Genomic DNA, 59,374 nt, shown 5'->3' with positions numbered 1-59,374 from the left:
ATATATAATATTTGTTTTTCCTGTGAACTTAAAATAATAACATAATAAAATGTCTGATATACTGTATGTCATACACATGGTCTAACTCAATCTAGCTCAATGCTTCTGTTTTTTAAATTGCACCATGTGAATCATGGATGAGAGGTTGAAAAAAAATAGCAGTAACTGAGTTTCTGATGAAAAAGGGTTATTCAGCTGTAGAGATCCATACATGCCCCAAAGAATGTGTATGGTGATACAGAAATTGATGTGAGCATTGCTATTCATTGGGTTTAAAAAGGAAGAAACTGAAACTGTTGACAAGGCATTGAATGATGCCATTCCGGCTCTCCTCTCCAAAGAAAGTAAAATCTGCCAGACCATGATGACAGTGTTCTGCGATGACCAAGGCATCATTCTTATGGACTTTTTGGATAAAGGTGCACCTGTTAACAGTGAAACCTACATTATTAGACCACAGAAAGACATCCATGCCCTACGGCTGGATGATAATGATGCCAACACACATCTTATGCCATCAGTCAGGTTATTGCCAAAATGGGCTCATCAGTGGTTCATCATCCATCCTACAGCCCAGATTTGGCACCATCTGACTTCTACCTGTTTGGGCCAATTAAGTATTACATCTGTGGCACAAGATATATGGACCTGCAGAAAGTTAAAACAACTCTAAAGCAGTGGAGTAAATAGTGCTCTGTAGAATGTTTCCAAACTGGATTTGAGGCCTTAGTAAACGATGACGCAAATGCATTAAATGTGATGGGGATGATGTGGATTGGTAACTCAAAGGAGAGGAATGTATAGGCTGTAAGTTTGTTCAATGTTTCCATCTCTGCATAATTAACATTCTATATCTCAACAGGCATAACTTTTTGATACCCCCTCGTAGTCTAGTAGCTTCCTCACCTTCTTGATTGGTCTGCAGGGTTCTCCATATTTTTGTCTGAGTGCTGAGATGCTCCTGGACTTCCAGTGTCTCCCCACCAGTCTGGTGGCGGTATGATAGGCACATTTGTAGCAGATTCCAAAGTAAGGTTACTGACAGCAGAAGGGGAGGGAATAAAAATATATATATATATATATATATAAATACATAAATATACAACCTTGTCAGGAGTGAATAGTGAAGTGTGCAGTCATAGGTGTAAAAAGCAAATACTCAACTATATCTATAATGACTATCCTAATCATTTTTGTAGCTGTGGACCAGGATCTCATGCAGCTATACAGTAACATCCTACCCTTTGAAAGCCTGGGATTCATATTTAGGCATAACAAGCACTGGTGAGCCAAACTAAATAATAAAAAGCACTGAAATGTTTTGTTAATAATCTTAATGGGACTATGTTGGAATAGGAATATGAAATTCACCATTGCTGACTTGTATTTGGCACAGCATGTTTCTGGGTTGTCCTAATTATCCTTGCTTTACTACTTACTAAGCCACTGACCCAGAACCAGCTGGTGCTCTGACATCTGTTATACATATGATTGTTTCAGGTCAGTGACTCGCCAGGTAGTGAAGGAAGAATAAGGCAGCCCTTTAGGCGGTTCTTATTGCTGGGAGTTGGAGGGGAACGTCCCAAACCTGGGATTGATGTGATTGGCTGCCACATGATCAGGAGCCTGTGTCACCAGCTCCTGATCGTAAACGGTGACCATTAGCTGTTTTTGACAGCTTAGTCACTGTGCTGAGTGTGCGCCAGTGAGCACGCTCATAGCGCAGAACTGCAGCGGCTCAGCATGAAAGAGCATCCACCCCAATGAAGTCATTAGGCTTAATTCACCAAGCTAAGTAACTTTAGGGTTAGGGTTAGGGAACTAACAGCAATACTTACTGACAATAAAACAAGCATGACCCCTATTTTAATGCAGGGCACCAAATAGCACGGCATACGTGTTGTGATGCACTGCAACATGGGTGCATTGCCAGCTATTGTAATAGTGTTTGTGGTGCAATTGAATGTCACTGCAATGCATTCATGTGTTACCGTGCATATAACCACACGCTTCCACAATGCATGAGTGTGAATGGGCCCTAAATGTGGGAACATTTCCGTAATGAGAAATTGTTTGCATGCCATGCCATACCACCGTAACTCAGGTTCACGCCAGAAGGCCCCACTCACACCTGAGAATGGGACCGATTGTGCTAGTCACACGTCGGATTACATGCGAATGGCTGCGGACGCTGTCGGCAGTCATTGTGCTGTTTACTTGAGGCTCACAGAGCAATTCATGAGGCTTACCCAATCGGCCCCATTTGCATTTATGAATGGGGTCTTACTTTGATTAGCCCTTTCCATGACATTCCTCTTTTCAAATATTCTGATTTTGATGTTCTTGTATGTTTTGGAATTAAGCCCTCCTGCGTGACCCAGCAGAGCTTCAGATCCAACGAATAAACTGAGGGTGTGACATTCCTTACATTTTTCTGATCGAAGAAGGAAATTATGTAGCAGACATCCAAGGCCTATGGCAGCAGAATATCCTCAGGCCATCCACCTCAATGGGGTCATCAAAAAAGTCAATAGCCTACAGAACATTCTTTCAGAAGTCTTGAGATATCTCAGTGCTATTTACTATAACGTTTTATCGTTTCTACCATCCACCCTATGCCTCATATTTTATATGTTTTCTTATAGGAAACATTTCCAAAGTCTGGCATTGCTAAGCAGCCCTATCCCTTTAATGAGGAATGATGAGGCTGTTGCCTCAGGCAGCATCTCTTAGTGTCACGTGGGGGGATGATAGGCAGAGTGGCATGTGCACTCGGCTGCACAATGTGTGCAGTGTGCCTACCGCCCCCTTTCCAGCCAGAGCATCCTAGGTTGCTAAGAGCTGGTCAGCGAGATGTATAAGGGCCATACCCATCTCCCCGCCCAGCTCTTAGCAACCTGGGACGTCTGGCCGGGGTCCCACTCAGCTCCTGACCAGCTCTCTGAGCTCACTGGTTGCCAGGAGCTGAGCAGGACACTAGCCAGAGCGTCCCACTCAGCTCCCAGTAACCAGTGACATCACTGGTTGCCAGGAGCTTAGCAGGACACTCTGGCCAGCATCCTGCCCAGCTCATGGCAACCAGTGATCTCAGAGAGCTGCGTGGGATGCCCCTCTTCCCCCCCCCCCTGGAACACACACCCCCAGCAACTCATACCACCTAATGTTCAGCACCCCCCCCCCAAGCAATGAATAGACTAGAGGCACCCTGTTAATGATAATGCTAGTCTTCTGGCAGTTGTGATAATTCTGTGACTTTCTGAAACCAGCATGTAGTTGGTGAAGTCAGAATTCCAGATCCACAAACCTGTTCCAGGTCAATGACTCAGGAATTATCATAGTCACTAGAGGAACATGACAGTCAGGCAACTGGCAATGTCAAATAAATCAGTGGTGGCTGTCTTACAATTTCTCTCAATACTATATAGGTTTCCATTAGCAGCAAAGTAGTAAACCTTAGCTTGGATTCCCAACCTTACCCCCTGTACTGGTGACAACAATTTTAGATGTTCCTAATGTGAACATCTAATGATGTTCCTAATGTGTGTGTGATGTGCAGAGACCTCAGAAGCAGGAGCTCAAACTACATACACAGCTGAATTACTCAAAGGAAGTATACACCTCCCGTGCTGCTCTGCAGTTTGACCCCCATTGGTGTTTTATAAAGGTCTCCAACATTAAAAACGTTAAATAAAAAGTTTATATTGTTTCTCCATAAGCAGCCGAAGACAGGACTGACCAAATGTGATTACAACTCAACTGCACATATATAAAAAGCACCATTTAAGGAAGTTATTAATTAATTAAAACAAATTATTAATGTATTTTCAATGTAACTTATGTAACAAATGGAATCTGTCATGAGACTAGTCTCCTATATCACCTGTGCAGCAGCATTCAGCCGGACATACCCAGGGGCAGTACTCTGAGCCAATCAGAATCTACTGCATGTGTGCTAACAGGGAACATGCTGACAGGAGGACAGAAAAAGGGGAGGACTTAATCAGTCTGTCACTCCTTTATTATCCAATCACAGATTGGATTTGTGGAGGTGACCAAGTTAGTTTGCTTAACCTAAACAGAGAAAATCAGATTAGAAGTGACATTAAGGGCCCGTTCGCACCATCTTTTTGTGGTGACTGCATGCACCATCTTTTGGCTTCACACCGCAATGCAGATCAATACATTGCTGAGCTTTATGCTGCACGGCACGGCCTTTGTGAAGTGCATTGGATTCTGAATGGTAACCCAACACACTTTCCAAAGGCCATGTGCTGCAGCATTAAGCACAGCAATTCACCACCACACATGCATTTATGCAGAATAACACAAACAGATAGTGTGCACAAAAATTATACATAAAAAGGTCTAATCATAATTAATGTTAAAGGCTGTAAATATTAGAGAAAACTAAGGGGAAACACTCTTTCGTTGTACATATTTAAATATACATACCTGTTCTGTGCTTTCTCAGTGTATTGACTCTATAAAACAAAATGAAATATTGAATACTGAGTTACTAATAAAACATTTTTTAAATAAATGCTTAACTGTGTTTTTTTACCCATAGTGGAACTCCAGGTGGACTGCTAAATACAGAATTTAAATACATTAACTTTTTTCCTTGTTGAAGGATTTGTAATTTTTTACAGGCAATCTTGTTATTTACACACATTATCCACACTGCCCAGGCAGACATGGGACAGGTTCCTGATTAAAGTAGAACTATTTCTTACTATCACTGCCACAGGAGGGAACAAATACAGCAGGGCCGAAGTTTTCAGGTGCTAAGGTTCATTACAGCCCATTCATTTTGAGTAGGCTGCCTAACTCGACACAATGCACTTCAATGCACAAAATCAAGCTGCTGTGGGGCTCTCTGTGTCGGGGCCGCACTTGAGGTGCTTTATAATGTTCCAGTTGACCACCACTGAGCTATAGAATCGCCAGCTTTGGTTGTTGACCATGTCCATGTTATCTAATGCAGACCATCATCACCATGGACAACACACACCAGGCTGTGCGTTATGCACACCTTAACAAATGCACGCTTGTGTAAACGAGCCCTTAGCAGATTGATCCTGTTGGCTAGCAGAGATATGTGCATCACAGCAAGACTGCCCGAAAATGCAAACCCTTGGCCAGGTAAATTGGTTAGTGGATATGTATTTACACATCTATTTAAGCTGTTTGCCCACATTTAAAGGCCAGTCACAGAAGTGTGCTGTGATAACGGAAATGTGTGTTATACAGTGCCAATCATTTTGAACAGAATCCCAATGCACCTGTATTGTACTGTGCCACAACACATGGCAGTTCATAGTAGTGTGTTTTTGTACATTGCATTACAACAAAAGGGTACGACACAACACGCATCTGCACAAATCTAAGTGGAGTCTTAAAGGATAAGTTCACATTTTGCAAAAATTAAAGAAATACATAATTAATAATATATTTTAAAAAATTCTTTATTATTGGCATTGAAGCCTGGAAAGCATTACAATTGTGATCACTCGATCTCAGCTGCAAAGCTCAGGCTTCTGTACATTTTCAAACTGGCAGAGGTCGTATGGAGATATGGAGTTTCAGTTAAGAGAGATAAGGAGGAAGGATGGCTGGATTTTAAACTGCATTAAATCACCTCATACGGTGTCCAGCCGTCCTCGCACTAGGTAGAGCTGCCCATATTCCTGCATCTACCAAGAGCGAGGACGGCTGGACGCTGTATGAGGTGATTTATTACAGTTTGAAGTCCAGACGTCCTTCCCCCATCTCTCTATCTAACTGAAATTCTGTACCTCCGTACAAGCTCTGCCTGGGAGAGAATGTGCAGAAGCCTGAGCTTTGCAGCTATGATCGAGTGATCACAATTGCAATGCTTTCCAGGCTTGAATGCAATATTAAAGAAATTCATATTTTTTAAAATATATATTATTAATTATGCATTTCTTTTTGCAAAAAAGAAATGCATAATTAATTATATATATACAGGTGAAACTCGAATAATTAGAATATCGTGCAAAGTTCATTTATTTCACTAATGCAACTTAAAAGGTGAAACTAATATATGAGATAGACTCATTACATGCAAAGCAAGATAATTCAAGCCGTGATTTGTCATAATTGTGATGATTATTGATGAAACGAATAATTATGCTGTTTAGAATTCGGAGGCAACGAACCTCCGAATCCAAAAGCGCACATTTAAAAAAAGCAAGTTCGTCCGAATCTGAAAGCACATCTCTAGAAACTAATATTGTTTAAAAAATGCAAATTAGTAGTGTGTGTGAGTAAGCTTGCGGAATATATATCAGATACAGTTATTTCCATCGCCATTCATGCGTCAGGAATCTCATATGAATCATTTAATGGAATGTACACCAAAGAGATGAAATATGATGACACGCCACAATGACATGTACCACTGGCACCTTAATAAACATTCTACCCGTTGAGAGCCAGCAGCCAATACTTCCTAGGCTAAGGTGCCCATACACCTGCCGATTATCGTACGATAATTGCGGGAAATCGCGCGATCGTACGATAATCGGCAGGTGTATGTAAGGCGTGCAACCGTTTCTACTGTACGGTCGCACGTCTTTTGTCTCCCGTGCAGGCTTGAAAACCCGTGCGACATTGGGGTCATTTCGATGATCGCAAGTACGATCTGCCTGTCCAAGATGGGCAGATCGTACTAGCTTTTAATTAGCTTACAGCCATCGCAAGACGAAAGTCTTGCGATGGTTGTAAAGTGTATAGGTGCCCATACACTTTACAACCCTCGCAAGACTTAAAAAACGTACGATCTGCCCACCTTGGACAGGCAGATCGTACTTGCGATCATCACAAGCCCATCCCCCTGAGGGGCAGGCTTCCGATGACTGCAATGCTGAACGGGCAGTATGCACAACGGCCCGTTCGGCAGTCATCTCTCGATCATGTTTAAAACCAGCCGAAAATCGTACGATTCTCGGCTGGTTTTCCAACATGCCCGAAATACAAAAGTCGTGCGACCGTACATTGCACGATTATCGTACGAGAATCGTGCAGTGTATGGGCACCTTATGGCCAGCTATATGGCTCAGTCAGAAAATTCTACTCCTCCTGTATAGGGCAACACGCCCCAACTTGTACTATCCTTGTAGCTATTAAGCTGTAGAAAATGTGCGTGCTATTTTTAGCATGCAGACATGTTATTCTAAATATATTGAAAAAAATAAAAAAAAGGTTTACTTATAATATAAAATCTCATAAAAGCTTCAACATCAAAATCAGCAGCTACTATGAAAATAATACCTAGTGATCTTGCCGTGAAGGGTCTTATTCAGGTACTTGCTCTTATAGGATGAAAGCAATCTATACCTTTCTCCCAATTGTACTCCTGCATTACCCTTTCATATTGGCTTTTGATGGAGACTACAAGTTGTCACCATCAGGAGATTCACCCTGAGAAATGCCATGCAGCCATTGCTGGAGGGCCTGCATATTGACAGGACGTAGGTCCAGGAGAACAAGTATGAAAAAGGTAAACACAAATATTTAAAAAAAACATTTGTTTGCAATTATTTGGTACATAGGGGGCTGATTTATAAAGCATTTGGCCAGCATTACATTCGCACAGCATTAATGTCCCAAATAGAGCTCGGAGCATAGGAACTTTCTATGCTCCATGGCTCCATCTAGTGGCTAATGTCCTTCGAGCGGCATTCACCCAGCTATACGCTGGGAGAATGCTTTATAAAATCAGCCCCATACTGTGTTGGCAAACTACATTTAGAGTTTACATCTACTTTAAACTGTTCCCAACAATATATGTATGCATTAGCCTTATTACAAAGGCTCTGTAAACTTACAATTACTTTTGTTGAGAAAATAATAACATTCATTCTTAATTAATATAGTACACAGTTATTATTTAAACTATTGTGGTGATTGTTGGCCCTGTTAAAGATTTTAGCCTACCTTTGCTTTTGGCACTCCACTTAAGGCACCTTCTTTTTTTTCACTCTCTATGTGCTCCATTGGCTGTACGGCTTTTTCCTGTGATAGTCTCTGGCTTATTCGCCTTGGTTGGTGGCCCATGTTTGAAGCACTTAAGTTTGTATCCTCTCGGTCTCCTCTGTGACGTCCTGAGGAGGTCACAGAGTCAGGACTGGTACTCTTATCTCTCCTTCTCCAGGCCTCAGCAGTATCCGCATTCACTTTTGTAGCAGACCCTGTTTTCCCTTTGCCTTTCTTTCTCACCTCTTGATGTTCTGCTACAGAATTATGTTGGCTTCTTTTACCTCTGGGACCCAGGCTGTCAGTACTGGAGTTCTTCCACTGATCACGATTGCCTGAATTCTGCCTTTCTTTAACACCTAAAGAGTTTAGGTTTGATGGACTTAACACCTGGATTGTTATTTCATCTAGAAAGCGAGAAAATTTCTGCTTCCCTTCAGTGCCTCGCCTTTTGTCTTTACCTTCTTTCTTCCTGATTTCCTTTTCTACCAGTGCCTCCATTGATTTAGCTCTTCGACCTCCATTTTTCAAAATTCTTTTCTCTTCTCTCCCACTCTTGTTGCTGAGACCTACTTCCTTTGAATCCCCCGGATGGCTCTTTTTTGCTGATCCTGCTCTACTTCTTGCTGGAGAAAAATTGTCTATTCCATCTCGGACAGCTTTTTTGGTTTGCAAAGCATCTTGGTTAGGAACAAAATTCCTTTTGTCTTCGTTTGCTCTTCCCTTTCCCAGCGATAGATCAATACAGGAACGTGAATGGGGAGCACGAGAGTTGTATCCAGGAAACTGTGCACGGACTCTGAAATTAGATTCTGATGACCATGAACTTGAAGAGGAAGAATGTGTGGAAGAAGACATAGATTCTTTATAGTAATGGTTCCTGGTCCCCTCCCAGCTAGATTTTTCTTTTGGACTGCTCTTGGATGGTCTCTGTCTACTAGAATGGGGTACTGGTGTGAAAAACTTCTCCATAACTTCCAGTTTTCCAGCTGCTACTTCAGAAGTACCTTTATCTTCCCAGGATGTTCTAGTTTCTGGAAGTCTGATCCTTCTTCCCTCTCGCTGAATGCTCATGGTTTCTCCAACTCACCCTGATGCTAGTTGAAACCAATTCTGTTTAACCTTGTCTGGGATATCTCAATATGAGTAGTGTGCTGATTTCTACTGACGTAAGGAATGTTTCACAAAATCACATGGGTGGAAAATGTAACCTAGCATGCATTAAATTATATTGATTGTTTCAGGGAAATGGTCCTTCAGGCACTCCCAAACTAGGAAACAATCTATTCCATTACCCAGATAAATACAAAAAGCAACTATCTGTGAATATGTGCTGTGGCATTTAATCAATAAGCCATAGCGCATGAATGAGCACATGGCACAGTTACATAACATCTGAGATTATAAAAGTTTTTACATGGGTAAACCATTATTATAGTGAATACAGCTACTCCTCACTTAACAACCTACCCGGTTAATGGCCGCTCGAACTTACAACCAGCTCTCCGACCAGTTGGTATTGTACACTGTACGAGAACTTGGGTCAAGCTCATCTAACACCCTTTCTCAGTCTATGTCTCGTTCCCGCAGTTGGTTAGTCTTAGAGTACCTATCAAGTATACTGTATGACTAAGCACCATATTAGAATCCCCACATAAAAAGACAATGCCTCGATGAGCAAGAAGCTCCGGAAGATGGGAAAAAAAGGGCAACTGGGACATATTAGGAGTCTAGTACGTCAGAAATGTAACTTCAGAACCCTGCAAAACACCTTGAAGCAAAAGGTAACTACCCTGTGGATCCGCAAGTTGTTTATGACAATAAAAATGTAAGCCCTTCCGGAAGGCAATCAAAACGCCCCTCTGCTTGGTGGCAGCAGAAGCAAGAAATACCTGGAGATAAGAGGAAGAAAAATATTTGGAAAACGTTTCTTGGAAGCAGGCCAAGTCAATGCATCTGGTTCGCAGGTAATAAATGCAATCCGTCGCTTAGTTGCTGAATTCAAACCAATAACTGCTGTTTTGCACCAGTTCCTCCTGCCTAAATTTGGTCATTCTGGAAAATGCCTGTTTTAGATGATGTGGTACCCAATTACAGGCTCCTTGTCTCTTACATACTGTACAAAGAGTCTGATGTAAAAACAAAACATTACTACTAAGTTTCCTTCAGCCACTGAGATTTAAACCTGCCTTGGAAGTATGGATGTGATTGGGGGTACAGAAATAATGAGAGAGGAAATTATAGTGCCAAGACATCAAAAAGTATATTCCTACTGCCCTTGCTAAATAGTCTATGAATGTCCAGCTGCAATGGACTACAGTACTTAGACTAAAGTAAATATAGTTAACACTGAGGGGAATTTATCAAAACTGGCGCAGACAAAATCTGGAGCAGCTTTTCCCTTTCATTTGCAAATTTTAACTCAGCAAACTGAAGAGAGAAGCTGATTGGTTTCTATGGGCAACTGCTCCAGATTCCGTCTGCTCCAGTTTTGATAATTTCCCCCTCTTTCTTTAGCAAGACTGCTGTGCTTGCTTGATAGCATTAGTAGCTCAAACCAATTGTCTAGAATGCCTCCTAACAGAAGTCTTGCTTTTCATGTCTGTAAAGCTGGCCATACACTGCTTTTTTTCTCGTTCAACCCACGAGCAGATTCCTCCATTAACACTACGAGTGCATTGATCGATGCATCCCTGCGGTTCCTTTTGTATTCTGACAGCGGCTGCCGGCCCCTGTCAGAATACCCAAACACAGCTTATTGGCTGCTGGTTTTCCCACCGGCTCTTTCGATCAGCTGACCAAGAGATGCTGGCCCAAAGGGTGCCGACAGTGACACCCACTGTGCAAATTTCATCCAGTTCTTCAAGAACCAGCCAAAATTTGCAGTGTATGGCCACCTCTAGGGTATACAGCCCATGTGGTTGGTTTTTGTACAGGTAACAAGAGTCCACACAGAATTTCATATTAAACTGGGTGCAACTAGTTTTATTGCATTTTCAGCATTGAATAAACAGATAGCATTCAAAAAACAAGGTCAAGCCCTAGCCTTTCAAGCACTAAATACCCAGTTCAAGTCTTTGAGGTCTACAAACCAATAGCATCGCTCTCTCTGCTGGCCAACACAGCCTGTTTCTTCTCCAAAGACTGTGAAGGCAGATGCTTTCTCTATAAAGGTTTTAATGCGGATTCATTGACACACTGATCTTTGTAATACCTGATTTCTCATGCAGCAAACAACTAAACCCTGGAGATTGTGCCATTTTCAGTCCTCGAATGTTTCCATTTCATGAGGAAAGGGAAGATCTTTTAACTCCCGAAATGCATTGAATGTCCCCTATTGTCTGTGCTCTATGTTGGACTCTCAGGCCTTTCTTTAGCCTGCTCACTGCACCTTGTACACCTGAATCTTCAAATCTGGGCCACTGCTTTTGGGAAATCCCATTTTTGTTGAGAGCAACCTAACCAGGGACAGTGTGTCTTATTGCAATCTGATTGATCTTATGATCATTTTAATCCAGTAGCCTTGTTTCTCCTGGCTTTCTCTGTAAAGCAGCAGTCGCCAACCTTTCGGACCTCATGGACCACTAAATTCATCATTTTAAATCCCGCGGACCACTAATATAATTTAAATATATATATTCTCAGATTTTTTTTGTTTCCTCCTATATAAATATATTTCAGCACTGCCCCAACCACCCCCGTGCCTCCCCTTCCCACACACTGAGCCACTGTTACCTGGCTTCTCCCCACTTTCTTTGCGACAGCCGCTGCTTGATCCAGTGAGAGGCAAAAAAAAATCTTTTTCCCGGGAGTTTGTCTTCAGTGGAGAGTAATCTTAGAGAAATGTAAAGCACTTTCTTGCATTCCAGTGCTTTTCCCAGTCCAAAAAATGGCTATGGGCACGTGTCACTTCTAGACAAATAAACTTTTATCAATCATTTTAAACTGCACAAGGGAAAACCAGTAATTTAAACCCCATCCGGCTTCTTTCAAAAAATTCTGCATCTCTAAACCTGTTTTGTATTTTGCTATCATTAGTAAAGCTTATTTGGCTAAACTTAACCATAAAAATGTTTCTTTAAAACGTTAGAAATTGTTAAGATGTAAACTGAATTTCCACTTTTGCAGCCAAATTGGAATAACGCCCATTTTATATTATTCACATAGCATAACTTAAGGTTAGCAGGAATTTTTTTGTGTGCTTTACTACCTAGCTCCCCTTTATGTAATGTTAAGGAGGGGGCTGGAGAAGTTATGTTTACTCTAATAAACCCCATATGTACTGCACTGGCAGATTTAATTATCACTTGTAAACTAGATTTAAACACTGAGGGGAATTTATCAAAACTGGAGTAGCTGTGCATGGCAACCAATCAGCTTCTCGCTTTCATTTTCAACACTTTACTGAATAAACTGAAGAGAGAAGCTGATTGCTTGCCATGCACAACTGCTCCAGATTTTGTCTGGTTTTGAAAAATTCCCCTCTGTCTGTCCTAACAAAGTGTTAAAGCCTCTGAGGCATTGCATGTTAATGAGAGGGAGGAACACTATAGATTTTGACCCTGTTCACACCTCAACATTTTGATGCTCAAAGATAGGAGCAACAAAACCCATTCATTTCAATGGCACCTGTTCACACCTGAGCGTTTTGTTGCGAGCTGTAAAACACAGAATGCTGAAACACAGCACATTTTTACACATTTCTGTGCACGCTTTTGCGAGTGCTTTTCCATTGACAGCAACGTCTTTCGCGTGTCATATGCTTGCATCTAGCAAAACAAATGACAAACGCACTCAACAAATTGTCACCAACTATACAGTAAGGTGCACATGAAATAGGCTTCAAACAGTAAACGCTGTGCGGCTTTCACATTTTCTGCAGAAGACGTGTATCCAAACCTCTGTTATTAACCTTACTGGTGAGACAAGTTTTTTTACATGCTGACTTGTGAGTATGCCATGATGCCTTTCTACTGTTTATATGCTTGCATCTAACACGTGCAAAAACGCGCTAATATGCACGAAAATCCTGACGCCTAGCTGTGAACGGAGCCTAACGCTTAAACTACTCACTCAGAGTAGCTTGGAATTTCCACAAAGGCCTTCACTAAATAAATACTGGTAAGAAATATACAGGATTAAAAAAATTTTTTTAGGTATGTTGTGTGAATGGGAACACAAACATAGTGGGGTTCTCAAATTTGACAGCAAAAGTGGAAATACATTTTAAGCATCCATCTAAAATTTCAGAAAGATCTAAAGGGTTCATACATTCTGAAAAATGCTGCGATAAATAAGCTTGCGGGTTCTTCAAAAACCCATTGGACTTAAGTGGCAGGATATCTTTACTAGATTTTCTGGGACTTCCCCTACTACCATAGAGCTTCATTTCTTCTGTATTTAATTTAATGTAACGCGTTATAAAGGAAAAGCTGAGTTGGAGTGAGACTTCACTCTAAATGCCACAGCAGTCAAATAGCCTTGGAATTCAAAGCAGAGATCCTACTGTTGAAGTTAGGGTGGATTTAGTCCACCACCACCAACACATATGAGTTTCGGGTGGATTGACCCTTTAAAGTGAACATGTAAATACAGCAATAGGGCAGTAAGGTGTAGTCTCCTGGGCTGTAATCCTGATCTGTTTATCTGATATTGGGATCTTAACATAATGGAAGCGCAATGACCTCATCAGTTATGTATTGTCCCTTCTCTGTCCAATCAATGGGCTGGAGCCTGATTGGTAACATTGCTGAATTTCTTAAAGGGGAAGTGAACCCTAGAAACCGTAAAAAAAAAAAAAAAAAGGACAGTAAAGTACTAGTCATCACTAATGCATGTGGTCTTCCTGCAGCTCTTTTCCAAAATCCCTTAAAGCAAATCTTTCCTTTTTTTTTTTGTTCAGGTCCACTTTAAATGCACTGGGGAAAAACAAGATCACCTAAAAATATCAAGGTCTGCTATTGCTAAGGGGTGATTGGATCACAAAGTGTGCTAAAGAGAATGCCAGATCGATTCTGATTAAGAACAATTAGACCCTTTTACAATAAAATATATCATCTGTAGACATTGCCCAGTCTTTAGGCTGTACAGATTTTATAGCAGCCCCCCAATGTGTTTTCAGCCATAACCCCCCAGCTTATCTAATATATGTTCTGATGCTAGAGTGTTCTCTGTTGCGATTGATGTCCTGTTGGTTGATTATGATTTTCCAAACATTTAAATGAGTGAAAAGGCAAATGTGGCATTGGCTCTTCCCCAGCTTCACATACATGAACCCTGTACTTTGACAATTTGTGTACCACTTTAATATTTTGGCTCTTACCTACTCACTAACCTGGGATTATACTGATCCTCATGGTCAGCAATGCCAAGTAATAACGTTGTCTTTTTTACACCCAAATTCAAGAGATTGTCAGAATTAAATATTCAGGGGGGAATTTATCATAGCAATTGCGAGTGTTTGAACTTGCACAGAATATATTTGCCCCAAATTTATGATGCTAGTGTAATGATGTTCATAATATCAGCGGCTTGTGAGCCGCTGATGACAGCTATTAATTTAAAGGGGACAGTCTGCTAAACAGTTCTACTATAAGCTGATGGTCGCTAAAGCGACCATCATAGTAGAATGATAGTAGAACTGTAAATGCCAGGTCCGTATGGCATACTGACCTGGCCAGCTGGAAGCACTTTTGTAGGTCCGTATGCCATATGTCCTTGGCAGCGAAAGGGTTAATAGATTCCAGGAAAGAAGACTCGTAACTCCAGGCAAAAAGCTTAACTGTCTCTTCTTGAAGAATTGGTCATGGGGACTTCTTAAGTTGCGATTGTTTTCTTAGATGATGCTCCAGTTTCAGACAGCCCCAGAACAAGTGCAGATGAAAGCAGGTGCAAAAACCGTGCAATCGAAAAACTAGTGCAAGCTCAGGTGAAAACAGGGGCACATGTTATAAGACAGATTTGCACAAATAATCTAAAAAGGTGCCCATACAATGCACGATTATCGTATGAGAATCGCGGGAAATCCCGCGATCGTACGATAATCGCAAAGTGTATGGAAGGCATGCGACCGTTTCTAGTGTGCGGTCGCACGTCTTCTGTTGAACAAGCAGGCTGAAAAACCTGCCGAGAATCGTACGATTCTCAGAGAGTTAGTGGCCTGCTTGTTGGACAACTGCCGAATGGGGCGGTGTGCCTGTCCAAGATGGCCAGATCGTACATTTTTTTGTCTTGCAAGGGTTGTAAATTGTATGGCCACCTTAAGAGGCTAAAACTGTTGCAATTGCTTTGATAAATCCCCCCCACCCCACAGTGTATGTCATACCACATTCACTCATTTTGGTCAGTATGTTCCAAGTTTCTAGCATTTGCTTTTAAGCAATGTCCAGTTTTTGCTTCTGTAAACTGATGAGCTAGGAGCATTGACTACGACATTAGACTCACCGTGGGCCACATTTACTTTAGATTTAGTACACAAGTACATCTATGAGATACTTGTAATTCTGAATGTCATTTCTTTAACAATCACATAAAAGAAAGAGCAGAAGATCTTATTACAAGATATATTTAGCATAAAACCACTTGCCACCTTTCTAAAAACACATACATACAAAACTGGGGACAAAGATGTCAATAAGAAATACAGATACATCTAAAGCTCTATAGGAAATGTATGTACAAGAGAAGGTCCATAGAAGACAGTCCTGGTTTCTGTCACTCCACTACTAGATCAAATTTTTCAGCTTCTTCAAACTGGGCATTCAGGGTAGCAGCCCATTCATCAAGATCAGATTTCTGGAAAAGAGGAACAGAAATAACGGCATTATAGACAAGTTACCAGATAAAAACTTTAACACACAGCTGGAGGCTAAACGCTGACCAGATACTACAGCATATGGGGCTGCCATTGCAACTTATAAAGGTGCAGATACTCAGCTATCCATGCTTAAAGCGGACCTTCACACTCAAAAATCAAAATTCTACCAATGCATCCCCCTATGTATGAGGATTAATAATAACAGACATGTCAGGTATAAAATGCTGTGATTTTGAAATACTTGCACTTGCAGAGCATTCACTTCTTGCTTTGAAAGGGCGAAAAGACTTGTTTGCCAAAACAATGCACACTGGGATTGCCTTGTCATCAAGCAGAGCATTGCTGGGAAATCTCATCTGTAGTCTCACGAGATCTCAGGGAAAGGCATTTTTCTCCCCTGATGTGCATAGTCACATGTAGGGATGCACCGAAATGGAATTTTGAGACCTTTGGGGGGCTCTAGGGAAAGATTAGGGGTCAAAAAAGACTCCTGATATATCCCTTTTAAAATAGAAAAAGAGATTGAAGACACAGAGACCTCAATCTCTTTCTGCAGGCCCTGTTATAAATTAACAGGAAGCCTCTATACTGAGTGCTCCTGTTCATTCACACATTGTGGATATATTATACTTACTACGTCCACAATCATGAATGAATAGGAAGTGATGTCTCCATAAAGGGGACCTGTCACATAGGGGGGTTTCTTAGCCCCCTCTGTAAAAGCAATAAAGTTTAGCGGAAAAAAATGAGTTTCCAAAATTTTTTTTTTAAAGTTACACATAAAAAATTATTTAAAGAAACAAATTTTTTAAAAAGTCGCCACCCATACATACACGCATGCAAACATGCGTCAGGTGCGCATACCGGCAAAAACGACGATTGCGTCCATTACGCCGCACTTTACATATCGCCGCGAACGTCGCAGTGAGAGCAATAATTATAGGACCATCAATCACCGATAACACTAAACGGATAAGCTGTAAACGCTTTTAAAGCGTCGCCTATGGTCAGGGCTTGAAAAATTTGATGGTGTCTCACCAGTCAGTCAAAAGTTTCACCAGTCAGCATGACCGGACTATAGCCTTGCAATTTAAGTAAAAAAAATTTGGGGACAGATAGAGCTTTCTTTTGGAGGTATATAATCACCACTGGGGGTGGGGTGTTATTTTTTTTTATTATATGATGAAAAAAGTACCATAAATGTAAAACAAAAAACAACAATGTTTCCCTACGTTATGTTATAAAACATTTATTCTTAAATAGACACCAAACATGTCAAGCCTTAAAATTGCGTGCGCCCGCAAAAAACGCCCATAGGCGACGATTAAAACACTTTTACTGCTCATCAGTTTAGTATCAACAGTGATTAATGGCTCTAAAATTATTGCTCTCACTCCGCCGTCTGCGGCGATATTTAACATGTGCGGCACAATAGGCGTTTTCGCACGTAGGCGCACCCAACTCATATCTGCGTGTGTATGTGGGGGGTGGGGACTTAAAAAATGTTTTTTTTCTTTTTTGTACGATTCTTTAATTTTAGTATTACTTTTTTTTTTTTACACACAGCTTTATTGCTATTACATAGGGGGGCTAAAAATCCCCCTATGTAATAGCCAATTTACATGACAGGTCCTCTTTATGGTGGATGAAGCAGAGATCGGCTTCATCAGCTTCTGTAGCTGGAGAGTGACAGTGAATGCAGGAAGTGATGTAATATACATCACTTCCTGCATTCGCCATGAAAAATGGCCTGGTCAGGAAGGGGGTCAAAAACACCTGGTCAGCAAGTGGTTAAAGCTTTTGTCCTCCACGTGGGGCACCGGCGCTGCATTGGAAGGCACACAGACCGGTGCCCAGTGGCGAGGAAAGAAGCTGGGATACACTGAAGAATGCAAAGCCGGCAATTATCTAGAAGTATGTGTTTGTAGATTGTCATTACTAAACATTTCTAAAAGGTGTGTTTGTTGTTGTTTTAAAGATATGGGTAAAGGTCCGCTTCAAAGTTGACCTGGCAGAAATGCATCCATGCCAAGTAATGTGCAAGTATAATATTTATAGGTATTTATTAACGCTTATGGAGATCACAATAGTCCCGCGGACAATTCATGTGCTTCTCTTTCCAGAAAAACAGAGCCATGTTTACTAAGGTGGCATTCAGGGTCAGCATCTACTTCCTGGACTGAGATAACACAGTCATGCATGTAAATCCTGGTGCCTGGGCACTTTTCACAAATATCTAACCATGCCTCTGCATGACTAGTTAGGTCAATAAATTTCAGTGACTAGTAGGAATAAACACACAAGTTAACCAGACCATGTAAACATCAGGGTATGTACATAGGTTGTACCAATGCAATCACTTTAGCATCGCATGCAGTACAAAGTATACATTTTCTATTGACTGTATTCTATTACAAGGCAAATGCATAATCTAACTTAGTTTAATTCTCAGAGGATGTCAGACTCCACCCCCTACCACCTATCCATACACAGAGACATAACAACTAGAATGAACAAACATGAAAAGAATCCTTCAGGTGATCTAGTCATAAGAAAAGAGCTGTCCCTCCAAATCATTGGATTCAGGTGTTCCAATCACCTCCATGGCATTACGTGTATAAAATCACGCACCTCGGCATGCAGACGCTTCTACAAACATTTGTGAAAGAATGGGTCGCTCTCAGGAGCACAGTGAATCCAAGCATGTTACCGTAATAGGTTGCCACCTGTGCAATAAGTCCATCCGTAACATTTCCTTGCTACTAAATATTCCACAGTCAACGGTTAGTGGTATTATAACAAAGTGGAAGCAACTGGGAACAACAACAACTCAGCCACGTAAAATGACAGAGCGGGATCAGCGCACGCTGAAGCGCACAGTGCGCAGAAGTCACCAACTGTCTGCAGAGTCAATAGCTACAGACCTCCAAACTTCGTGTGGCCTTCAGATTGGCACAACAACAGTGCGTAGAGAGCTTCATGGAATGGGTTTCCATGGCCCAGCAGCTGCATCCAAGGCTTACATCACCAAGTGCAATGCAAAGCGTCGGATGCAGTGGTGTAAAGCACGTCGCTCCTGCATTCTAGAGAAGTGGAGACGTGTTCTATGGAGTGACGAATCACACTTCTCCGTCTGGCAATCCGATGTCTGGGTTTGGCGGTTGCCAGGAGAACGGTACTTGCCTGACTGCACTGTGCCAAGTGTAAAGTTTGGTGGAGGGGGGATTATGGTGTGGGGTTGTTTTTCAGGGGTTGGGCTTGGCCCCTTAGTTCTAGTGAAGGGAACTCTTAAGGCGTCAGCATACAAAGACATTTTGGACGATTTCATGCTCTTAACAGTTTGGGGATAGCCCCTTCCTGCTCCAACATGACTGCGCAGCAGTGCACAAAGCAAGGTCCATAAAGACTTAAATTAGTGAGTTTGGGGTGGAGGAACTTGACTAGCCTGCGCAGAGTCCTGACCTCAACCCGATAGAACACCTTTTGGATGAATTAGAGCGGAGACTGCGAGCCATGCCTTCTCGTCCAACATCAGTACCTGACCTCACAAATGCGCTTCTGGAAGAATGGTCAAACATTCCCATAGACACACTACTAAAATTTTGTGGACGCCTTCCCAGAAAAGTTGAAGCTGCTATAGCTGCAAAGGGTGGTCCAGCTCAATATTGAACCCTACGGACTAAGACTGGGATGCCATTAAAGTTCATGCGCGTGTAAAGGCAGGCGTCCCAATACTTTTGGCAAGTGTGTGTATGTGTGTATTAGATGGGAACTTTAAAATCAGGGATGTTAATATCTAATGTTTTGATATAAAGGGAACTGCCCATATTTTTATTCAACTTGACATTTTATGCTCTCCAGCCTAAACCCTTATGGAGGAAGGGAAGGTGCCTGACTCGGGGAAGGGAAATTTTTCCAACACCACCACCCCCGAATGAAATCCCACAGCTTCATAAAAGCCACAAGAGCCCTTGCAATAAGCACAAAGATTCTGATGGAGCTGCCTCTTGCGGGAGGAAACACAAGAACTAAGGCAAGCCCCTGGGCATATGCTTAAATAATCTGTTGGCCTTGTGCTTACTGTTTTTAGGTGGAAGGAGCGTACAGTATCTCACATTTTGCCCTGGGGAAGGACAACAACTAATGAATTTCCTCCAGCAATTATAAGTAGCATTCTGCACAATCGGTAATACCCAGGAATTCTCACCTCTATTTGGGGAGCCTTCCGTTTCCTCCTTTTCTGCTTGGCCAATGGTACTCCAGGAATATTAGGATCTGGTTCTTCCACAGACAGTCTGATTGACTTTCCAATTACACTTTCTATATTTGTCTGTTTTCTTTTTTCTTCATCTCTCTTTTGCTCCGCTTCTTCCTCCGGGCTTTCAGAAGTAAGAAGATTATCAAATCCAAAAAGAGACCTACGCCCTGCTTTTGGGGCTGGGTTTGGAGTGGAAGTATCTGAGGAGTCTGTGTCCCTGTTGGGACTGTAGAGAAATGAGCCGCCGCACATGGACATTTCCAAGCGGCTGTAGGAACGTCGCACTTTCTGAGACATAACTTTTGCTCTGTCATCATAGGAGGGAGACTGAGGGATGTTCAGGGGGATTGGAGACAGGACATCTATTTTAGAAACAAGCGACTGATCTGTAGCTTTATTATGGACATCTTGAGATTTGTCATTGACTGTGTTTTCCTTTTCAGAGTTTGGTGAAATCTGAAGAAATAGTTATAATATAATACAAAGATGTTTAGGAACAAGATATAATATTGTCTGAGCTTAGACTAGAAAATAGAGAAATGGTTACTGAATTGCACTGTACATAGTATGCAAAAGGATGGCATACTTGCAGAACAGAAAAAAAAAACAAACAAAAAAAAACTTACCCTTGAGCTTCTCCTTAGAGCAGGTGTAACACCACTGGAAACCTAAATAGTAAAAGCAAAAAAAGTCAAAATCATTCACATTATCATCTGCTAAAAACCAGCATAATCTTTGAAAAAACATCTGGAGAAAAAAAAAAAAAGGATATACTCAGTTTTGGCTTCTGTGATGACATCCTCCTGTAGATGAGATCCCAGGAAATGGTGAGCACTTGCAGATCTCCTACCTCAAATAATTAAAAAAAAAAAAAGAAAAACATTAACCCTTTGCAGTGGGGCTACCCCAGCACTAGCACCGCAAGGGTTTAGTGCTCGTTTGTGTCTAGGTGCTAAAAAAAAAAAAAGTTATACTCATCAGACCATCCGAGCTGGCTTTGTTCTTAGACTGGTGTCTAGAACATCTCTCCCTCTTTGCTGCAGTGGTCTAACGATCCTGGTCTCATCACGCGCTATACACTGTGCATAGATGTGAGAAAGCCAAGGAGCATTCCATCTGTGCAACAAAGGATGAGACATGCTTCAGTGATCACAGAAGCAGGGAGCCGACTCGGATGGTGTGTATAACCTTTTTTTTTTAGCATTTAGACATAAACAAGCACTTTTTTTAAAAAATTTATTCTGCTTTTTAGTAAGGGCCATGGGGGGGGGTTGTACTTAAAATAGATCTTGCATCTAAAATTCACTGTCTGCTTTTTAAGACTGTCAGATTATACTATGTGATGTATACTTGAAAAGTAATATTCCATCTTGAAAAGCATTGGGTATACTATCTATTGTATATGCAAACACACTTACAACTCTTGTGATAGTCAGCCCCACTGATTAAAAGCTGCTTTGGAAGATAGGTGAGCTCTAAACATGAGGTACAATGTTGCCACGTTGATTTCCCTGCCTAAACACTCATTTAAAAAATCAATCTCCAGTCAAAAGAAAGAGGACGACAGAGAACTATTGTTTCTTATGCAGAGCGGCAAAACAAAACATATATTCACAACATCTCTCTAATACATGCACATTTAAAATACAAATACAGCAAAATACCTGTTGACCTGACAGAAATCCAGTGTGCTCCTTATGTCCAGTTTGTGCTGGACAAGTGCTTCTGCTGTACTTGTCCAGCACAAACTGGACATAAGGGGGGGGTAGAAAGAGATTCATTAAGCAATTATATATGTATTGTCTGCACTGTATTAGCAGTATATACTACATATAGAGTATATACTGCTAATACAGTGCAGACAATACATTTACAATTATACTAACATGAATGTATTAAATGATCTGTATGTAGCCCTGTACTATGGATCATTTAACCCATTCATGTTAGCAGAGGATCATTGTAAATGTATTGTTGCAGGCACTCTATATGTACATGTACTATATACTACATATAGAATGCACTGAACAATAGATTTACAATTATCCTCTGCTAATATGAATGGGTTAAATGATCCGTAGTACATGATATGTAGCCCTGTACCCCCTTTTCCACTTACAGAGCTAGGTTATTTTTCTTTTAAATAAATATTAATGTAATTTTATTGGTATCTATCTACCAGTAGCTGCCTCATTTCCCACCCTCGGCTTATATTCGGGTCAATACTTTTTCCCAGTTTTTTTTGGTAAAATTAGGTACCTCGGCTTATATTCGGGACGGCTTATACTCGAGTATATACGGTACATTGTTTACTTTCCAAGCAAAATAATGCTGCTGCCTTGAGTCCCAAGAGCCTGCCCAATCACTGTGCATAGGGAAGGTCCCTTGGGAGATGTAATTGTAAGAGTGTGCCTACATCAGTAGGAACTGAGCTGAAATGCTCTAGAGGGGGAAGAGGGAGGCTTGGGGGTAAATTTGGGTAATGCCTGGACATACACTTATTGAGGTTGCCGTGGTGTACCTGACACAGCATTTTAATCAGATGATCCTATACTAAGCTTACATAGTTTTATATGCAGGTCTACTGATGCACTTAGAAAAAGCACTTTAATATTTTTAGTTGTGATTCACTGAAGCTACTGGATTGCAGAACACATTAAAACCAAATGCATTTCAACTTGTACATCACAATTGTAAGCAGCCCAGCCAGCTTGTCTTATAAGCAATTCCATTGTTTCTACAACGTATACCAACACTGTATATACAGTAAAAATCTGTACGCCTAGAGACCCCTTGTTGTTTTAATTTTCTTTTCCACAATCTGTTACTCACTTCGATGAGATATATTAGGGGGGAATTTATCAAAACTGGAGCAGACAGAATCTGAAGCAATCAGCATCTCTCCAGTTTGTTCATGTAAGATTTGAAAATGAGACAGAGAAGCTGATTGGTTGCCGTGCACATCTGCTCCAGAATTTGTCTGCTCCAGTTTTGATAAATTCCCGCCGCCCCCCATAGAGTATGCAGATTTGGAGAACCAGACAATATACCTTTGATTTCACTACCAGCTCTGATGGTGTTCATTCGTCAGCATATCAAGGTATTCTTGGATTACACTATTTATATTAGAAGCCTTACCTTAGGGGTAGACTGAGGAGTGGCTACAGCAGTAGTCGGTTGTTGTACAGTGGAGGTAGTTTTGGGTTGAGATTCAGCAGAAGCAAGGGCAGCCTGGAAAAGAAGAAGTTGTGATATGGTTACAGAATTCCTTGGAACTGTAAAGGAATATTCCATACTAAATGAGTATGAGTTGTATAGAGATACAAGAATCAAAATAATACCGAAAACAAGTCTATTGTAATTCAGAAAAATAACCACCATGACTTCAAAAACCGAGATGCACTCTTATGCAAATATTGACTTCCTGCTAAAAAGTCAGCCCTTACTTTGCCCCCTCCCCCCAGCAAAGAAATTATAAACTTAAGCTTTACTGACCTCTTAGGTGTCATGAGAACATGTCAAACCCGTAGATTTTCTGTGGGTATGAACTAAAGTAAACCCGTTATGGTTCCTTGAGAGCCCCTGACACCCAGACAAAATAATAAACTTTCCATAAAAAAAAGTTGGGACTGAGGGCAGCCCCCATGAATCACACCTTGCCAAGAAGATAGGTTCCTAATAGGTTGATGAAGCCCTGCAGTGCATTGTGGGATGCGCTAAGGGCATCTGTCAGTGTCAACAGTAACATATGACAGAATGTGCGTACTACAGACACTTGAGTTACAGAGGCTCCCTCCAGCAACAGATTGTAAGTAATTGTTAGCAGTTGGCACAGGCAGATGCCCCTAGTATCCATGGCCAATGTTAGTTTAGTGTATAATACCAATGCACAGGCCCTCTTTTAGCATAACCCTTTAACAAATCAACATGTATCCATAAGGTTAAAGATCTCCAGAGCTAAAGTATACACTTGTGGAACCCAGTAATTTCAGGATTTAAAACCATGTATTTGTAGAAGGATAACTGTACTAATAACTTCTTACCTTTGCCTATTATTTACCTCTGCTCTGGGAGCCATCATAACTGGTCAAGGCTAATATATGTTATGGTCATACCTGGTCTGCAATCAAGGTTCGCAGTATACTTTACAGTTCAAACTGCAGACAGGTTGAATGTTAACAAAGCAGTGTATGGCATGGAACTATGATGGCAGCTCTCAAGAAGTAGAGGGAAGAGGGTTTTTCTTTTAATCTGAATTCTTGGATGTATTAAACGTTTCTTTTGTGCAGTCTGTAAAACAAACTAGCCTAATGTACAGTTGTATTTAAAACAAATGTATTCAACTTAAAAATACAAATTGGCTGATGTTAGGTTTCAAAGCTAAAAAGTGACAAAGTCAGCAGCTACACATAAGATGTTTTATTTACCAGAGTCTTCCTGGGCATGATTTTCTTAGCTGTGATCAATACCTTCATAACTGGTGTAGGTTTCTACAAATATTAAAAGGCAGCATTGTTAACATCCATGGTATTTACTTAGCAATAGCATTCATTTACAAAGTAACCTGCAGGGGAAAATTGGTAGTCTGGTTGTCCACTATTTATATTTCCAACACGAAATCAGCATAGTCAGAGCTCTTAGGTCTCGTTCACACCTAGGCGTATTGCATATGCGCGACCGTCGCGTGTTTTACCACGATTCGCTGTAAAAAACGTTGCGCAACCGTCGCGCGTTTCCGAAGGCTACTTGGCTGTATCCCAATGGAAACGCGCAACAAAACGGCCCAAAGTAGTACCTGTACCTTTTCAGGCGTGGGCCGTTTTGTAGCGCGTTAGGGACGGGCGGAAATACGCCAAGGTGGGAACGAGACCATTGAATACAATGGGATTTATATTTTTGAGTGTTTTGTAGAGCGTTCGTCGAGCGTAGAACGCGCTACAAAACGTTCAGGTGTGAACGAGGGCTTAAAGCGGACCTTTACCCATATCTTTACAACAACAACAAACACACCTTTAGAAATGTCTAGTAATGACAATCTACAAACACATACTTCTAGAAAATTGTTTATTTTTCTATTTTAAAAGTGAAATATCAGGAGTCTGTTTATGTCTGGGCCCCAATGCCCCTAAAAGTAAAATAAAATTAAAAAAACAAATAAAAAAAAATGAATACAAATTTAAGTTTATAAAAAAAATTAAAAATGTAAAAAAACATTTTTGGTCTGACATTTTTTTTATTTCAGTTTCATTTCAGTTTTGACATTTTCATTTCGGTGCACCCCTAGTGTGTATTCATATTACAATATTTTCCCTGCCTGGAGAAAAACTTGGATGGGTCATAAGAGTTAGTTTAAAGCTGTGGACTTGAAAGACAAAACTTATTGCATAGATACATACCGGGCTATCTGTAGATTTGTTGAGTGAATTTCTTCCAGATCTTCTGGCAGGTGGAGAAGTAATACCTGGAAAAGATCAGAGATTGTTTATAATACCGAAAATACTCAACAAATATAAAATCAGTATTTTGACTTAAACAAGAACACTGTATACAGTTGGCAGCATTTATGTCTGAGTGAACCTCAAAACACATTATTTCTATTACAGAATGCTCAGAAAATCGAAGTCAAATTTTTATTTTAAAATAAAGCAAATCTGTGCGTAAAACAAAATGATGCCAACAGCAGCAGTGGATGGCTGACAGTATAAGCCAGGAGCAGACAAACTCGGCACTCCAGTTGTTGTTAATGAGTCACATGAGGCATTGCAAGACTTCAATAACCACATGTCAACCCTTGGTATAAGTCATCGGTTATACAAGCAGCTGAAGAAACTCTCAGTTGCCTCCTGCAGTCTGCTCACTTCAATGTAGTGGTAATAAGGCTTGCACCCATCACATCATACACAGAGGTACCAGACAGCCAGCCTGGGTATTGCCACTTGATTGGTGGGCAGCCTGTTTCCTAGGTAAAGAAAGTCTCTATTTGCAGGGCTGTAAATTTAGACTTCAGAGTCTTGATGGTCATTAAGCCCTTATGAAGGGGGATTCCTGTCCCCCGAAACACGTTGGCTGTGCATAACTTCTTGTTCCCATTTGTGAAGCCAATAAAAGTTTTTTTTTGGGGATGTGAGATGATTACCTGGTGCCCTTCTTCAATCTTCATCCATGTGCATCCGATTGGATGCAGTCACTGGCTCCTTTGACAAAACTCAAGTGTGGGGGAGTTGTCAAAACAGCCACCATAGCTAACATTTTGGGGTGACTCGCTCTGTATATAGTCAGTGTGTGGGAAGGAGGAGTGTCACAGCAAAAGGTCAATTTTTTCTTTCTGACTGGAATGGGACTTTAATGAAGCTGTGACAAGTGTGGTAATCTGTAGCAACCTGATTTCATCTTACTTCTGTCACACCACTAAAACATGATTCCTGATTTTTCGTTATGGATTACTACACTCTAAGCCAGGGGTGGGCAAACTCCGGCCCTCCAGCTGTAGTGGAAAAACAAATCCCATGAAGCATTGCAAGATTCTCACATCCACAGGCATGACGGGATTTGTAATGTCATCATTGCTGGAGGTCCGGAGTTTGCCCACCCCTACTTTAAGCATTACCATTTCTCTTATATGCTCCTTTCTATTTTCTTATATCCTTCATGATTTAGTAGTTCATGGCGGGTAGCAGGAGATTGGATGCGCAGTTGTGTCTGAGGTAAGGTAATAATCCGTTCTGTATTGTTAAAATACAAATGCTGTTCAAACTTAACAGAACAAATGTTTTCCTATTAACTGTTGCTTAACGATTCATCTTCCAGCTCCCTATATAGTCACATGCAGGCTGCAGAGTGGCGGCTCCTAGTTCTGGGTGAGATTTGTCCAGACATGTTCTAAGCCAGTGGTGGCGAACCTTGGCACTCCAGATGTTCCAAAACTACAAATCCCAACATGCACCTGCCTCTGGGAGTTATGTCTGTGGCTGTCAGAGCCTTGCAATGCCTCATGGGACTTGTAGTTTTAAAACAGCTGGAGTGCCAAGGTTCGCCACCACTGTTCTAAGCTGTAGAAACAAACTGAAACCTGAATTTAGAGTCTTTGCGGTATTCCTTGAAATAGAATAACGTCACACTAAAAGCAGCTGGAGGGGTGGGTGGCTTGTTTTAAAGTTCTTTTACGGCTTGTTAATACGTTCATTTATTTTCCATTTTCTGGGCACAGGTGCACTTTACTCCCCACAAGGTGTTATGTCGCTCACACTTAAGCGCGACAAAACGTTCATGACAAGGAATACCATTAATTTCTATGACCCCGGTTCACACCAGAGAGTGTTTTTATCCCAAACAGAAATACGCCCGTCGCTGGAAAAAGTACATGAGCTACTTTATGGTCGTGTAGACTTTAATGGGAAACACCAAGAAATGCGCAATTCAAGCGTTTTTGCACACATCGTTTCCAACAGAGGTCCATGAAACCAAAAAGCGCTGTAATCTGCCAAAAAGTAGCTCATGAACGCTTTCCAGCGACAGGCGTTTACTGCTTGCGACAAAACACTCAGGTGTGAACAGGGGCCATAGAAATTAATGGGATCCTTAGTCTTGAACGTTTTGTTGCGCTTAACTTTTAGCGGCATCACACCCAGGTGTGGCAGGGGCTTAAAGCCCAACGGAACTTTTAGTTTGAATCAGCTAAATTCAAAAAGGTGTTTGAAGTCTTTCAGCTAGCTTTTTCTTTAGAAAGCAACCACATTGCAGGTAGGAAAGCCTGTACCCTGCTGCAGAGAAGGCACCCAGCTGTCTGTTTGGAAGCAGTGGTCTTTCTGGAGAGGTCCAACAGCCCCACCCCCTGCTGAGTCAGAAACAAGCATGAGATTAGCTAAGTGATAAGCTATGACCCTGACTGAGCATGGAGTATGTCAGATCTCTGCAGAGAGGCCCTCACAGATAGCAAGGGTCCTTTTCTTCAGCATGCTGGCAGGGGACAAGCATGTCTACTTAGGCTGTAGCGGCTTTGTAAAGAAAACAAACTGTAAGGCACCATTTGTGATACGTGAAGTTGATCAATGCCATTTCTCCGTTGTCCATAGATAGCAGACACAGCTGACAGCTACGTGTTATATACCCGATTGAAATGACATCTGCACCCCCCGGCAGTATAATTCTAGTACTTGTGGAATGGCCTAGCACTCACTGTCTCTTTTGCAGGTGACTGTGCCCCGGCTGCTGCCTCTCTTCTTCCGATCAGACATGATGGCAGCTCTGAGGACCCGCAGATGTCGTCCCTACGGCCGATCTCTGGCACCGCCGCCTCACTCTCCTTGTGTAATAAAGAAGTCTAATCTTCAGTGATCTCCGGAACTGACACCCCGAGCACCGCCACGGCAATACACAGCTCCATCCACAATATTCCCCACCGAGACCATTCGAAGTCGTTCAAAATGCCCGCGCCCGCTCTGTCCCCGGAACAGGAAGTGACGTGAAGAATTCCATGCGCCGCCATGTTGCGTGTGGCAGAAGTGACGTGTTCGGCGCTGCGCCGTACGCCTGTCACTGTCACCGTCACCCGGAAGAGACGTGGCAGACAGAAGTCAGATTGTGGAAAAAATAAGAAAAAAGTCGGCAGCGCTTATATGACGAGTAGGAAGAGGTGACGGGGAGGTTAGGGGAGTCTTAGCATACAGAAGAGGCAGAATACTGCAAGATTAAGAAGCAGGGAGAAGAGGAAGGGCGGAGGGGCGGTTCTGACCCTGGCATTTTGAGGTAAGATACATGGGAAATCGATTGCTTTACTATTGCTTCCTGCAGTGGATTCGTTGTGATGTTTATATGGGGTGCCTGGGGACAGCAGACGCCTGTTGTGTGAAGACAATAGATCCCTGTTTAATACCTCACTGAAACATGTTCTCATGGAAGTCAGGGTGGCAGTGGGGTTCTACTAAGTGGGGGAGACTTGCTTAGGACACCTGAAGTTGGCAGATTGACATCACACAGTGATCAGATATTAATGACAGCACAGATGGCAGGAAGAGCACAACCACACACCTATGGCCGGAGCTTACCCTAGAAAAAATACCAGCAAATGGCTTGAATTGTACAGTGTGTGTGATCACAGATTGGCTGGGCGGGGTGCATGGCTTGTTCTGCAGGTAGTCATAGATATAAACAGCACTGACATGTCCATCCAGAATCTGACTTAAAGGAGACGTTCGGGGTGATTATAACATACTGTCCCCTATACTTACAGCCGGCGTCATACACTGCACCGCTCCCCCACCGCCTCTTACACTGAGAGCTGAGGGATCATGTGACCACTGATCAGTCGGCTCTCAGTCTCCACTACCAGTGAAGAGCAGTGACTGTCAGTCATTGCCCCTCAGGGATTCTCCCCTCTCTTGTCCTCCAGTGCTGGATGGAGCTACAGGCCTGGGAGGGGGTGGGCACGGCTCTTGCTCTCAGCCACACACACACAGAGGCAGAGACAGTTGTCAGCTAGGCATCCAGAGTGGATCTAGACAATATTGTTGTGACTTTTCTCAGCTGCAGCAGCTGATAGTGGGCATTGGCCTACTATGGGCTGAGTGCCCCCCCATATGTTTGTTATGTGTTCCCATTCACACAGCATACCTAAAAATAATTTGTACCTTTCTAGTTGATTTTTTTGGAGCAGACCTCTGGGCAGTGAGCTACTGATTCATTTCTAGGTGGATGTGGAGGGGGACAAAGTGGAGACAGACTGAGATAAAGTGCGTTAACCTACAGTGCTGAACCCAAACCTTTGTTAGGACAGACAGATCTAGTTTACAACTGACAACACAGTACCCACAGGGTTAACAATGGAAAGCACAACTCACCAGTCCCCTACTTAACATTAGGCCCCGTTCACACTGAGCGATTTATTGCGCGGTAATTCCCGCGATATCGCGGCTATTTACCGCGCGATATCGCTCTCCAATGCTTGGCAATGGGGCAAAGGGTACTGCTGTCGCGGGTCGTGCGTCGCTACAGGAGGACCCTTTTTGGAGCGGATTTTGCCACGATTCGAGCTTGCTCAATGCAAGCATTTGCGCGATATCGCGCGACAAACGCGCGATTTGCGAATTGCGCAGTGTGAATGGGGTTTAACATAGAATGGGAGAACTTCAGTTGTGGAGTTTTCAAAAAAGAACAAGTAAAAGGTAAGCAGCATTTTGTGCTATGTGAATGGGAACGAGTGACAAATATTAAATGGGTGTTATTTAGACATGTAACCCTACAAACTATTTTTTTTAGCTTCGGATCTATTCAGATTTTTATTTCTTTTGGATTCCGGATCATTATTTAGATTTAGGATGCGAAATTTGGTCCGTTATACGGATTTTGGATCCGTCCGAATTTTCGTTTTGGAACAATCCACAACAGGAAGTTACATGACTGCGCCTGTAATACAACCCCCCAACAGCCAAAAATAAATCTGATTGGCCAGAGAACAGTCACATGTCCGATTTAGCTTGTTTTGAATGAAATTCGAATGGATCCAAATTTTCTTTCACTGACCATTCGGATTTGTTTGCATTTGGAAGTGTTGAAATTCGGATGCATTGAAATGTCTGAATTTAAAGAAATAGGTACGGATATTCATTCGGAACAAAACGAAATTTACATGTCTAGTGTTATTTTAATTTGGCTGCAAAGGTGGAAATAAACTTTGGAGAGATCCTGTCACCAACTTAAAAACTTACAGGTAAAAGCACTGAAAATGTAAGTATTTTTAATGGCAGCAGAGTTGTCTCAGCTGTCACAGGCTGCACAGAATCGAGCACAATGGATTTGCACAATGTTCTGTGTACAATGTTCTGTGTTGGGAGGGCAGGTTCCATCAGGAGAATCTGTCACCTCCAAGCACTATCACATAGGGGCTTGTTAACCCCTGTGCGATAGTAATTGATACAACAGTAAAAAATAAAATAAAAAAAAGAAGTGATAAAGTAAAAAACAATAAAAATAAAAAATCAACCCCAGCTCCGCCTCCATTTGCATGTGAATAAGCAGCGCTCTCTATCATGCACAATGTGCGTTAAAGGGTAAGTTCACTTTCCCAAGTAATTTGGGAAAATGGAATTACCCGCTCAAATCTGGCCCCCTCTACCCACATTCCCTCCCCCAGCACTATTCTTGCCTTTCGGTGCACGGTCCATCTCCACCAGTACGGGTGTACTATCTGTACCCTATACTGCCATCCAGCGCAGCCCTGCTTTATGGATTTAGAATTTCGCTCGCAAATTACGAGTACTCGTTGGTCAGCAAGGTCAGGTGACTGTGCTGTCTAATGAGAAGCTCTTCTTCGCATGGTTAAATATGGTTTATTTAAAATTATTTTTTGTATCAGGACAAGTAGATTGTCATGAGGGACAAGTAGCTTGGGCCCCCGCTATGGGTCCATTTCACACCTCTGCACTTTCAATCTCATGGGAAGTTTCCTGTGGAACTGAATTGCATGTCTAGTAACATTCTGGGGAGGGCCTACAGACATAAGATCATTAGCCAATCTTGCCGTGTAAGGGAAGCTTTTATGATAAGAAGCAGGATCAGCCAAATGTATTTTGCACCATATTCTGCTGTTACCAAGTGGATAGGCACTATGCAAACATACTAACACCATGTGTAAAGCCAAATGAAATCTCACCGCTCCAATTCCTCAGCCGCCATCAGGCCGCCACAGGAGCTGGTCTAATAGGTGCGTCTCCACCTTGCAATGTAGTAGTATACGAACAGACCGCACTATCCAGAGAATTCCAATACTTCAGATTTTATGAATACAGTGAATAAAAGTGTATAAAGCCAGTGGCGTCACGCGGGGGGTGCCACCATTGGAGGGGTGACAACAAAATGACTCACAGTCATTTTGGTGTCACCCCCCCTCTGAAAAGTCGGGCGCTCGGTCATGGACCGAACGCCCGACAGTATCAGGAGAGAGGAGGGGACCCGGCGGCATACCTTATCCCGCCGGGTGACTGTCCCCTCCTCTCTCTGCTGGCGTCCATCACCAAGATGGCCACCGGCAGGTATCAGCATACTGACGCGCGTGCGCGATGACGTCACGCGCATTCGCAGTGACGTCTCGGCGGGGTGACACTCGGTTACCGCTCTGGGTGTCACCCAGCCTCGGGACGCCCCTGTAAAGCAGCAAATACCAGCACTGCACACCCCCAACCAGCTACAACCTCTCACATGTTTCACCCGTAGGCCTGTTCATAGAGGTCACCATGTGTTACATCTGCTCTGTCTATTGTGACACATTGATATCTTCTTGTTGGGTTCTGTTAAGCAAAGGAATGTTCACAACGGGGCAGGTGAGCAATAAGGAACGTTGTGAGCATGAACATTTCAGCCAATTAAAATTTGTCTTACTTGAAGAAGAACTCCGGTTCTTGCAGTGGGGCTATCCCTGCACTGCACGGGTTAACTGCTCGTTTGTGTCTAGGTGTAAAAAAAAAAAAAAAGTTATACTCACCCAATCATTCGCGCCTGCTTGCTCTTAGACCGGTCCCCAGAGCCTCTCTTCCCTCTCCTCTGTAGTGGTCTATGAATCCTTGGGTCATCACGTTCACGAGGAGGCTGAGGAACATTTAAGGCCGTGACACACTACACGCAAAGCCGTGCAGAGCGAAGCAAAGCTATCCGGCACGGAGCTTTGTGTGGAGTGTGTGAGCTGAGTGCAGTCAGATGATTGACTGCACCTTCAGCCAATCGGCTCGTCAGTAACAACCAGCCAGCTGTTATATGCCGACGCGCTGGTTTATACGCGCGAGCCGACTGGCTGAAGATGACATTTTTCATCTTGGCACGCTCAGCTACGCGAGCTCTCGCAAGCTGAGCTGCCGAGGATAAAATGACATGACACACTGCTCGCAAAGGCAGCGTGCCACCGCTCCGCGCGGCTTCACGTGCAGTGTGTCAAGGCCTTAAATCTGTGCAGTGGAGGAGGAGACACTTCAGTGACCAGAGAAGCAGGGAGTCATCTCAGCAGTTTGGGTGAGTATAACTTTTTTTAGCACCTAAAACAAAATGAGCAGTTAACCCTTGCAGTGCTGAGGTAACCCCACTGAAGGGTGTATGTGACAGGTAATACATTTTCCCCCAGAGTTCTCTGGGAGCGGATACCAGGGGATTTCTTTTGCATTTAGTAGCCAGAAAACAAAAACCTTTTGTGTTTCTCTGTGATTTATTTCCACCTTGTGACAAGGGACTTTACTCTTCTGACCTCAGGGCACACGGTGAGTTTTTCTGGCTTATAAACTTGACAGCAGGTGATTCAGCCCAGCACCATCTCCACCCATAACTAAAATATCTATTTGGGAATGCCTTACCCTTTTAATCATAATGTTGCGTACTAAGAACCCCAATTTTATTTTATAGAAAATCAAATGCCTAATAAAGATTATAAATAAATCCAATTCAGTCTGGTTTTATACAGTATTCAGCCCAATGTACCTGCATATAAGTAATTACTCCCCAGTAATTTAGAGGTGTGCCTGTGGGCCGTGTCATCATATAGGTGACTGGTCACACTAGTTGATCGAGGTACTTTAATTCAATCAAACGGATGTTTCACTGTTTATATTAATTTCAGATGTGTCTGATGCTGCTTCTAAACTTTTTACAGTTGGATAGTTTAATATAATGGGAGGGTTTTGTCCAGATGATTTGGAACATTACCTTTCCTGATGCTGAACTCTGGCCAAGTAAATGGTCAATTTGCTTGATTGCTCCCTGGAAATCCTGTTGACTGTTATGTAATTTTACCAAAATCACAGGTTTCTATGTATTTCTGAAGCTCTGATGTGTGTTTTCCTTACATTTCTGCAGGTGCCTCCGCCATTATGGGTCTTTGCAAATGTCCAAAGAGGAAAGTGACAAATCTTTTTTGCTTTGAGCACCGGGTCAATGTTTGTGAACACTGTCTTGTAGCCAATCATGCCAAGGTAAGAGCATTCAGTCGGTCTGCTAGTAACCATCCAAATAAAACTTATTATTATTATTATACAGGACTTATATAGCACCAACAGTTTGCCCAGCGCTTTACAATATAAGGAAGACACTACAATTACAATACAATTCAAGACAAGATGGAACACAGTTCCTATACCTGTGTGTGGGTTTTGAATTTGGGCACCGCCTTTTAAGTACACCTGCCATGAGAGAAATAAGCGAGCTGCCATGGCTGGCGTCCTTCTAGCAATGCTAGTTCCCTGGCTTTATTACCTCTGAGTCACATGCATTCGATTAAACATGCAGCAAAAGAAATCAGACTATCATATCCATACACTTGTTCTGGCTCAGTGGTGTGTGAAAGCATTACGTTCAAAGTGATAACATGGCAGCATTTTCAGAGGCAGACATCAATAATGGCAGCCAACATTAGTTCTCTTGTGACAGGTGCCCTTTAAAAGAGTTGCAGACTGTCATTTAAAATTATACAGGACATAAATAACTTCCGACTACTGCAATCTGTATGTGGCACAATATTGATAAAATATTGAAAGGGAAATTTATCAAAACAGGAGCAGACAAAAGCAGTTGCTCATGGCAACCAATTTCAAAACTTAACGGTACAAACTGAAGAGAGAAGCCGATTGATTGCTAAGGACAGCTGCTCCAGATTGTGTCTGCTCCAGTTTTGATAAATTCTCCTCTGTGAGTTTCCACTCACCGGGCCAATGGAATCACTGAACTCTTTAGAGCAGCCATGAAATGTCCCATGTAGCGTGACCTTTAGGAGCTAAAGAGGCTCTTTATGGTGGAACCAAGACTTGGCTAAGGGATTGGAAAAGGGAGATACAGTATCATTGATTGGCTGCTTCTGTCTGAGCAACCAATCAGTCTCTCTACCTCTCTTGTTTCCAGATCTTCCTTGGTGAGGGAGTAACAGGGAATCACTGCCCTGTTGGACCAAGAGGAGAAGTGGAATGGGTGACAGGTAAGTATTTAGATGTTTCCAGCATGGGACAGGCAGACCCAAACGTATTTTATGAACTTTAGATCCACTGTGAAAAGGTGTTTTTTTTCACTCTATTGAGATGCAGAAATAGAGAAGCGGTATCACCTTTCACCTGTGGCCATTTACTTGTATGCACACCAAATGTTTACCCAAGTATACAGGAAATCCTGATGCAGTCAGACAGATATCATTCATGCAAGCACCGCTGGGAGACTCCTATTCATGACTTGTGACAGTTTAGAACACAGCGTAACTTTATAATTTGTTTTCAGCAACAATGTTCAGCAACAATGTTCAGGTGCATAAATTGATAATGACTAAAACCTCCCTTTTACCTTTCTTTTGTGTTAAAGTGCAACTTCACTTTTGCTAAGTAAACAAACAACCCCTGATCAATTTACATTGCAAGAATTTTAACAAACTTTGTAACAGATTCCGACCTTTTTCCATTGTGAAGAAAAAGCTGTTTGTTGCAGCATGTCCTTTCCAGACTGACTCCTGCATAGGACGGTCTTCGTTATTATCACCTGGTGCACTTTCAGTGTTCTAATGAGGAATGTTGCAGTGCCGGTATCCCTTTTTAAGGTGCCCATAGACCTAGGAATATCGGCTGATTTTTGCATGCGATCGCGTTTTCGTCCGATATTCGTAAAGTTGATGGGCGGTGTACAACCGCAAATACTGTACAATCGATCGACTTTTGACTAACCAGCAAGTTAGAAAACTTCGGTTGATGGTATGATTTTCCGAAGGTTGGTGGCGTTTCTGTCCGTCAAAATTCGTATGATTTACACTGCTCATGCGCCGATGAAAATGCGTGCGTTCGATTACCGTAATTCGTCCAGGTGCTTTCTTTTAATTACTATGAGAAAAACAATATTGTGCCAGCTAAGGGTCCCCACACACCTTACGATTATCGTACGATAATCGCGGGAAATCCCGCGATCGTACGATGATCGTAAGGTGTGTGGAAGCCGTGCGACCTCTACTACTGTAAGGTCGCACGACTTTAAACTTACGGACATGTTCGAAAACCCGCCGAGCATCGTACGATGTTCGGCGGGTTTGTAGCATGTCTGTGCGATAACAGCCGTACGGCCCGTTCGGCATTGCGGTCATCGGAAGCCCGCCCCTTAGGGGGCGTGGCTTGCGATCATCGCAAGTACGATCTGCCTATGCAACATAGGCAGATCGTACGTTTTTTTAAGTACCTTACAACCATCGCAAGACAAAAGTCTTGCGATGGTTGTAAGGTGTGTGCCCAGCCTTAGATGTGTATGAATATTAGCTCGGCACAATATTGTTTTTCAAATTTTCCAGATATTTATTTATATCCTTAGTGCTTGGTAGCTGTTATTTTCACATTTCACCTACTGGCGCTGATCACCTTATTGTTTTTTTTAGTTTTAATTACTGCTGATTGAACCTTGCGATAATCGGGGCAGGATAGGGCCGCCGTGCGAAAATCGTATGACGTTTCGATCATCGGACGAAAAGTTTCGTCCGATGATCGCAAGGTGTATGGGCAGCTTTAGAAGTAACTAATCCTTAGGGATTATTTCCCAAAAAATAAATTCTCTATTCTCAAGAGAAGCCTAAAATGTTACTATGTTAGTGCAAATTTCTTGGAAAATGTGTGTGCCAAGTTTTAGAAAATGACAGCAGCTTCAGATTGGAATGGAAAGCACATTTTAATATTTATATCTTCCAAAAAAGCATGTGTCGCAATTTTATATGCTGTATTAAATGTTTTAATGAAAGTGGAGTTTCCTTTAAATGCTTTATTTTACGTGATAATGTATAAGATGACATTTGTAGTTATGAGAAATGAGAGAGAAAACAGCAATCATGTTTTTTATTAAAATAATGCCTGGAATGTCACCTTTGATGGTCTTTTCACTACCCAATAAAAGTCCACCCACAACATTTTGACATCAGGGTGGAAGTAAGCCATTGTTTCCATTCCATCCTCCCACCAGCTTAGAGTACAACCCTATACCAAGGTTGTTCGGATTCTTATTTTATGGTGTTACTAGCTATGCAGGATTATGGCCATAGAATAATCATTCTTCGCTCTCTCCACCTTCTCTGAAATGTGTAATATTTTTTTTCAGTGTATCGTTCAGTCATACCTACAGTGGCTTCAGGACAGTGATTACAACCCAAACTGTCGTCTTTGCAACACACTGCTTTCATCTAAGGAGACTGTACGCCTTGTGTGTTATGGTATGAGCTTTTGTAGCTTTATGTTACAAGAAGAGAGTATCTTGTTGTTTTTGCTCGGTTTTGTTGTATTTACCTGTTGTACAAACATTGCCATCTCCATGAATGCACCTATAAAGGATTTTCTTTTTTTTAATAACTTTTCTTTGCTGAATCAGATTTATTTCACTGGTCCTGCCTGAATGATCTGGCCTCTCAGTTGCCACTGAACACAGCACCCGCGGGGTACCAATGCCCAAGCTGCCAGGGACCCATCTTTCCCCCCAGCAATCTTGTCAGCCCAGTGGCCTCCACTCTGCGGGATAAACTCTCACAGGTCAACTGGGCTAGAGCGGGGCTAGGCCTTCCTTTGGTAAGTCACAAGTTATGTATTTTTTCTTTTCCATTTATTTGTCAGGGGTGTGGAAATTTTTTTTAAAAGTACTTGCCAAAGGACTAGAGCGGGGGCCCAATCTACTTGTCCCTCATGACAATCTAGTTGTCCCGATACAAAAAAATAGTTTTACTCAAAACCGTATTTAACTGTGCTAAGAAGCACTTCTCATTGGTCAGTGCGAACAAAATTCAAAATGCATAGCGCAGGGCTGCACTGGACATCAGTACCTAGTACAGATTGTTCCCTCATACTGGCGGAGGGAAAGGACTGTTCGATGAAAGGTAAGTATAGCGGGTTGGGGAGACGGGGACAGATTTTTCCCAAATTACCCGGGAAAGTGAACTTACCCTTTAATGTACATTGTGCGTGTCAGGGCCGGTTCACACCACAAACAGTGCTTTCCAGAGCGGTCACCCTCTGGAACGCACTGTATCGCACTCCGGCCAGCTCCGCGCGTTTCAGGGGCGGAAAGGGGCATGGCGGTGCATGGAAGTCAATGGAACCGCAGCCACGACCCCCGCCCGCAGTGCATTTGCCCGCACCCAAACACATGGCACATTATTGCCTGTGTTCCGGTCCAATGCGATCTGCAATGCTGAAAGCAGGGAGCCAACTGGAGTGCGCTGACCCCTCTGGAATGCTGTTTGTTGTGAACCGGCCCTAACGGAGTTCTACTGCCTGGCTACCACAATATGGCACATGGTGGAATGGCGGCAGCACTTAACGCACGCACACAATGTCCTACACGTGTGTTTATCTGCATGCAGATGGCAGGAGGTAACAGAGTTGGTTTTATTTTTTACTTCCTCACTTTGCACACACACACACACACAATGCCCTTTGCATGCATTTATTTGCATGCAGATGACGGTGGCAGCGGGGTTGGTTTTAACTTTTTTGTTTTTTTTTTACTTTATCACTTTTATTTATTTTTTATTTTTATATATTTTATTATTTTATTTTCACCTAATTTTATTCCTATCACACAGGGGATTTCAAGCCCCTGTGTGATCGTTTGGAGGTGACAGATTCTCTTTATGGAACCTGCCCTCCAACAGAACAGATCTTCTGTGTAGTTCCTGACTGCTGAGACAGGTGGAGCTGTGATTACAGCACCATCTGTCTCACAGAGCAGAGCGAAGAATGGACATTCTTATCTCTGCTCCCCACTCTCCATCCTGAGCTCATTTGCCGTAGAGCAGGGAGGGAGGGGGTACAGACAGGCTTGTACAAGTGCTGGGGCTTCCCACTGTACATTTTAGCTCTGCTTGCCCGAAGCAGGGCAAAATGTACGGAAAAAATTACGCGTAGCGCCCAGAACTGCATGTCCCCGGGGGGCAAAAGGAATTCCACACCCCTGTACATACATATTGCTTGGTACATTTTAGTACTTCAACACCTTCATCCATTTTTCCTTCTTTTTCATTTTCAGTAAAGCCTGTTATATTTGTAAGGTAAACATGCATTGTTTAGCTCTTTATCCACTTTTCTCCCTTGCCTTTTATCTGCTACGAAATGTTATATTCTACTTAGTATAAAAAAAGTAGTATCCCTCTCTGTGTCCTATTCCACACTTACCTTATCTTTACTAGATTGAAGAGGCAGAGCCTGTAGATGAAGTCTCCCAGCATGACATCACAGATTACAGGGACTGGTCAGTTGTGAACTGTGAGTTTCCATTAAATGTCTCCTACTAATATTACCTCTAGGCTGTATAATTGTTTCTGTGTATTTAACTTGCATTTTTGGTTTCTTGTCAGCATCCTCTGATCACCAATCAGAAAGTCCAGAAACAGCACAGCAAACGGGGTATATGTACAGCTCTGTGCCCAAACCTATACAGCACGGGTTGTCAGGAAACGGATCAAAAGACCATCCTGTCATTATTGGAGACACTGAAGGAGAGAGTGTTGCTTTTAATGCAGGTAAGAGTGGCGCAAGGAGCTTCATTTAGAGGATATAACCAGAAAAATGTTCTTGTATAGGGTATTGGAAGAGAACCTGCCACATTCATAACATTATTTGTCTTAAAAACAGAAGCAGTCATGTTTCTACACTGTTTTCAAGATCTTCACAAACCTGGAGTGTGCTTTTTGTAAGAAATGTATAGAGAGCGCATGCTTAAGATAATATCGAGTTTTACAGAGTATGTATTTTCCTCTAAATAATATAAGCTGAACAGAAAATTACCCACTTTAAAAGGAGAACTATGAGGCAAGTGAAAATCACTCAGCCTCATAGTTCTAGCCGACCTGTGACAATGAAACTGTCACAGGTCGGCTCAATAGATCGGGAAGTGAGCGAACACATAGCGTCGCTCGCTCACTTCTTGATCCTGTCCCTGCAGAGAGCCGTGACTGTCACTCACGGCTCCCTGCAGGGATTCTCCTCTCCTGTCCGATCCTCGAGCGCTGAATGGGGGAGGGGGCGGGTACAGCTGGCTCTGCCTCTAAGTAGGCAGAGCCAGATGTCACTCATGCAGCTGGGTGGATCCAGACAGTAATGTTGGGATCCGTACTGGCTGCGGCTTCTCAGTATGCCGCAAGCTGTAGCTCGCGGTTTACTGAGCTTAGGGTGACGGGAGGACGCTAGTTTGTGTCCTCCCGTGACCCTTAGGAGAACTATGGGGAAAAGCCCTCTTGTTCTTTTATGGTTACCTAACTTATTTCTTTGTGCCAGGAATCTCATTTTAGTGTCATGATAAGCTAAGCAGACCATAAAATATGTTGTATAAAGCTGCCTCTGAGCACTACTGGGTCCTTTTTTCATCCTACTGTATTTTTGGAAGAGATTGGCAAATAGACAAAGTTTGAAGTCTCAAATAACAACATACAACGTCATACAACTTCCTTCTGGGTTTGTAAGGGTTGCATAGACAGTGGAAGGGGGAGACACATTTAGCAAACCAAATGAATAGAAAATAGTTGGGGGTAAAATCTTTTAGTTATTTCTTTCCTTAAATTTTTTATGCACTTACAATGTGCCTTCGAGCTTGCTAGAAAATGTATCTACTCCAGCAAGAGTCTGTTCCCTAGCACTGCCCTCTCCCTCCATGTACATCATCATAGCCCTCTCCTCTACTGGAAGTTCAATTACTTTATCTGCTGACCCAGTTCTTCCAATTATTTTCTCTGTTGACCCAGATCTTCCATCCTTTCCCTCGCCTCCCTACATAACCATTTAAGTAGCTTTAGGGGGAGAAGCGTAGAGAATACTGTGAAATGTCACTAGTGTGACAACGCTGAGTGTTGGGGCTGATGACATCACATACAAGATGGCAACGCCTAGCAGCAGTCTAAGGCCATTTGTATGTCTACACAAGGGAGGCTTTTACAGGAAAAGGACATGCATAAAATAGATTAAATGCTCATATAATCTTATAATGATTTTTGTTATTTTTTCTTTTGTAGCCTCCACTCCTAGGAAAATCTATGACACTCGAGATGTTGCTGGCTCCCAAGATGCAGTGATTGATTTTGATGATGACAAATACCGGAGGAGGCCGACGCTGAGCTGGTTGGCAAGGATATTGCGGTTAGTTTAGTACACCTTACTTGAAGTTGTAGTCAAATTCATGTTTTTTTCCATGCAAAGAATGTGCTATTTTAGGTATGACTACAGTCAGCTTGGAGAGAGGGCCATGCTTGGAATATGCTGGCTTGTTTTTTGGAGGTTCTGATTTATAGCTGTGAAAAAGGTGAGCATACAAACGACTGTAGAAGTTTAGTTAACAGAGCAACCGCCTACCTCTCCTCAGTGAGTTTAAATTAAAATATTCATATTTTCCTGGAATGTGCCTTTAATAAAAGTGCTTTAAAGGAGAACTATGAGGTGAGTGATTTTCACCCATCCTCATAGTTCTAGCCAACCTGTGACAATGAAACTGTCACAGGTCGGCTCAGTAGATCGGGAAGTGAGCGAACACATACCGGCGCTTGCTCACTTCTCGATCCTGTGCCGGCAGAGAGCCGTGACAGGGGAGGGACTGGATTCCCCTCTCCCCTGTCCGATCCTCCAGCGCTGACTGGCGGAACGGACGGGTACAGCTGGCTCTGCCTCTAGATAGGCAGAGCCAGCTGTCACTCACGCAGCTGGGCGGATCCAGACATAATTGTCGGGATCCGTTTCAGCTGCTGCGTCTCAGTATACCGCGAGCTGTAGCCCGCGGTATACTGAGCTTAGGGTGACGGGAGGACGCTAGTTTGTGTCCTCCCATTACCCTTAGAAGAACTATGGGGAAAAGCCCTAACCCCATAGTTCTCCTTTTTAAAATATTTTTGTCAGATGTGTGGCTTCATAAAAACAGGTGCTGTGCATTGACCCATAACAGCCAACCATGAATCTGATTTTATGAATTCTAGGATCTGTGGGTTTTAGCCGCACTTTCCATTTGGACTATGATATTAAAGGCCGACTCCAGGCAAATATGAAAAGGGAGTGTACAATATAACTAAGCTAAACTAAGGGCCAGTATGGCAGTGGACGTTCTGACAGCAGAAGAAAGCCGGAGATGACTTCATCATCTTTTTGTCCAATCAGCAAGCTGGAGTTATGGTTTGGGTTTGAAAGTAGTGCTGTAGCTGCAGTGGACCTGCTTTGCTTTCTCTCAGAGGTGGGTGAATCTGGAGACTGGCAGCAAAGAAATGTACAGCACCCAACACACCTTTGCATACAGATTGCAGCAATGCACTGACATATGTTTTGGTGCTCTGCCAGAAATAGTACATTCATTATTTTTGGTGTGTTAGGAATCCAATTTATGCGTGTAAGGCCTTGTTCACACCAAGCGCGGAGCAGGTGCAGAGCAGATCAGTTGCAGACCGGATCAAAACTGCGTCCAATGTATTCCAATGGTATTTTTTGCTCTCGTTCACATCGCAGCGTGCAGTTGCAGAGCAGATCCAGAGCAGGTGAAAAAACTGCAGCAGGCCCTATTTTACCTGCTCTGGAACGCATCAAAAACGCATGCAAATGCCTGGAACCCACTGAAAGCCCATTTTAAACTTAACAAAAACAAAGAAAATAAATACTAGAACCCTACCTACATCCTTCAGCCACCCTACTGACTGATTTGTGATCCACAACCTTAACCACTGCTTGGAGAGTGAGAATGAATAGCAGGGAGTGTGGATTGGGGCCACCTACAAGGCCTTGCATCAAACCCAACACACCAACCACTCTGTTATTCAGTAGTGCACAGCTGCCATGCATGAAATGTAGTTCTGCCAGGAATCCCACACACTAGGACTACAAATTTAGAACATAAGGTGTTATAAAATTATTAAGCAGTTGTGAATATGGTGCTTTATAATTGATAGGGGCCCAGAAATGGTGATTATGTCTTTGCCTTTGGATGGGCAAGTTTCCAAAATGTTATGTGCATTCTGTCATCCACCATCCTTGCAGACAGACCTTTTGGCTCAGTTCACAAATTTTAATACACCAGCCAGGATAAGGACCCTTACTTTCAAAACAAGTAGCAATTCTTGTCTGCTCCAGAATGCAGTGAAGATTTAAAAATGATAATCATATGGTTAAAAATAAGGATCCTTATCTTTCAGTTTGGACTTGTTGAGTTGAGCCTTTCGTTTTCCTCCATTATTTGTTTTCTCTAATTATGACGTTATGCTGAAGTAACATTTAATTCTAGTTCTCTATCCTTCTAGGCTACCTGTTACATTTTATTTTTTATTAAACTGATTGGCTACTCTTCATATAGGTACAGTAAAAAAAAAAAGACTGGCTGTCATGTCATTGTTCTAGAGATAACTGGCAGTGCGTTTTTACGTTCCCTTACAAAGTTGGTTTTGTCCTGTATACTGTTACATTCTCTGTTTTTCTGCTCTACGCTGACTCTGTGACCTTGTTTACTTAAAGCGATTATTTCCTTTACAGCAACCGCACAGGTTCAAAGTCCCGGCCAGCTTCCACCAAACAGCGGTTTCTGATTATCCTAATAATCGGTGTGTTAGGCTTCCTTACCCTAATTTTACTTATGTCCAAATGGGGTAGAGCATCGGCTGAAAACGACCCGAATCTTGACCCACTACTCAATCCTCACATCCGGGTCGGACAAGAGTAGATGATACTTCACCATTCCAGAGGAAAAGACAGCCTTGGACTATGTCCCCATTTGAAATCCCTGCTATACAAGGCCTATGAATCATGATGTATCAACTGATCATCTGATTCTGGAAGTACAAGTAATGTTTGTAACAGGGGGGCCTTGACTTACTCAACATCATTTTCTTCAAGTCCCTTCGGGCTTGGTACTGAAAGAAAAAAACAAAAACAAAAAAGAAAGTGTTGGTCCAGTTGTGATGGCCAAGGTGTGTATTGCTTAGACCAGGACAGACAATGACCATACTTCTATAACTGTTGCTTCAGGGATTGTGTGGCTCCCTGTAACTGTTTTGTGCCTTTTAGAAATGGCACAAGAACAACAGTCTGCCGAATCAACAACCAGAAAGGGCTGCAGAGCCTGAAAACAACTAAAGACCTTGTGTATACCATTCATCCTTATTTTCAGTCTAATTTTACAATAACGGTTTTTTTGTGTCTAATAAAAACAGAAGTCAAAAGAATTTAAAATCCAAAGTGGAAGTCAGACCCATAAATGTTTTGTGTACAACAATTTTAATGACCAGCCTGTAATACATTCCTTTTTCTGTTTCTGATTTTTGCTCTTTTTGCCATTTGCCAACAGTGTGATAACAGTGAAGGAATAAGTAATACAGGGTTCATTAGATAAGGGCATTGTGACCGGCAGTTGTATACTTTTTATGAGTTTCAGTTAAATAATACAAGTTTCTTTCTGACAGGATCAAATACTAACAAACACTACAGGACAGAATGGCATCAATAATGATTAAATACAATTATCCTAGTGACACTGCTGCTTTGTATATGTTTGGTGGTAAAAATCAGGTGTCCTCTTTCAAATAAACTAGGATTCTGAGTGAGGTGGACAATCGCATTTCGGTCTTCATACATCTGTCCAATTAAAGGGTCAATTTGCCCTATTAAAAGGGCTAAAAACCAATAGTTCAGTTTTTTGGTAGATGGAGAGTTAATCCACTTAACAATTTCTTACATCTCTCACAGACCCTATTGGTGAGAACTCCATGCTTTAAGTCCTCGGTGGTCATTATGAGGAGCTTCCACTCTCAAACTTTTATATTAACTTTAAAATTATGTAAAATGCAACAGAAGAAGCTGGTAGATGATGGAAGGGAGTAGGGATGCACAGATACGTTTTTTTGGTATCGAGTATGGATATTTTTTTCTCGGTACTCTCCGATACTGGAAGTTCCCATAAGAAAGCCAGGCGGCATGTAATGACTTCCTGATTGGCCGGGAAGCCGGCTCCATGCTCCCTCGTCACCAGATAGCAAGGAAGCATGGAGCTTGCTCTCTGGCCAGTCAGGAAGTTGGGGGGGGCGGTTGCGGGTAATGACTTGCCGGCCTGCCTCTTAATTGGCCAGCTTCCCGACCATTCAGGAAGCCAGGTGACAAGTCATTACACTCCCCCCAGCTTCCTAATTGGCTGGGATGCCAGCTCCCTGATGACGGCTTGTCGGCCAACCAGGAAGAAGGGCGGTGTGTAATGACTCTCCGCCAGGCTTCCTGATCTCCAACTGGACAAGAACAGAGTGGGGATTATGGTAGGTAGATCTTTCTGTCTGAGAATTAAAGATATATTAGAAGTAAGGGGCTGACCAGACTTTGACCCTATAACCAAAATATAATTTCTGAGTGAACTGACCATATAATGTTGGTGGCATTATTTAAAAGGTCAAGGTATTGTCTTAAAGGCAACTTGGATTCCAGGGGATTTCTGACAATAGGACCAATGAAAACTGGAACAAAGGTAGAAATGTTGCACATTACTAGATTCAGTTTTTTCAAAATGTATAAAGTACTGCAATAATACAATATCATAATTCAGCCTCACATGTCATTCCTCTGTGCATTGAGGAGAGGATGCTAAAGCCTGATTACCAATTTTTTATTAATCTTCCCCCCCTTCTGAGAGAGAGAGAGGTGTGTGTGTGTCAGGTGCAACCAGGTTTGGTCACAAGCACACCATGATTTGCGTGTTTGTCCACACAACTTTGCATATAGTCCCAGGGCTACTGTCACAATAGGATACCAATTTCTATCTTGGAAGAGACAGGGCTTTGCTCCCTCATGTCAGAGCCTCCGGCAATTTAAACGGTGTACAGCACAGGAATGAGATCACCACATCTCACTCCATATCCGCTATGAGGCTGTAGGAATCAGAGGGCCTAGGCACCCTCGCATACCAGGAAATGTATTGCTATATTTCAGTAGGAGTTTCACAAAACATACATTTTTAAAGGTACTACTTTGGCAAAATTAACATTTCTGATGGTTTACTGTAAATGTTAAAATGACACTAAGCTCAGGCGTTGAATCTTAAAAATATATTCAAGCACCTTAACTATCAACAATACTGTACTTTATTTGTGTATCACTTAGCTGTAGATCCTCAAATCATCTCTGAATTGGTGCTGACACCGTCCTTCCTTCTGGAGGGTGGCTACTTTTGTTTGCCATGGTCCCTGTGTGTGTTGTAGGCTCTGCTCCAAGCTCACTCCTGTGATGGACTAAATATTAGCTAACTAAACATAAGATTGTAGTCCAGCACTGGAGCGAGCTTGGAGCGGTGGCTACTTTACAACACACACACAGGGATCATGTGGAGCAAAAGTAGCCACCCTCCAGAAGGAAGGAATAGTGTGAGCATACACAAAAAAAGCCAAATTTTTGTTAATGGGGTACTTTAATTAATTTTGAAGAGGGGCATACACATACCGATTTGTGATCAATGTAGGTACAAGCGATTGCAAACAAGCAATTCCATTAAAATACTGAGCCATGCAACACATACAGTGTCCAATAAAAATTTTTTAATGTATTACAACCGATCTATTAAAAACTGATCATTTAATCGATCTGTATTATGATCAGCTGTCTGATACACATGCAAGTATTCCTTTGATCGATGAGAATCGAATGATAACATTCTGTGGTGGCCAATCAACCTGCCAGTGTTGAAAACTACGTAAAGCTTACTAAATTGATCTAATGCAGTGTCTGTAGTTTACTATTCTTATTCAATTGATTATTATAGTCGATCATATCTATACGTGTGTTGCCACCTTAAAACGTCATATTGGTGTCCATGCTCCGATGGCACTTACATTTTCACCTTTACACTTGATATCTTACATTTTAAAGACATCTCTGCAAAAGATGCTAGGGCATTTTTTTTTTTTTTTTAAACTCTGTCAAACCTTACATTCCAAATTCATAGTGATAAACCCTTCTAATTATCACAGGTTTAAAATCTTTATTTACACACAATACATGTATTTTGTTTCTATTTTAAATCCTTTCACTTCAAATTATATTGAAAGGCAAACTTTTTTTTTGGAAAGTGTAAGAAATGGTTAAAATCCTTAAAAGTTTGTTTTTGCCTTCTCTGTGCCATAGGGGAGATTTCCCTTTACATCCTGTAATGTTGTTACAACAGGAAGTGGAAGGAAATCTCTCCAAAGTTAGGAAATGTTCCTTATGCTCCTATGTTCTCATGACCGTTCAACATTTTAGATTTTCCCTTACTTTCAGCTTCAGTGATGATGATCATCGGGGCAAATAGGGGGAATCTCACTAGCAGGGACACAAGTCGCAGTAAAAACCTGACGGTGGTTGTAGCTCCTCTAGCCAAAACTGAAACAAAAAAGTTTTGTCTTTAGATACACCTCAAAAGTAGTGTGAAACTATAAAAAAAAATGTTTTAATAATGAATCCAGATTAAAAAAAATATACATAGCATTACTTTACATTTTTCCCCACACACTTACAACCATGTTTCTGAACTCAGTTCTGCTTCCCTAAACCTGCTGTCCAGTACAAAATCAAAGGACAGAGCAGACTCCAGCAACTGTTTATCTACTAGCTTGGGGAAGGGAGGAGAGTTGGCCAGGGAAGAAGGAAGTAGCTTGATTTGCTGTGTTTGTTTATTTGTAGAGACACACACCACTTACTAGCACACACAAGGGTGACTGCATAGCACTCTGCTTGAGAAAGGAGTCACTCTAAAACAGGAAGTCAGGACTAGTGCTCAGGAGATCAGCTGATTCTGCAGGAAACGAAAACTTGTAAACATCAAGGAGCAGCATCCATTGTAAGTGATTTCATCAGCATTCTGAATAGCTTAAAATCCTTTTGACTTTAATAACAGTCTACTACAGTTAAAGTGATATGTGGCTAAAGGCACAATATGCACTCGAAGATTCTATTTTGGTAATACATTCATCCAGTATAATGCCAGATTATTTGCTAGGTACACTCTTTACAGTAATATAATAGGCACAGTCTGGGGCAAGATTTAATATATCCGGGTTGGGTTTGTGTAACCCTCTGCCTATAGTTGGGTACCCCTGATGTGTTGCAAGCCTGATGTAATCAAGTCAGTATTCTAGTGTTGGTAGATACCTGCATAGGGCCTGTTATGGATATCTAAAATTGTTAGGTGGAGTATAAAAGATGATTTAACTGAATTTGTGCTCAGACTATGCAAAATAAAATATTTACATATTCTGAAAAAGCAGTAAAAGCACTTTAAAACAAGTTCCAATTTACCTATGTAGCTATAGACATAATGGAAAAATTCCTCTTCAAAAGTTCACAGCAGAGGCACTGAAATCTTAGCTCCTTTCCTATGACGTTCTATTGCAGGAGAATCTTGGCTGGCTGTCAGTCCGCTAATATAAACACACCGCAGGTATTTCTGAGCTTAGAAACCGACTTTGCTGTGATTGTTAAGAATGGATTACTTCACAGTACAAGCTATAAAGGCCAAGAATGGCTTGTCTTAAAGCTCTTTCACTGCTTGTTAACAATATTTAAAGTATTTAAAAATGGTGTAAATGATTGAATTTGGTTCTGAACTTCAGACATATAAAAAAAAAACAACAACATTGAATCCAGGTATTTATTTCGAATCATTTAGTGTATTATAAAAGTTGTATTAGTTCCTGAATCTGTCTAGGTATTGGCCTCCACTGCATACACAGCAGCATTCGGACTGGGAATCGGAAGGTCAGCACAAATCAGGGTTTAATTGTTTTGCACAATATCAGTTAGTCGTTTCACTGCTGCCCCTTTCATGTCTGATCATAGACTTGAATGGGACCTGGACCAACCTGTATTGCTCATCTGCAGTGAGGGCTGACAATCTGTTAATAGTTACTGTTGATGAAATAGCACAAAATAATTTATTTCATACCCGTTTATACTTAAGGCTGTCCTGTTGAAACTAGGTTCACTCTTTTAAAAAGCAATACACACATCAACTGATTTTACTGTGGGCAATTAAAATTAACATGCTTGTATGCTTTGTACCGGACAGAGCAGATGTGTAATGTGATACAGTCCCATGTGGCGTCTTTTACTGCCTGATGAACAGCGGTCAAATAAACATCTATGCATCTCTGTGGTGATCGCATGTATCAGTATGCAACTTAAATATTGCATGTTCTTATTTAATCCATAGCCCAGACATGTCATTATATTCTGACATGCCATCACCACTGAGAGTAATAAACCTATATTTGACCACTGTATATTTTCATGGTGGCTGTATTACTTAACACATTTTGGGCAACCACTGTTTCTCAGGATGACCCGCCATTACAGGCTAGTATAGCAGACCAGGAATGGTAGCATTAGAAACACTGAAGGAACGTGGGTTGCCTACCTCTGCTCTACTGTATGGTGTTATTAAAAATTTTAGAGATGGGTATATTTGCAGCATTTTAAGGTTACGTTAATTTGCATTCTTGTAATGAAATCAAAATTATAATATTTATTTGTTATGGTTTAATAAATCTGGAAAATGTTTTAAGTCTGTTGCCTTTTTTTTTCTTTTAAGTCACTTGTGACCAAGCTAAATAGTTTCCAGTTTACTACTCATGTGTAACTGGAAAATGACCTGTTATGCATATGACTGCTATTGGGCTTAAAGCAATGTGACCTAGTTAGTATAGTATAAAAAAATCAATAAATGCTGCCAATTGCCGCTGACATAATGAATAGATTAATTATTCAGTGGAAAGTGGCCTAACGACCTTCTACTTAAAGGACAGTAACACTTGTTTTTTGGCCATCTTTTACAGACAGCCCAAACACATACAATCCTGTGCATTTTTATCCTCAGTAATGTGCATTCAAGCTATAGCCCAGTGTTTGCTATAGCACAGATTACATGGCAGTGTACAGCTCTAGCAAAATATATGTACTGGGGTTTTGCCGATTTGGCAGTCAGGTGCAATGAATTGTGTGATTTAGGATGACAGTGCAGAGGAAAGATAACCAATGATTTTCCCAATAGCGTAGATCCGCCCTAAAGATTAAAAAATATATATCTAATAATAAAATACATTTTAAAACTGAATTCCGAAAAGTCAGCTACCCTCCCCTGCCAATGTGTTGGCCGAGCTGTGTAAATATCAGGATTTAATGCACAGATATGCAAATCCTTTTGGCAGGTAAAACAAGCTCATATATGTAATTCTGTGTATTTAACTGTTCATCTGAAGTATAGAGTTCAAAACCAGGAACAAGTATGCAGATTAGGAGCCATACTTTGCTTGATGCTTGGTCTGGGTCAGCAACTCAGAAGTATTGAATTAGGACAGAGCCAAGCTACTGACATTTTCAGGAGTTCAGCAATAGACTAAATTTGTCTTACCACAATTTACTTTAGCATTAGCTTTTCATCAGAAACAATAAATATCACTTGGGTCCTGCCCCACACCTGTCATTTTATCTTTTCTCCAACTTTCACTTACGTAATACTTGTTCCAGGTCTGTGACATCACTGCAGATGATGATGCACCTAAAATGTCCTTAAGACATTTGCTTAAAGCAGAACTTCAGCAGAAGAATGAATAGACCAGTAATGTAAATAAATACAAATAGCAGTTTTTACTTCAATACTCACATTCAGTCCAGAACTGTCTCCTGGTTAATATATTTCCACCACTATATGTCCTCAGTCTTCTGGGTTTAATGATAACCAACTTTCTTTGAGCCCATTCAGAATACTACTACACTGAATGGCATCGAACGTTATTCGATGTGTGCCATTTGGTGCAGGAGTGAGGACTTCCCACCACCTCCCTTGAAAAAGTAGAGGAAGTACCCACAGTGTCCTTGAACTGGCCACAAAACCCTTAGAAAAAGTTGTTTCACCACTGTGAATTAATGCAGAAATGTTAATGATCACCTTGGAATTGTTTTAAAAGATGTATTTGCATATAATCACACATTCATTCCATCCTTGCTATCAGGTGTGGTGGAAAACATTTTCTTATAGATGTCTATGGCAAACCTCTATCATACAGGCCCAGAATAGAGAGTGGTTAGAAAAAAAAAACTATAGAAGCTTTACAAAGGAGCATTTCAGAACTGTAAGAAGAGAGTCATAGGTGTGTGTGCCAGTTTTACATATCTGCCTTCCCACACTCGCCTCCAACCTACTGCCTAATAATAACATTGTGATCCACTACACTCCAGTATGGTAAAGGAGAAGCTTAAATACATGCACAGAGGAAATTACTGATTGGTCTCATGACCTTTTTACCCTTTACTAATGAATACATATAGTCAATAGCCCTATATCACATTAACACTGTGTGTGGTTGGCTGAAGATTATCAGGAATCTGGTGCTGGTAGTTCTCAATTTATGGCTTTTGATGTTGAAAACCTAAATCCTAACCTTAAAGCAGAAGTAAAAATAAGGGCTTCGTGGGAGCTTTTAGCCATAATGTGCTATTATGCACAGCATTTCAGCACATTATGGCAGACTTACCTGCGATCCCCTACAGCGTTGCGATGTTAGTGCTCTCCTTCCTTGAAGACACTTACATCTTCATCCCAGTCTTCTTCTGGGTTTGAAGTCTTCGTCCACTTCATCTAACCAGGGCCAGATAAGGTAACTCTGCCCAAGCCCACAGTAGTTATTTAGTCTCAGGAAGAATTCTGCGTGCGCAGCTTAGCGTACAGAAACAACAACAACAACAAAAAAAGTGCTGACAGGCTGGAAGGAGGATCTATGACAAAAAAGACTTGCACAGTCTCTTCTGTCATAATAAGCCTGTCAGCACTTTTTAATAATATCCTTTAACGTCTGCTTTAAATCTAAAGCATAGACTTTAGAGGTGCTTACATTAGCAATAGTGTTTTCTCAGTTCCTCCAGTTACAGTCAGATGAGGCAATGATCTACTGTCTGTAGACCCTGTCCAACTACAGCCAATGTCTCTTGGCTGAGCCTTCTCAGGAGAAGCATAAATTAGCTTGGTTTCATTTTTTTCCCCCCTATCACTATTGTTTTTCCCTGAAACAAACTGTCAATGCAGTGCTCCCGCATTAATAGAAATGTGCCTGATTTCAACATGCTTGTTTCTACAATTAGAATGTGAATTGTCCAGATCATGCTTGTTTGGCTGAACATCTTTAAACGTCTGCAAGTTGCTTACCTTTTTGCTTAAGGTGAAGCACTTAGCCTTACGATTACACGTTACAATCTACCTGTACAATCACCTTTAGTGTTACCAAAACTATGTAATATGAATACCTACCTTTTAAATATGACTACTCGAATCTCGGCACAAAAATGCCATTGACAAACTGTTGAAGCTCAATTATGCTCTCTACGAGAACAACTCCACACTCTCTGCCTCTCTAAAGTTAAGGCCTCTCTGGTCAAATGTAGTACTTTTTATGTAGTATGGTAACCAATGTGGCATATATTTGGCAAGTAAGCGACATGTTAGAAATTATATTCCCTCCATCGTAAGGACTTCTGGTACCAAATCCACTTTACCCTCAGACACCGCCACCGCTTTCAGCGATTACTATCATACCTTGTATAACTTGGCTTCCCAACCCTCCTTTGCAGATCCCCAGACCGGTTCAACGCGTATTATAGACTATATCCACAGTTCTGGAATCCCTTCCCTAGATTCCTCCACACGCTCTCTTTTGGAATCTCCGATCACTCTTTCTGAATTGGAACTGGCTATCAAATCCACCCAAATGGGTAAAACCCCCAGACCAGACGGCTTCACTGTCGCTCACTATAAGCTATTTCTCTCTCTTCTTTCTTCCCCCTTTCTTGCAGCCCTCAATTCCCTTTGTGATGGCATCCCCATGCCACCTGAATCCCTTCTAGCATACATTATGGTTATACCCAAAGACGGAAAAGATCCTTCCCTATTCCCCAGCTCAAGGACCATTTCCCTACTGAATGTTGACTCCAAGCTTTTTGCCAAGATCCTTTATTTCCGCCTCGCCCCTCACCTAGGTGACCTGATACACCTGGACCAGGTAGGCTCGAGGCAACACCACTCGCAATTTAGGGGTTATCCACTCTGCCCTGTCATCTGCCTCTCCCTGTGTCTTTTTGCCCACGGACGTGGAGAAGGCCTTCAACATGGTAGACTGCGACTTTCTCCATCTGACCCTGGAGGCGGTGGGGATTGGGCCTTTTATGCGCACTTGATATGCTCCCTCTAGTCCCATCCGTCTGCGAGGGTCAGAGTGAATGGAGTTCTCCCCCTCACTTCCCTATCTCCAATGGCACCCATCAGGGTTGCCCCCTCTCTCCCCTACTCTTTGTACTTTCCTTAGAACCCTTTCTCCTGACAATCTGCTTCAATCCCGACATTCAAAGGATCCAGATAGGTCCTATGCAACATAAGATAGCCGCCTTTGCGGATTACCTCTTATTTTTCCTTTCGTCCCCCAATGTCTCCCTTCCAGTACTCTTGAAAGAAGTTAATCATTATGGCGACTTCTCGAACTTCCTCATCAATTCCCATAAATCTGAAGCCATGCACATTTTTCTTGCAGGCCCCAGACCCGACGGGTCTTAAGCAACTTCCCTTTTAAATGGTCTTCCTGCTCACTGAAATATTTAGGCATTCACCTCCCAAGAAACCCATCTCAGATATACTCCTTGAATTTCCCTCTCTTACTTGCGACAATCGCCTCAGACCTCAAGACCTGGTCTGCCAGTACCTTTGCCTGGATGGACCATTTTTAACATATTTGAACGCAAACAGTCCTCCTGCGCCTTCTCTACCCCCCTCCAAGCTCTCCCAATCTAGATTCCTTCCTCCTTTCGTAAACTGAGAACACTCTTCACCTCCTTTGTATGGGCTGGTAAACCTCCTAATCTCAACTACAATATACTATGACAGCCCAAACACTCCGGAGGGATTGGCCTCCCCGATATCCATCTTTACTACATTGGAGAATTGTCCCATTTGGCATGTATAGTAGATTGGTACTCGGGACTGTGCCCGAGCAATCTTTCTCCCAGGCACCATTACCAGGCCTCCCCTACCACGTGCCATTCGCTCCATCCCACTATCATGCCTACACTGCTGGTAGCCCAATCTGCCTTCACCCGATACATCATAGGAAACCCAGCATTTCCCCGGGTATCGACAACAAACACTTCCTCACTCTTCGCACTTTGGGTAAATTAAGAGCCACTCATTTATTAACTGGATCCACATGGCCCTATTCCTCCCCTTAATCTTCGAGACCCGTGGCGAGCTATGCAACTGACTTATTACCTTCAATCTCTTCCAGCCGCCTCACAACTCTCCAGGGGGTTGTCCTCTTATGAACTTGAGTGCTTTTGAGAAGGCCCAACACAACGTTCTTTCCTTCTGCTATAAAACTTCTCCTCTCCAATGACAATGTTAATTAACCATGGTTTCTCACGAAATGGGAGGAGGTCCTCAGAGTTCAATTAACTCCAGAAGTCCACAAGAAACTATTCTCCTTATCCTACCAATCCTCTATATGCAACAGATACCAGGAATCTGGATACAAACTTGTCACCAGGTGGTACAGGACACCTCAAACTCTCCACATTGTTTCCCCAGGTCCCTGCCACTTGTTGGAGATGCATTGCCCCTCAGCAAATATACTACATATCTTCTGGTCTTCTGGGACCAAATTCATACTCTCATGCAAAAATGTACTGACTACCAGATACCACGGGACCCGGCCTTTTTCCTCCTACATCATAATTCCATCCCACTGAAGGCATACAAACGTTCCATTGTGAGACACCTAATCAATGCCCCCTGGGCATGCGTCTTGGCTCTCTGGAAACTTCCCGCACCTAACACTGTACATCAATGGTTAGACCGTGTACATGACATTTACTTAATGGAAGATCTCACAAGCTCCCTTAAACTCCCCTGACAAATTCAGATCCTCCTGGTTCTACTGGACGAATTTTGTCCACACCCCCAAATATCTTTCTCTCCGTTAGGACTCTGTCGTGTGAATCGCCAAGACGAAACTTACCTCCTCCCTCATTCTTTACCCCTCCTCTCCCCTATCTACTTGTATTTTTTACGCTCTTTCACCTCTCCTCCCTTTCTTTCATAATCTTCTCCTATATGACCCCTTTCTTGCTTGGATTTCTTATCCCACTTTTAACACCTCTTTTCCTTTTCTTTCTCTCTACCATCCCCCTCAATCATCAAAACGTTGATACTTACCTTCATTTGCTTATTTTGCATTTATGATTATTACAGGTGACGCATAATTACCGTTGTTATCAATTACAGTTGGGCAAAAAAGTATTTAGTCAGCCACCAATTGTGCATGTTCTCCCACTTAAAAAGATGAGAGGCCTGTAATTGGCATCATAGGTAGACCTCAACTATGAGAGACAAAATTAGAAAACAAATCCAGACAAATCACATTGGCTGATTTGGAACTAATTTATTTGCAAATTATGGTGGAAAATAAGGAATTTGGTCAATATCAAAAGTATTAGTTCCAAATCAGCCAATGTGATTTGTCTGGATTTGTTTTCTCATTTTGTCTCTCATAGTTGAGGTCTACCTATGATGCCAATTACAGGCCTCTCATCTTTTTAAGTGGGAGAACATGCACAATTGGTGGCTGACTAAATACTTTTTTGCCCCACTGTACCTTGAAAATCCACCCATCTCATAGGCGTTGTCTCACTTCTTCTATATGTATCCAATGGTTGTATTACTTGTTTGGTTAACCCTGACTTATTGTTGCTAAAATCTTTAATGAAGAATTTTTTTTTTTTTTTAAAGACCTACCTAAACTATCCAAACAGTCTGTATTCAGTCAGACGGGCCCTTGCACTGTATACTTGTTGGTAGATCTAATGGAGATTGAACCAATACATTGTAGCATGCCTGGGGAACTTTAACCACTTTAATACCAATGTACCTAAAAAAAACTGTATGTACTAAAGTAATTGAAACCAAGACCATGGCTACTGCAGCTGGTATAGTTTTTTTCAGCTGGCACCTGGCTTTCACAAAGAAGTGATCAGGCAGCTGTAGAGCCACCCAATCACTTGAATGCAGCTGAAATGGCTGCTGCCAAACCCTCCCCTCCACGCTACCCCTCATGTGGGCCCAGGGCCAGCACAGAAGGTCTATTTGGCTGCTCCAGAGGGAGATCAGGACACAGCCAGTGGCTGATCTCTACTTTGGTTACTGAACTTGGAAGCGACAATGATTTTGTCACTTCTGGTTTCAGGCTGTCATTTATCTGGCTGCTGTGGCCAAGGAAGAAGCTAGTGAAGCACAATCTGTGCTTCATCAGCTTCTGTGGAGTCCATAGGTGATATTAGGGGTCTAGAAGACCCCAATGTCTACATAAGGAGGACCTGTCACTTCCACTGGCCTATCACATAGGGAGTTTGTGAGCCTCCTATGTGACAGCATTAATGTTACCTGTAAAAAAAAAAAAAAAAAAAATTAAAGTAAAAAAAAGTGGCATATAAAAATACAAAACACAAACTTTTTTAAGCCCTCCAACTCCACATATTTAAACATTGATGCGAGAGCAATAATTTAAAGGGCCATCACTCACAAATCTAAATGAAAGAGCCGTAAAGACTTTTAAAGTGTCACCTGTGGGCAAATTTGGGAACCATAGTTTTTTTGCCCTTTCACGAGCGTGCACAATTTTAAGGCTAGACAGGTTTGGTATCTTTTTACCCAACGCAACCCCATCTAATATTTTACAAATACATTTGGTGTTCTATTGTGTTTCTGTGCGCTAAAATTCATTTTAGAGTGTTTTTTTCCTAAAAGTATCAATATGATAATCGTTTCTAAAAATATCGTTCAACATAAAAAAAAAAATCACAACCAGTGTTTTTTGTTTTATTCTACAGGGTGTCTGCTTTCAGAAAATATATAATTGTTTAGGTGGTTTTAAGCAGATTTTAACACTTGAAATAGGTAAAAATTGCTCCGGTGGCAAAGTGGTTAAAGGATAATTCTGCTTTTTCACAAAATGTGAGAAAATGAATTTTATCCAAATAAATCTGCCATCTCTCCCCACCCCTGCTGAGTAGAGCCGTCATATCCCCCCGCGCCAGCTGCACTGTAGCCCTGCACTGAGCAAATGGCAAGCATTCATTGGTCAGCATGGTCACCTGACCACACTGACCAATGAGAAGTGCTTCTTATGCCTCAGTTCCACTCAAAGGTATGACCAGTGGGGTAAGTTCATTCCCTCACATTTTGTGAGAGAGGTGGAATTACCCTTTAAAGTGAAACTATGTGCAAAATCAAAAGTGGCATATATACCGCATTTTGTAGCATTAACGCAGCAGTTTTTGTTTTTCTGAGTTTCCCTGTAACATAGTTTTATTACCTGCTGATCCTGCCAGTAGATCTATTATGTTTCCATTTACTATTACAGGGTGACAACGCTGTTCGTTTTGCAGTAAAATCATGGACCCGCACTGTCACTCTGTGGAAAGAGTGGAATTAGATGGATATAGTTTTAAATTAGATATAAGTAGAATGCAAACAAACTAAAGTCCAACTCTACATAATATTTTTTTAAGCAGTTACAGACACAGCTTTTTTTCTTCTGAGAAAAACCCCCCAAAAACGGTGGGTAGAGAAGAGAGCACGTGAGTGAACAGATGTACCATCTTCTGATTGCTTCTGGGCTGCCCAATCTAAGCACTGGAAAACTTCCTCTCTATGTATTCATGCCCCCACATCTTCTGCTGCATGTCAGCCTGCCTCCTCCCTCTTGCTCCATGTCAGACTTTTACACCCCACTTTGCCAGCTGTAGCACCACCACCAGCATCTTGGTAGAAGGGCTAACCTGGCACTGCTGGGAGTGTGACTGGGGGTGCCAGCTTGGTCATAAACTGCCATCTGAGCCATGTAGCCCACATGCCTGGGTCAGTTTGCCACCCTCAGGGTCTTTTTATGCTGCTGTGTTGCCCAATTAGTTGTAAGCAGATGAAAACAAACAAGCAAATCTGTGTATTGTATTTGCCTACGTATGCTTCTGTGTGCGTGAATTAATATATACAGTATATCATCTAGTTTTATTTTAATGTAATGGTGTCATCATGGAAATATTTTTTTATAATAGCACACAGTGAATAAAAAAGAAAAAAAAGTTTTTTTTGGGCGGTGGCATGCAAGTAGCTGGTCTTGCCCAGGGAGCAAAAAAGTCTAGCGCCAGCCCTAATAACCCCCAAATATGAGTGGGAGTCATGTCATCACAGGCCGGCCAAGCAAAACAGCTGAAGATCTGGACAAGATGTCAATGCCAGCAAAAGAGACAAAAGGGGAGCGAAGATATCAAATTTCTGTAGAAGGGCACTTTGGGAGGTAAGTGTTCCCTAAATATGCAAATATTCTCTGTATAGTTGCACACTGTGCCAAGAGCCTTGGGGTCTCTCAAGATTTATGCGGAACTACACCCTCCTATCCTTTACAGCAAAGAAAGGTGCCATTTTAGCCTCTCTTTGGATTGCAGTTGCCATGGTGCTGCACATGTGATCAGCTATGACACCAGCCATTTGAGTGCTTGAGAGTTTGATTAAGAGCTGAAATAGCCACACTGGCAAGCTTCACCGTTGGTATGCCTTGAAAGTAACTTCATTAATTTGCTGGGTAAAGTTCCCCATTAATGCTATTGACAGACTGCATCACATATGTCATTTTTAATTTTGCCCATAGTTCCAGTTTAAGCGTTATCCCTTTTTTGCATCAATATTATTATTAGTAGTAAACAGAATGTGCAATTGCATATTTAGACTCATCACTCTAAAAATGAAACTGCCCACAATGATTGTGGGTCTTATTTGTTAACAGTAACCCTTTATAAGTAACACTTTAGTAAGAATACTGTATGCTAACATGTTACTAATATGAGTGATCAGTGCAGTGCCTGGCTAGTAATATTCTGTAGAGAGCTGTGTGACATTCAGTGCACTCCATGCTATTTGGAAGGACACAACACCTTCAGTTTCAATTGTGTATCATGTTTGCACACTTTAAGCTTGCTGACATTCAACAACAAAAAAATAATAAGTTACATTTTCATCAGGTTCGCCTGTTAGTTTTTCAGGTGGACCCGATTGGAAACCCAATATCTATGGGCAGCTGGGTCTAAACGGGCGGGCGTCCGCTTACATCCAGTCTCCAGACATAAGTTTGTTTACATCCAAATCCCCATAGACACCATGGGTCTGGTAGTTTCAGTTTTTCTACCTCCAGCCACTGGCGGAACTAGCAGGGTCGCAGCAGTCGCAGGTGCATCTAAGCCCTACTGTTCCACCACTGGGGGGGGGGGGGGCGCGGGGGGGCG

The 59,374-nt window shown here is 42.0% G+C and overlaps 2 protein-coding genes across 2 annotated transcripts; one reads left to right on the top strand and one right to left on the bottom strand.

The window, feature by feature from the left end:
- Positions 1 to 15,631: 15,631 nt before the first annotated feature.
- Positions 15,632 to 28,327, bottom strand: CDCA5 (cell division cycle associated 5). Its single transcript, XM_018554314.1, has 7 exons — positions 28,249 to 28,327; positions 25,469 to 25,533; positions 24,500 to 24,562; positions 23,211 to 23,303; positions 20,699 to 20,740; positions 20,022 to 20,528; positions 15,632 to 15,792 (listed from the first exon to the last, which is right to left on the bottom strand). The coding sequence occupies exons 1-7, from the start codon at positions 28,304 to 28,306 to the stop codon at positions 15,712 to 15,714; spliced, it is 909 nt and encodes a 302-aa protein (XP_018409816.1). The 5' UTR covers positions 28,307 to 28,327; the 3' UTR covers positions 15,632 to 15,711.
- A 266-nt stretch (positions 28,328 to 28,593) lies between these two features.
- On the top strand, positions 28,594 to 44,121 carry ZFPL1 (zinc finger protein like 1). The gene is made up of 8 exons (XM_018554294.1): positions 28,594 to 28,819; positions 33,905 to 34,018; positions 37,149 to 37,260; positions 37,416 to 37,609; positions 39,226 to 39,301; positions 39,394 to 39,558; positions 41,044 to 41,167; positions 43,529 to 44,121. The coding sequence occupies exons 2-8, from the start codon at positions 33,917 to 33,919 to the stop codon at positions 43,713 to 43,715; spliced, it is 960 nt and encodes a 319-aa protein (XP_018409796.1). The 5' UTR covers positions 28,594 to 28,819; positions 33,905 to 33,916; the 3' UTR covers positions 43,716 to 44,121.
- The last annotated feature ends 15,253 nt before the right edge of the window (positions 44,122 to 59,374 follow it).

The sequence above is a fragment of the Nanorana parkeri genome, unplaced genomic scaffold (assembly GCF_000935625.1).
Source record: "Nanorana parkeri isolate BGI_ZX_2015 unplaced genomic scaffold, ASM93562v1 scaffold153, whole genome shotgun sequence".
NCBI classification, from domain to species: domain Eukaryota; kingdom Metazoa; phylum Chordata; class Amphibia; order Anura; family Dicroglossidae; genus Nanorana; species Nanorana parkeri.
The sequence above is the reverse complement of the archived record's forward strand: the minus strand, read 5'-3'. Positions and strand labels throughout refer to the sequence as shown.

Excerpts from the sequence above, each read along its gene's own strand:
- ZFPL1 (XM_018554294.1), top strand. The coding sequence starts at position 33,917 with ATGGGTCTTTGCAAATGTCCAAAGAGGAAAGTGACAAATCTTTTTTGC. Across the intron at positions 34,019-37,148 it reads TTGTAGCCAATCATGCCAAG|TGTATCGTTCAGTCATACCT; the intron begins GTAAGAGCATTC and ends ATTTTTTTTCAG. Across the intron at positions 39,302-39,393 it reads GGACTGGTCAGTTGTGAACT|CATCCTCTGATCACCAATCA; the intron begins GTGAGTTTCCAT and ends GTTTCTTGTCAG.
- CDCA5 (XM_018554314.1), bottom strand. The coding sequence starts at position 28,306 with ATGTCTGATCGGAAGAAGAGAGGCAGCAGCCGGGGCACAGTCACCTGC. Across the intron at positions 25,534-28,248 it reads AGTCACCTGCAAAAGAGACA|GTATTACTTCTCCACCTGCC; the intron begins GTGAGTGCTAGG and ends GATCTTTTCCAG. Across the intron at positions 20,741-23,210 it reads CTCCTCAGTCTACCCCTAAG|GTTTCCAGTGGTGTTACACC; the intron begins GTAAGGCTTCTA and ends TTTACTATTTAG.